Source organism: Pongo abelii, chromosome 4, assembly GCF_028885655.2.
Source record: "Pongo abelii isolate AG06213 chromosome 4, NHGRI_mPonAbe1-v2.0_pri, whole genome shotgun sequence".
NCBI classification, from domain to species: Eukaryota; Metazoa; Chordata; class Mammalia; order Primates; family Hominidae; genus Pongo; species Pongo abelii.
The window spans coordinates 57425045-57497133 of record NC_071989.2 but is presented as its reverse complement, the minus strand read 5'-3'; positions in this window follow the sequence as shown (position 1 = coordinate 57497133).

The following is a 72089-nucleotide window of genomic DNA, read 5'->3' as shown; positions in this document are numbered from 1 at the left end:
ACAGAAGCATTCCCTGAATCTGCTTTGTGATGCGTGCATTCAATTCACAGATCTGAACCTTTTTGTTGTGAGTTCAGTTTAGAAACACTCTTTTTGTAGAATCTGCAAGTGTTCATTCGGAGCGCTTTGAGGCCTGTGGTGGAAAAGGAAATAGCGTCACATAAAAACTAGACAGAAGCATTCTCAGAAACTACTTTATGATGTGTGCACTCAACCCACAGAGATGAACCTTCCTTTCGATAGAGCAGTTTTGAAACACTGCTTTTGCAGAATCTGCAAGTGGATAGGTGGAGATTTGAGGCCTTCGTTGGAAACGGGAATTTGTTCACATTACAGCTAGACAGAAGCAGTCTCTGAAACTGCTTTGTGATGTGTGCATTCAACTCACACAGTTGCACCTTTCTTTTGAAAGAGCAGTTGTCAAAGTGTCTTTTTGCAGAATCCTCAAGTGTTCATTTAGAGCGCTTCCAGCCCTATAGTGGAATAAGGAATATCTTCACATGAAAACTATGCAGAAGCATTCTGAGAAAATGATTTAATATGTGTGGATTCAACTCACAGGGTTCAATATTCCCTGGGATGGGGCAGTTATGAAACTGTGTTTGTGCAGAATCTGCAAGTGGATATTGGGAGCTCTTGGAGGCCTTCGTTGGAAACGGGAACTACTTCACATACAAACTAGACAGAAACACTCTCTGAAACTGCTTTGTGATGTGTGCACTCAACTTACAGAGTTGAACCTTTCTCTTGTTAGAGCAGTTTTGAAACACTATTGTGTGTAGTCTGCAAGTGTTCATACGGAGCGCTTTGAGGCCTGTGGTGGAAAAGGAAATATCTTCACCTAAACACTAGACAGAAGCATTCTCAGAAACTTCTTCATGATGTGTGCATTCAGCTCACAGAATTGAACCTTCCTATTGATAGAGCAGTTTTGAAGCACTCTTTCTGTGGAATGCGCAAGTGTTCATTCGGAGCGCTTTGAGGCTTATGGTGGAAGAGGAAATATCATCACATAAAAACAGGGTAGAAGCATTCACAGAAACTTCTTTATGATGTGTGCATTCATCTCAGAGAGTTGATCCTTGATTTGAATGAGCAACATCGAAACATTGTTTTCTTCAGAATCTGTAAGTGGATATTTGGACCTCTTCGAGGCATTCTTTGGAAACGGTCATTTCTTCACCTAGAAACTGGACGGAAGCATTATTTGAAAGTGCTTTTTCATGTGTGCATTCAACTCACAGAGTTGAACCTTTCTGTTGCTTGAGCACTTTTGAAACACTCTTTTTGTGGAATGTGCAAGTGTTCATTCGGGGTGCTTTGAGTCTTATGGTGGAAGAGGAAATATCATCACCTAAAAACTGGGCAGGAGCATTCTAAGAAACTTCTTTAGGATTTGTGCTTTCAACTCACCGAGTTGAACCTTTCTGTTCATAGAGCAGTTTTGAAACAGTGTTTTTGCAGAATCTGCAAGGGAATATTGGGAGCTCTTCGAGACCTTCGTTGGAAATGGGAATTTCTTCGCCTAAAAACTAGACAGAAGCGTTCTCTGAAACTGCTTTGTGATGTTTGATTTCCACTCACAGAGTAGAACATTTCTTTCGATGGAGCACTTTGGAAACCCTCTTCTGACAGAATCCGCAAGTATTCTTTCGGAGCGCATTGAGACCTAAGGTGTAAAAGGAAATATCTTCACATTAAAACCAGACAGAAGCATTCTCAGAAACTATTCTCTGATGCTTGCATTCAACTCACAGATTGAACCTTCCTTTTGATAGAGCAGTTTTGAAACAGTGTTTTTGCAGAATCTGCCAGTGGATATTTGGAGCACATTGAGGCCTTCTTTGGAAACGGGAATATTTTCACACAAAAACTAGAAGGAAGCATTCTCTGAAACGGCTTTGTGAAGTTGCATTCAACTCCCAGAGTTGATCCTTTGTTTTGATAGAGCCGTTTTGAAACACTCTTTTCGTAGAATCTGCAAGTGTTCATTCAGAGCGCTTTGAGGCCTATGGGGGAAAAGAATATATCTTCACCTAAAACCTAAACAGAAGCATTCCCTGAATCTGCTTTGTGATGCGTGCATTCAATTCACAGATCTGAACCTTTTTGTTGTGAGTTCAGTTTAGAAACACTCTTTTTATAGAATCTGCAAGTGTTCATTCGGAGCGCTTTGAGGCCAGTGGTGGAAAAGGAAATAGCGTCACATAAAAACTAGACAGAAGCATTCTCAGAAACTACTTTATGATGTGTGCACTCAACCCACAGAGATGAACCTTCCTTTCGATAGAGCAGTTTTGAAACACTGCTTTTGCAGAATCTGCAAGTGGATAGGTGGAGATTTGAGGCCTTCGTTGGAAACGGGAATTTGTTCACATTACAGCTAGACAGAAGCAGTCTCTGAAACTGCTTTGTGATGTGTGCATTCAACTCACACAGTTGCACCTTTCTTTTGAAAGAGCAGTTGTCAAAGTGTCTTTTTGCAGAATCCTCAAGTGTTCATTTAGAGCGCTTCCAGCCCTATAGTGGAATAAGGAATATCTTCACATGAAAACTATGCAGAAGCATTCTGAGAAAATGATTTAATATGTGTGGATTCAACTCACAGGGTTCAATATTCCTTTGGATGGGGCAGTTATGAAACTGTGTTTGTGCAGAATCTGCAAGTGGATATTGGGAGCTCTTGGAGGCCTTCGTTGGAAACGGGAATTTCTTCACATACAAACTAGACAAACACTCTGAAACTGCTTTGTGATGTGTGCACTGAACTTACAGAGTTGAAGCTTTCTCTTGTTAGAGCAGTTTTGGAACACTATTGTGTGTAGTCTGCAAGTGTTCATACGGAGCGCTTTGAGGCCTGTGGTGGAAAAGGAAATATCTTCACCTAAACACTAGACAGAAGCATTCTCAGAAACTTCTTCATGATGTGTGCATTCAGCTCACAGAATTGAACCTTCCTATTGATAGAGCAGTTTTGAAGCACTCTTTTTGTGGAATGCGCAAGTGTTCATTCGGAGCGCTTTGAGGCTTATGGTGGAAGAGGAAATATCATCACATAAAAACAGGGTAGAAGCATTCACAGAAACTTCTTTATGATGTGTGCATTCATCTCAGAGAGTTGAACCTTGATTTGAATGAGCAACATCGAAACATTGTTTTCTTCAGAATCTGTAAGTGGATATTTGGAACTCTTCGAGGCATTCTTTGGAAACGGTAATTTCTTCACCTAGAAACTGGACGGAAGCATTATTTGAAAGTGCTTTTTCATGTGTGCATTCAACTCACAGAGTTGAACCTTTCTGTTGCTTGAGCAGTTTTGAAACACTCTTTTTGTGGAATGTGCAAGTGTTCATTAGGGGTGCTTTGAGTCTTATGGTGGAAGAGGAAATATCATCACCTAAAAACTGGGCAGGAGCATTCTAAGAAACTTCTTTAGGATTTGTGCTTTCAACTCACCGACTTGAACCTTTCTGTTCATAGAGCAGTTTTGAAACAGTGTTTTTGCAGAATCTGCAAGGGAATATTGGGAGCTCTTCGAGACCTTCGTTGGAAATGGGAATTTCTTCGCCTAAAAACTAGACAGAAGCGTTCTCTGAAACTGCTTTGTGATGTTTGATTTCCACTCACAGAGTAGAACATTTCTTTCGATGGAGCACTTTGGAAACCCTCTTCTGACAGAATCCGCAAGTATTTTTTCGGAGCGCATTGAGACCTAAGGTGTAAAAGGAAATATCTTCACATTAAAACCAGACAGAAGCATTCTCAGAAACTACTCTCTGATGCTTGCATTCAACTCACAGATTGAACCTTCCTTTTAATAGAGCAGTTTTGAAACAGTGTTTTTGCAGAATCTGCCAGTGGATATTTGGAGCTCATTGAGGCCTTCTTTGGAAACGGGAATATCTTCACACCAAAACTAGAAAGAAGCATTCTCTGAAATGGCTTTGTGAAGTTGCATTCAACTCACAGAGTTGATCCTTTGTTTTGATAGAGCCGTTTTGAAACACTCTTTTCGTAGAATCTGCAAGTGTTCATTCAGAGCGCTTTGAGGCCTATGGGGGAAAAGAATATATCTTCACCTAAAACCTAAACAGAAGCATTCCCTGAATCTGCTTTGTGATGCGTGCATTCAATTCACAGATCTGAACCTTTTTGTTGTGAGTTCAGTTTAGAAACACTCTTTTTGTAGAATCGGCAAGTGTTCATTCGGAGCGCTTTGTGGCCAGTGGAGGAAAAGGAAATAGCGTCACATAAAAACTAGACAGAAGCATTCTCAGAAACTACTTTATGATGTGTGCACTCAACCCACAGAGATGAACCTTCCTTTCGATAGAGCAGTTTTGAAACACTGCTTTTGCAGAATCTGCAAGTGGATAGGTGGAGATTTGAGGCCTTTGTTAGAAACGGGAATTTGTTCACATTACAGCTAGACAGAAGCAGTCTCTGAAACTGCTTTGTGATGTTTACATTCAACTCACACAGTTGCACCTTTCTTTTGAAAGAGCAGTTGTCAAAGTGTCTTTTTGCAGAATCCTCAAGTGTTCATTTAGAGCGCTTCCAGCCCTATAGTGGAATAAGAAATATCTTCACATGAAAACTATGCAGAAGCATTCTGAGAAAATGATTTAATATGTGTGGATTCAACTCACAGGGTTCAATATTCCTTTGGATGGGGCAGTTATGAAACTGTGTTTGTGCAGAATCTGCAAGTGGATATTGGGAGCTCTTGGAGGCCTTCGTTGGAAACGGGAATTTCTTCACATACAAACTAGACAGAAACACTCTCTGAAACTGCTTTGTGATGTGTGCACTCAACTTACAGAGTTGAACCTTTCTCTTGTTAGAGCAGTTTTGAAACACTATTGTGTGTAGTCTGCAAGTGTTCATACGGAGCGCTTTGAGGCCTGTGGTGGAAAAGGAAATATCTTCACCTAAACACTAGACAGAAGCATTCTCAGAAACTTCTTCATGATGTGTGCATTCAGCTCACAGAATTGAACCTTCCTATTGATAGAGCAGTTTTGAAGCACTCTTTCTGTGGAATGCGCAAGTGTTCATTCGGAGCGCTTTGAGGCTTATGGTGGAAGAGGAAATATCATCACATAAAAACAGGGTAGAAGCATTCACAGAAACTTCTTTATGATGTGTGCATTCATCTCAGAGAGTTGAACCTTGATTTGAATGAGCAACATCGAAACATTGTTTTCTTCAGAATCTGTAAGTGGATATTTGGAACTCTTCGAGGCATTCTTTGGAAACGGTTATTTCTTCACCTAGAAACTGGACGGAAGCATTATTTGAAAGTGCTTTTTCATGTGTGCATTCAACTCACAGAGTTGAACCTTTCTGTTGCTTGAGCAGTTTTGAAACACTCTTTTTGTGGAATGTGCAAGTGTTCATTGGGGGTGCTTTGAGTCTTATGGTGGAAGAGGAAATATCATCACCTAAAAACTGGGCAGGAGCATTCTAAGAAACTTCTTTAGGATTAGTGCTTTCAACTCACCGAGTTGAACCTTTCTGTTCATAGAGCAGTTTTGAAACAGTGTTTTTGCAGAATCTGCAAGGGAATATTGGGAGCTCTTCGAGACCTTCGTTGGAAATGGGAATTTCTTCGCCTAAAAACTAGACAGAAGCGTTCTCTGAAACTGCTTTGTGATGTTTGATTTCCACTCACAGAGTAGAACATTTCTTTCGATGGAGCACTTTGGAAACCCTCTTCTGACAGAATCCGCAAGTATTCTTTCGGAGCGCATTGAGACCTAAGGTGTAAAAGGAAATATCTTCACATTAAAACCAGACAGAAGCATTCTCAGAAACTACTCTCTGATGCTTGCATTCAACTCACAGATTGAACCTTCCTTTTGATAGAGCAGTTTTGAAACAATGTTTTTGCAGAATCTGCCAGTGGATATTTGGAGCTCATTGAGGCCTCCTTTGGAAACGGGAATATCTTCACACAAAAACTAGAAAGAAGCATTCTCTGAAACGGCTTTGTGAAGTTGCATTCAACTCACAGAGTTGATCCTTTGTTTTGATAGAGCCGTTTTGAAACACTCTTTTCGTAGAATCTGCAAGTGTTCATTCAGAGCGCTTTGAGGCCTATGGGGGAAAAGAATATATCTTCACCTAAAACCTAAACAGAAGCATTCCCTGAATCTGCTTTGTGATGCGTGCATTCAATTCACAGATCTGAACCTTTTTGTTGTGAGTTCAGTTTAGAAACACTCTTTTTGTAGAATCTGCAAGTGTTCATTCGGAGCGCTTTGAGGCCAGTGGTGGAAAAGGAAATAGCGTCACATAAAAACTAGACAGAAGCATTCTCAGAAACTACTTTATGATGTGTGCACTCAACCCACAGAGATGAACCTTCCTTTCGATAGAGCAGTTTTGAAACACTGCTTTTGCAGAATCTGCAAGTGGATAGGTGGAGATTTGAGGCCTTCGTTGGAAACGGGAATTTGTTCACATTACAGGTAGACAGAAGCAGTCTCTGAAACTGCTTTGTGATGTGTGCATTCAACTCACACAGTTGCACCTTTCTTTTGAAAGAGCAGTTGTCAAAGTGTCTTTTTGCAGAATCCTCAAGTGTTCATTTAGAGCGCTTCCAGCCCTATAGTGGAATAAGGAATATCTTCACATGAAAACTATGCAGAAGCATTCTGAGAAAATGATTTAATATGTGTGGATTCAACTCACAGGGTTCAATATTCCTTTGGATGGGGCAGTTATGAAACTGTGTTTGTGCAGAATCTGCAAGTGGATATTGGGAGCTCTTGGAGGCCTTCGTTGGAAACGGGAATTTCTTCACATACAAACTAGACAGAAACACTCTCTGAAACTGCTTTGTGATGTGTGCACTCAACTTACAGAGTTGAACCTTTCTCTTGTTAAAGCAGTTTTGAAACACTATTGTGTGTAGTCTGCAAGTGTTCATACGGAGCGCTTTGAGGCCTGTGGTGGAAAAGGAAATATCTTCACCTAAACACTAGACAGAAGCATTCTCAGAAACTTCTTCATGATGTGTGCATTCAGCTCACAGAATTGAACCTTCCTATTGATAGAGCAGTTTTGAAGCACTCTTTCTGTGGGATGCGCAAGTGTTCATTCGGAGCGCTTTGAGGCTTATGGTGGAAGAGGAAATATCATCACATAAAAACAGGGTAGAAGCATTCACAGAAACTTCTTTATGATGTGTGCATTCATCTCAGAGAGTTGAACCTTGATTTGAATGAGCAACATCGAAACATTGTTTTCTTCAGAATCTGTAAGTGGATATTTGGAACTCTTCGAGGCATTCTTTGGAAACGGTTATTTCTTCACCTAGAAACTGGACGGAAGCATTATTTGAAAGTGCTTTTTCATGTGTGCATTCAACTCACAGAGTTGAACCTTTCTGTTGCTTGAGCAGTTTTGAAACACTCTTTTTGTGGAATGTGCAAGTGTTCATTGGGGGTGCTTTGAGTCTTATGGTGGAAGAGGAAATATCATCACCTAAAAACTGGGCAGGAGCATTCTAAGAAACTTCTTTAGGATTTGTGCTTTCAACTCACCGACTTGAACCTTTCTGTTCATAGAGCAGTTTTGAAACAGTGTTTTTGCAGAATCTGCAAGGGAATATTGGGAGCTCTTCGAGACCTTCGTTGGAAATGGGAATTTCTTCGCCTAAAAACTAGACAGAAGCGTTCTCTGAAACTGCTTTGTGATGTTTGCTTTCCACTCACAGAGTAGAACATTTCTTTCGATGGAGCACTTTGGAAACCCTCTTCTGACAGAATCCGCAAGTATTCTTTCGGAGCGCATTGAGACATAAGGTGTAAAAGGAAATATCTTCACATTAAAACCAGACAGAAGCATTGTCAGAAACTACTCTCTGATGCTTGCATTCAACTCACAGATTGAACCTTCCTTTTGATAGAGCAGTTTTGAAACAATGTTTTTGCAGAATCTGCCAGTGGATATTTGGAGCTCATTGAGGCCTCCTTTGGAAACGGGAATATCTTCAAACAAAAACTAGAAAGAAGCATTCTCTGAAACGGCTTTGTGAAGTTGCATTCAACTCACAGAGTTGATCCTTTGTTTTGATAGAGCCGTTTTGAAACACTCTTTTCGTAGAATCTGCAAGTGTTCATTCATAGCGCTTTGAGGCCTATGGGGGAAAAGAATATATCTTCACCTAAAACCTAAACAGAAGCATTCCCTGAATCTGCTTTGTGATGCGTGCATTCAATTCACAGATCTGAACCTTTTTGTTGTGAGTTCAGTTTAGAAACACTCTTTTTGTAGAATCTGCAAGTGTTCATTCGGAGCGCTTTGAGGCCTGTGGTGGAAAAGGAAATAGCGTCACATAAAAACTAGACAGAAGCATTCTCAGAAACTACTTTATGATGTGTGCACTCAACCCACAGAGATGAACCTTCCTTTCGATAGAGCAGTTTTGAAACACTGCTTTTGCAGAATCTGCAAGTGGATAGGTGGAGATTTGAGGCCTTCGTTGGAAACGGGAATTTGTTCACATTACAGGTAGACAGAAGCAGTCTCTGAAACTGCTTTGTGATGTGTGCATTCAACTCACACAGTTGCACCTTTCTTTTGAAAGAGCAGTTGTCAAAGTGTCTTTTTGCAGAATCCTCAAGTGTTCATTTAGAGCACTTCCAGCCCTATAGTGGAATAAGGAATATCTTCACATGAAAACTATGCAGAAGCATTCTGAGAAAATGATTTAATATGTGTGGATTCAACTCACAGGGTTCAATATTCCCTGGGATGGGGCAGTTATGAAACTGTGTTTGTGCAGAATCTGCAAGTGGATATTGGGAGCTCTTGGAGGCCTTCGTTGGAAACGGGAACGACTTCACATACAAACTAGACAGAAACACTCTCTGAAACTGCTTTGTGATGTGTGCACTCAACTTACAGAGTTGAACCTTTCTCTTGTTAGAGCAGTTTTGAAACACTATTGTGTGTAGTCTGCAAGTGTTCATACGGAGCGCTTTGAGGCCTGTGGTGGAAAAGGAAATATCTTCACCTAAACACTAGACAGAAGCATTCTCAGAAACTTCTTCATGATGTGTGCATTCAGCTCACAGAATTGAACCTTCCTATTGATAGAGCAGTTTTGAAGCACTCTTTCTGTGGAATGCGCAAGTGTTCATTCGGAGCGCTTTGAGGCTTATGGTGGAAGAGGAAATATCATCACATAAAAACAGGGTAGAAGCATTCACAGAAACTTCTTTATGATGTGTGCATTCATCTCAGAGAGTTGATCCTTGATTTGAATGAGCAACATCGAAACATTGTTTTCTTCAGAATCTGTAAGTGGATATTTGGACCTCTTCGAGGCATTCTTTGGAAACGGTCATTTCTTCACCTAGAAACTGGACGGAAGCATTATTTGAAAGTGCTTTTTCATGTGTGCATTCAACTCACAGAGTTGAACCTTTCTGTTGCTTGAGCAGTTTTGAAACACTCTTTTTGTGGAATGTGCAAGTGTTCATTGGGGGTGCTTTGAGTCTTATGGTGGAAGAGGAAATATCATCACCTAAAAACTGGGCAGGAGCATTCTAAGAAACTTCTTTAGGATTTGTGCTTTCAACTCACCGACTTGAACCTTTCTGTTCATAGAGCAGTTTTGAAACAGTGTTTTTGCAGAATCTGCAAGGGAATATTGGGAGCTCTTCGAGACCTTCGTTGGAAATGGGAATTTCTTCGCCTAAAAACTAGACAGAAGCGTTCTCTGAAACTGCTTTTTGATGGTTGATTTCCACTCACAGAGTAGAACATTTCTTTCGATGGAGCACTTTGGAAACCCTCTTCTGACAGAATCCGCAAGTATTCTTTCGGAGCGCATTGAGACATAAGGTGTAAAAGGAAATATCTTCACATTAAAACCAGACAGAAGCATTGTCAGAAACTACTCTCTGATGCTTGCATTCAACTCACAGATTGAACCTTCCTTTTGATAGAGCAGTTTTGAAACAATGTTTTTGCAGAATCTGCCAGTGGATATTTGGAGCTCATTGAGGCCTCCTTTGGAAACGGGAATATCTTCAAACAAAAACTAGAAAGAAGCATTCTCTGAAACGGCTTTGTGAAGTTGCATTCAACTCACAGACTTGATCCTTTGTTTTGATAGAGCCGTTTTGAAACACTCTTTTCGTAGAATCTGCAAGTGTTCATTCATAGCGCTTTGAGGCCTATGGGGGAAAAGAATATATCTTCACCTAAAACCTAAACAGAAGCATTCCCTGAATCTGCTTTGTGATGCGTGCATTCAATTCACAGATCTGAACCTTTTTGTTGTGAGTTCAGTTTAGAAACACTCTTTTTGTAGAATCTGCAAGTGTTCATTCGGAGCGCTTTGAGGCCTGTGGTGGAAAAGGAAATAGCGTCACATAAAAACTAGACAGAAGCATTCTCAGAAACTACTTTATGATGTGTGCACTCAACCCACAGAGATGAACCTTCCTTTCGATAGAGCAGTTTTGAAACACTGCTTTTGCAGAATCTGCAAGTGGATAGGTGGAGATTTGAGGCCTTCGTTGGAAACGGGAATTTGTTCACATTACAGCTAGACAGAAGCAGTCTCTGAAACTGCTTTGTGATGTGTGCATTCAACTCACACAGTTGCACCTTTCTTTTGAAAGAGCAGTTGTCAAAGTGTCTTTTTGCAGAATCCTCAAGTGTTCATTTAGAGCACTTCCAGCCCTATAGTGGAATAAGGAATATCTTCACATGAAAACTATGCAGAAGCATTCTGAGAAAATGATTTAATATGTGTGGATTCAACTCACAGGGTTCAATATTCCCTGGGATGGGGCAGTTATGAAACTGTGTTTGTGCAGAATCTGCAAGTGGATATTGGGAGCTCTTGGAGGCCTTCGTTGGAAACGGGAACGACTTCACATACAAACTAGACAGAAACACTCTCTGAAACTGCTTTGTGATGTGTGCACTCAACTTACAGAGTTGAACCTTTCTCTTGTTAGAGCAGTTTTGAAACACTATTGTGTGTAGTCTGCAAGTGTTCATACGGAGCGCTTTGAGGCCTGTGGTGGAAAAGGAAATATCTTCACCTAAACACTAGACAGAAGCATTCTCAGAAACTTCTTCATGATGTGTGCATTCAGCTCACAGAATTGAACCTTCCTATTGATAGAGCAGTTTTGAAGCACTCTTTCTGTGGAATGCGCAAGTGTTCATTCGGAGCGCTTTGAGGCTTATGGTGGAAGAGGAAATATCATCACATAAAAACAGGGTAGAAGCATTCACAGAAACTTCTTTATGATGTGTGCATTCATCTCAGAGAGTTGATCCTTGATTTGAATGAGCAACATCGAAACATTGTTTTCTTCAGAATCTGTAAGTGGATATTTGGACCTCTTCGAGGCATTCTTTGGAAACGGTCATTTCTTCACCTAGAAACTGGACGGAAGCATTATTTGAAAGTGCTTTTTCATGTGTGCATTCAACTCACAGAGTTGAACCTTTCTGTTGCTTGAGCACTTTTGAAACACTCTTTTTGTGGAATGTGCAAGTGTTCATTCGGGGTGCTTTGAGTCTTATGGTGGAAGAGGAAATATCATCACCTAAAAACTGGGCAGGAGCATTCTAAGAAACTTCTTTAGGATTTGTGCTTTCAACTCACCGACTTGAACCTTTCTGTTCATAGAGCAGTTTTGAAACAGTGTTTTTGCAGAATCTGCAAGGGAATATTGGGAGCTCTTCGAGACCTTCGTTGGAAATGGGAATTTCTTCGCCTAAAAACTAGACAGAAGCGTTCTCTGAAACTGCTTTTTGATGGTTGATTTCCACTCACAGAGTAGAACATTTCTTTCGATGGAGCACTTTGGAAACCCTCTTCTGACAGAATCCGCAAGTATTCTTTCGGAGCGCATTGAGACCTAAGGTGTAAAAGGAAATATCTTCACATTAAAACCAGACAGAAGCATTCTCAGAAACTATTCTCTGATGCTTGCATTCAACTCACAGATTGAACCTTCCTTTTGATAGAGCAGTTTTGAAACAGTGTTTTTGCAGAATCTGCCAGTGGATATTTGGAGCTCATTGAGGCCTTCTTTGGAAACGGGAATATTTTCACACAAAAACTAGAAGGAAGCATTCTCTGAAACGGCTTTGTGAAGTTGCATTCAACTCCCAGAGTTGATCCTTTGTTTTGATAGAGCCGTTTTGAAACACTCTTTTCGTAGAATCTGCAAGTGTTCATTCAGAGCGCTTTGAGGCCTATGGGGGAAAAGAATATATCTTCACCTAAAACCTAAACAGAAGCATTCCCTGAATCTGCTTTGTGATGCGTGCATTCAATTCACAGATCTGAACCTTTTTGTTGTGAGTTCAGTTTAGAAACACTCTTTTTATAGAATCTGCAAGTGTTCATTCGGAGCGCTTTGAGGCCAGTGGTGGAAAAGGAAATAGCGTCACATAAAAACTAGACAGAAGCATTCTCAGAAACTACTTTATGATGTGTGCCCTCAACCCACAGAGATGAACCTTCCTTTCGATAGAGCAGTTTTGAAACACTGCTTTTGCAGAATCTGCAAGTGGATAGGTGGAGATTTGAGGCCTTCGTTGGAAACGGGAATTTGTTCACATTACAGCTAGACAGAAGCAGTCTCTGAAACTGCTTTGTGATGTGTGCATTCAACTCACACAGTTGCACCTTTCTTTTGAAAGAGCAGTTGTCAAAGTGTCTTTTTGCAGAATCCTCAAGTGTTCATTTAGAGCGCTTCCAGCCCTATAGTGGAATAAGGAATATCTTCACATGAAAACTATGCAGAAGCATTCTGAGAAAATGATTTAATATGTGTGGATTCAACTCACAGGGTTCAATATTCCTTTGGATGGGGCAGTTATGAAACTGTGTTTGTGCAGAATCTGCAAGTGGATATTGGGAGCTCTTGGAGGCCTTCGTTGGAAACGGGAATTTCTTCACATACAAACTAGACAAACACTCTGAAACTGCTTTGTGATGTGTGCACTGAACTTACAGAGTTGAAGCTTTCTCTTGTTAGAGCACTTTTGGAACACTATTGTGTGTAGTCTGCAAGTGTTCATACGGAGCGCTTTGAGGCCTGTGGTGGAAAAGGAAATATCTTCACCTAAACACTAGACAGAAGCATTCTCAGAAACTTCTTCATGATGTGTGCATTCAGCTCACAGAATTGAACCTTCCTATTGATAGAGCAGTTTTGAAGCACTCTTTTTGTGGAATGCGCAAGTGTTCATTCGGAGCGCTTTGAGGCTTATGGTGGAAGAGGAAATATCATCACATAAAAACAGGGTAGAAGCATTCACAGAAACTTCTTTATGATGTGTGCATTCATCTCAGAGAGTTGAACCTTGATTTGAATGAGCAACATCGAAACATTGTTTTCTTCAGAATCTGTAAGTGGATATTTGGAACTCTTCGAGGCATTCTTTGGAAACGGTAATTTCTTCACCTAGAAACTGGACGGAAGCATTATTTGAAAGTGCTTTTTCATGTGTGCATTCAACTCACAGAGTTGAACCTTTCTGTTGCTTGAGCAGTTTTGAAACACTCTTTTTGTGGAATGTGCAAGTGTTCATTAGGGGTGCTTTGAGTCTTATGGTGGAAGAGGAAATATCATCACCTAAAAACTGGGCAGGAGCATTCTAAGAAACTTCTTTAGGATTTGTGCTTTCAACTCACCGACTTGAACCTTTCTGTTCATAGAGCAGTTTTGAAACAGTGTTTTTGCAGAATCTGCAAGGGAATATTGGGAGCTCTTCGAGACCTTCGTTGGAAATGGGAATTTCTTCGCCTAAAAACTAGACAGAAGCGTTCTCTGAAACTGCTTTGTGATGTTTGATTTCCACTCACAGAGTAGAACATTTCTTTCGATGGAGCACTTTGGAAACCCTCTTCTGACAGAATCCGCAAGTATTCTTTCGGAGCGCATTGAGACCTAAGGTGTAAAAGGAAATATCTTCACATTAAAACCAGACAGAAGCATTCTCAGAAACTACTCTCTGATGCTTGCATTCAACTCACAGATTGAACCTTCCTTTTAATAGAGCAGTTTTGAAACAGTGTTTTTGCAGAATCTGCCAGTGGATATTTGGAGCTCATTGAGGCCTTCTTTGGAAACGGGAATATCTTCACACCAAAACTAGAAAGAAGCATTCTCTGAAATGGCTTTGTGAAGTTGCATTCAACTCACAGAGTTGATCCTTTGTTTTGATAGAGCCGTTTTGAAACACTCTTTTCGTAGAATCTGCAAGTGTTCATTCAGAGCGCTTTGAGGCCTATGGGGGAAAAGAATATATCTTCACCTAAAACCTAAACAGAAGCATTCCCTGAATCTGCTTTGTGATGCGTGCATTCAATTCACAGATCTGAACCTTTTTGTTGTGAGTTCAGTTTAGAAACACTCTTTTTGTAGAATCGGCAAGTGTTCATTCGGAGCGCTTTGTGGCCAGTGGAGGAAAAGGAAATAGCGTCACATAAAAACTAGACAGAAGCATTCTCAGAAACTACTTTATGATGTGTGCACTCAACCCACAGAGATGAACCTTCCTTTCGATAGAGCAGTTTTGAAACACTGCTTTTGCAGAATCTGCAAGTGGACAGGTGGAGATTTGAGGCCTTTGTTGGAAACGGGAATTTGTTCACATTACAGCTAGACAGAAGCAGTCTCTGAAACTGCTTTGTGATGTTTACATTCAACTCACACAGTTGCACCTTTCTTTTGAAAGAGCAGTTGTCAAAGTGTCTTTTTGCAGAATCCTCAAGTGTTCATTTAGAGCGCTTCCAGCCCTATAGTGGAATAAGAAATATCTTCACATGAAAACTATGCAGAAGCATTCTGAGAAAATGATTTAATATGTGTGGATTCAACTCACAGGGTTCAATATTCCTTTGGATGGGGCAGTTATGAAACTGTGTTTGTGCAGAATCTGCAAGTGGATATTGGGAGCTCTTGGAGGCCTTCGTTGGAAACGGGAATTTCTTCACATACAAACTAGACAGAAACACTCTCTGAAACTGCTTTGTGATGTGTGCACTCAACTTACAGAGTTGAACCTTTCTCTTGTTAGAGCAGTTTTGAAACACTATTGTGTGTAGTCTGCAAGTGTTCATACGGAGCGCTTTGAGGCCTGTGGTGGAAAAGGAAATATCTTCACCTAAACACTAGACAGAAGCATTCTCAGAAACTTCTTCATGATGTGTGCATTCAGCTCACAGAATTGAACCTTCCTATTGATAGAGCAGTTTTGAAGCACTCTTTCTGTGGAATGCGCAAGTGTTCATTCGGAGCGCTTTGAGGCTTATGGTGGAAGAGGAAATATCATCACATAAAAACAGGGTAGAAGCATTCACAGAAACTTCTTTATGATGTGTGCATTCATCTCAGAGAGTTGAACCTTGATTTGAATGAGCAACATCGAAACATTGTTTTCTTCAGAATCTGTAAGTGGATATTTGGAACTCTTCGAGGCATTCTTTGGAAACGGTCATTTCTTCACCTAGAAACTGGACGGAAGCATTATTTGAAAGTGCTTTTTCATGTGTGCATTCAACTCACAGAGTTGAACCTTTCTGTTGCTTGAGCAGTTTGGAAACACTCTTTTTGTGGAATGTGCAAGTGTTCATTCGGTGTGCTTTGAGTCTTATGGTGGAAGAGGAAATATCATCACCTAAAAACTGGGCAGGAGCATTCTAAGAAACTTCTTTAGGATTTGTGCTTTCAACTCACCGACTTGAACCTTTCTGTTCATAGAGCAGTTTTGAAACAGTGTTTTTGCAGAATCTGCAAGGGAATATTGGGAGCTCTTCGAGACCTTCGTTGGAAATGGGAATTTCTTCGCCTAAAAACTAGACAGAAGCGTTCTCTGAAACTGCTTTTTGATGGTTGATTTCCACTCACAGAGTAGAACATTTCTTTCGATGGAGCACTTTGGAAACCCTCTTCTGACAGAATCCGCAAGTATTCTTTCGGAGCGCATTGAGACCTAAGGTGTAAAAGGAAATATCTTCACATTAAAACCAGACAGAAGCATTGTCAGAAACTACTCTCTGATGCTTGCATTCAACTCACAGATTGAACCTTCCTTTTGATAGAGCAGTTTGGAAACAGTGTTTTTGCAGAATCTGCCAGTGGATATTTGGAGCTCATTGAGGCCTCCTTTGGAAACGGGAATATCTTCACACAAAAACTAGAAAGAAGCATTCTCTGAAACGGCTTTGTGAAGTTGCATTCAACTCACAGAGTTGATCCTTTGTTTTGATAGAGCCGTTTTGAAACACTCTTTTCGTAGAATCTGCAAGTGTTCATTCAGAGCGCTTTGAGGCCTATGGGGGAAAAGAATATATCTTCACCTAAAACCTAAACAGAAGCATTCCCTGAATCTGCTTTGTGATGCGTGCATTCAATTCACAGATCTGAACCTTTTTGTTGTGAGTTCAGTTTAGAAACACTCTTTTTGTAGAATCTGCAAGTGTTCATTCGGAGCGCTTTGAGGCCAGTGGTGGAAAAGGAAATAGCGTCACATAAAAACTAGACAGAAGCATTCTCAGAAACTACTTTATGATGTGTGCACTCAACCCACAGAGATGAACCTTCCTTTCGATAGAGCAGTTTTGAAACACTGCTTTTGCAGAATCTGCAAGTGGATAGGTGGAGATTTGAGGCCTTCGTTGGAAACGGGAATTTGTTCACATTACAGCTAGACAGAAGCAGTCTCTGAAACTGCTTTGTGATGTGTGCATTCAACTCACACAGTTGCACCTTTCTTTTGAAAGAGCAGTTGTCAAAGTGTCTTTTTGCAGAATCCTCAAGTGTTCATTTAGAGCGCTTCCAGCCCTATAGTGGAATAAGGAATATCTTCACATGAAAACTATGCAGAAGCATTCTGAGAAAATGATTTAATATGTGTGGATTCAACTCACAGGGTTCAATATTCCTTTGGATGGGGCAGTTATGAAACTGTGTTTGTGCAGAATCTGCAAGTGGATATTGGGAGCTCTTGGAGGCCTTCGTTGGAAACGGGAATTTCTTCACATACAAACTAGACAGAAACACTCTCTGAAACTGCTTGGTGATGTGTGCACTCAACTTACAGAGTTGAACCTTTCTCTTGTTAGAGCAGTTTTGAAACACTATTGTGTGTAGTCTGCAAGTGTTCATACGGAGCGCTTTGAGGCCTGTGGTGGAAAAGGAAATATCTTCACCTAAACACTAGACAGAAGCATTCTCAGAAACTTCTTCATGATGTGTGCATTCAGCTCACAGAATTGAACCTTCCTATTGATAGAGCAGTTTTGAAGCACTCTTTCTGTGGGATGCGCAAGTGTTCATTCGGAGCGCTTTGAGGCTTATGGTGGAAGAGGAAATATCATCACATAAAAACAGGGTAGAAGCATTCACAGAAACTTCTTTATGATGTGTGCATTCATCTCAGAGAGTTGAACCTTGATTTGAATGAGCAACATCGAAACATTGTTTTCTTCAGAATCTGTAAGTGGATATTTGGAACTCTTCGAGGCATTCTTTGGAAACGGTTATTTCTTCACCTAGAAACTGGACGGAAGCATTATTTGAAAGTGCTTTTTCATGTGTGCATTCAACTCACAGAGTTGAACCTTTCTGTTGCTTGAGCAGTTTTGAAACACTCTTTTTGTGGAATGTGCAAGTGTTCATTGGGGTTGCTTTGAGTCTTATGGTGGAAGAGGAAATATCATCACCTAAAAACTGGGCAGGAGCATTCTAAGAAACTTCTTTAGGATTTGTGCTTTCAACTCACCGACTTGAACCTTTCTGTTCATAGAGCAGTTTTGAAACAGTGTTTTTGCAGAATCTGCAAGGGAATATTGGGAGCTCTTCGAGACCTTCGTTGGAAATGGGAATTTCTTCGCCTAAAAACTAGACAGAAGCGTTCTCTGAAACTGCTTTGTGATGTTTGATTTCCACTCACAGAGTAGAACATTTCTTTCGATGGAGCACTTTGGAAACCCTCTTCTGACAGAATCCGCAAGTATTCTTTCGGAGCGCATTGAGACCTAAGGTGTAAAAGGAAATATCTTCACATTAAAACCAGACGGAAGCATTCTCAGAAACTACTCTCTGATGCTTGCATTCAACTCACAGATTGAACCTTCCTTTTGATAGAGCAGTTTTGAAACAGTGTTTTTGCAGAATCTGCCAGTGGATATTTGGAGCTCATTGAGGCCTTCTTTGGAAACGGGAATATCTTCACACAAAAACTAGAAGGAAGCATTCTCTGAAACGGCATTGTGAAGTTGCATTCAACTCACAGAGTTGATCCTTTGTTTTGATAGAGCCGTTTTGAAACACTCTTTTCGTAGAATCTGCAAGTGTTCATTCAGAGCGCTTTGAGGCCTATGGGGGAAAAGAATATATCTTCACCTAAAACCTAAACAGAAGCATTCCCTGAATCTGCTTTGTGATGCGTGCATTCAATTCACAGATCTGAACCTTTTTGTTGTGAGTTCAGTTTAGAAACACTCTTTTTGTAGAATCTGCAAGTGTTCATTCGGAGCGCTTTGAGGCCTGTGGTGGAAAAGGAAATAGCGTCACATAAAAACTAGACAGAAGCATTCTCAGAAACTACTTTATGATGTGTGCACTCAACCCACAGAGATGAACCTTCCTTTCGATAGAGCAGTTTTGAAACACTGCTTTTGCAGAATCTGCAAGTGGATAGGTGGAGATTTGAGGCCTTCGTTGGAAACGGGAATTTGTTCACATTACAGCTAGACAGAAGCAGTCTCTGAAACTGCTTTGTGATGTGTGCATTCAACTCACACAGTTGCACCTTTCTTTTGAAAGAGCAGTTGTCAAAGTGTCTTTTTGCAGAATCCTCAAGTGTTCATTTAGAGCACTTCCAGCCCGATAGTGGAATAAGGAATATCTTCACATGAAAACTATGCAGAAGCATTCTGAGAAAATGATTTAATATGTGTGGCTTCAACTCACAGGGTTCAATATTCCTTTGGATGGGGCAGTTATGAAACTGTGTTTGTGCAGAATCTGCAAGTGGATATTGGGAGCTCTTGGAGGCCTTCGTTGGAAACGGGAATTTCTTCACATACAAACTAGACAGAAACACTCTCTGAAACTGCTTTGTGATGTGTGCACTCAACTTACAGAGTTGAACCTTTCTCTTGTTAGAGCAGTTTTGAAACACTATTGTGTGTAGTCTGCAAGTGTTCATACGGAGCGCTTTGAGGCCTGTGGTGGAAAAGGAAATATCTTCACCTAAACACTAGACAGAAGCATTCTCAGAAACTTCTTCATGATGTGTGCATTCAGCTCACAGAATTGAACCTTCCTATTGATAGAGCAGTTTTGAAGCACTCTTTCTGTGGAATGCGCAAGTGTTCATTCGGAGCGCTTTGAGGCTTATTGTGGAAGAGGAAATATCATCACATAAAAACAGGGTAGAAGCATTCACAGAAACTTCTTTATGATGTGTGCATTCATCTCAGAGAGTTGAACCTTGATTTGAATGAGCAACATCGAAACATTGTTTTCTTCAGAATCTGTAAGTGGATATTTGGAACTCTTCGAGGCATTCTTTGGAAACGGTTATTTCTTCACCTAGAAACTGGACGGAAGCATTATTTGAAAGTGCTTTTTCATGTGTGCATTCAACTCACAGAGTTGAACCTTTCTGTTGCTTGAGCAGTTTTGAAACACTCTTTTTGTGGAATGTGCAAGTGTTCATTCGGGGTGCTTTGAGTCTTATGGTGGAAGAGGAAATATCATCACCTAAAAACTGGGCAGGAGCATTCTAAGAAACTTCTTTAGGATTTGTGCTTTCAACTCACCGACTTGAACCTTTCTGTTCATAGAGCAGTTTTGAAACAGTGTTTTTGCAGAATCTGCAAGGGAATATTGGGAGCTCTTCGAGACCTTCGTTGGAAATGGGAATTTCTTCGCTTAAAAACTAGACAGAAGCGTTCTCTGAAACTGCTTTGTGATGTTTGATTTCCACTCACAGAGTAGAACATTTCTTTCGATGGAGCACTTTGGAAACCCTCTTCTGACAGAATCCGCAAGTATTCTTTCGGAGCGCATTGAGACTTAAGGTGTAAAAGGAAATATCTTCACATTAAAACCAGACGGAAGCATTCTCAGAAACTACTCTCTGATGCTTGCATTCAACTCACAGATTGAACCTTCCTTTTGATAGAGCAGTTTTGAAACAGTGTTTTTGCAGAATCTGCCAGTGGATATTTGGAGCTCATTGAGGCCTTCTTTGGAAACGGGAATATCTTCACACAAAAACTAGAAGGAAGCATTCTCTGAAACGGCTTTGTGAAGTTGCATTCAACTCACAGAGTTGATCCTTTGTTTTGATAGAGCCGTTTTGAAACACTCTTTTCGTAGAATCTGCAAGTGTTCATTCAGAGCGCTTTGAGGACTATGGGGGAAAAGAATATATCTTCACCTAAAACCTAAACAGAAGCATTCCCTGAATCTGCTTTGTGATGCGTGCATTCAATTCACAGATCTGAACCTTTTTGTTGTGAGTTCAGTTTAGAAACACTCTTTTTGTAGAATCTGCAAGTGTTCATTCGGAGCGCTTTGAGGCCAGTGGTGGAAAAGGAAATAGCGTCACATAAAAACTAGACAGAAGCATTCTCAGAAACTACTTTATGATGTGTGCACTCAACCCACAGAGATGAACCTTCCTTTCGATAGAGCAGTTTTGAAACACTGCTTTTGCAGAAACTGCAAGTGGATAGGTGGAGATTTGAGGCCTTCGTTGGAAACGGGAATTTGTTCACATTACAGCTAGACAGAAGTAGTCTCTGAAACTGCTTTGTGATGTGTGCATTCAACTCACACAGTTGCACCTTTCTTTTGAAAGAGCAGTTGTCAAAGTGTCTTTTTGCAGAATCCTCAAGTGTTCATTTAGAGCGCTTCCAGCCCTATAGTGGAATAAGGAATATCTTCACATGAAAACTATGCAGAAGCATTCTGAGAAAATGATTTAATATGTGTGGATTCAACTCACAGGGTTCAATATTCCTTTAGATGGGGCAGTTATGAAACTGTGTTTGTGCAGAATCTGCAAGTGGATATTGGGAGCTCTTGGAGGCCTTCGTTGGAAACGGGAATTTCTTCACATACAAACTAGACAGAAACACTCTGAAACTGCTTTGTGATGTGTGCACTGAACTTACAGAGTTGAAGCTTTCTCTTGTTAGAGCAGTTTTGAAACACTATTGTGTGTAGTCTGCAAGTGTTCATACGGAGCGCTTTGAGGCCTGTGGTGGAAAAGGAAATATCTTCACCTAAACACTAGACAGAAGCATTCTCAGAAACTTCTTCATGATGTGTGCATTCAGCTCACAGAATTGAACTTTCCTATTGATAGAGCAGTTTTGAAGCACTCTTGTTGTGGAATGCGCAAGTGTTCATTCGGAGCGCTTTGAGGCTTATGGTGGAAGAGGAAATATCATCACATAAAAACAGGGTAGAAGCATTCACAGAAGCTTCTTTATGATGTGTGCATTCATCTCAGAGAGTTGAACCTTGATTTGAAAGAGCAACATCGAAACATTGTTTTCTTCAGAATCTGTAAGTGGATATTTGGAACTCTTCGAGGCATTCTTTGGAAACGGTAATTTCTTCACCTAGAAACTGGACGGAAGCATTATTTGAAAGTGCTTTTTCATGTGTGCATTCAACTCACAGAGTTGAACCTTTCTGTTGCTTGAGCAGTTTTGAAACACTCTTTTTGTGGAATGTGCAAGTGTTCATTCGGTGTGCTTTGAGTCTTATGGTGGAAGAGGAAATATCATCACCTAAAAACTGGGCAGGAGCATTCTAAGAAACTTCTTTAGGATTTGTGCTTTCAACTCACCGACTTGAACCTTTCTGTTCATAGAGCAGTTTTGAAACAGTGTTTTTGCAGAATCTGCAAGGGAATATTGGGAGCTCTTCGAGACCTTCGTTGGAAATGGGAATTTCTTCGCCTAAAAACTAGACAGAAGCGTTCTCTGAAACTGCTTTTTGATGGTTGATTTCCACTCACAGAGTAGAACATTTCTTTCGATGGAGCACTTTGGAAACCCTCTTCTGACAGAATCCGCAAGTATTCTTTCGGAGCGCATTGAGACCTAAGGTGTAAAAGGAAATATCTTCACATTAAAACCAGACAGAAGCATTCTCAGAAACTACTCTCTGATGCTTGCATTCAACTCACAGATTGAACCTTCCTTTTGATAGAGCAGTTTTGAAACAATGTTTTTGCAGAATCTGCCAGTGGATATTTGGAGCTCATTGAGGCCTCCTTTGGAAACGGGAATATCTTCAAACAAAAACTAGAAAGAAGCATTCTCTGAAACGGCTTTGTGAAGTTGCATTCAACTCACAGAGTTGATCCTTTGTTTTGATAGAGCCGTTTTGAAACACTCTTTTCGTAGAATCTGCAAGTGTTCATTCAGAGCGCTTTGAGGCCTATGGGGGAAAAGAATATATCTTCACCTAAAACCTAAACAGAAGCATTCCCTGAATCTGCTTTGTGATGCGTGCATTCAATTCACAGATCTGAACCTTTTTGTTGTGAGTTCAGTTTAGAAACACTCTTTTTGTAGAATCTGCAAGTGTTCATTCGGAGCGCTTTGAGGCCTGTGGTGGAAAAGGAAATAGCGTCACATAAAAACTAGACAGAAGCATTCTCAGAAACTACTTTATGATGTGTGCACTCAACCCACAGAGATGAACCTTCCTTTCGATAGAGCAGTTTTGAAACACTGCTTTTGCAGAATCTGCAAGTGGATAGGTGGAGATTTGAGGCCTTCGTTGGAAACGGGAATTTGTTCACATTACAGCTAGACAGAAGCAGTCTCTGAAACTGCTTTGTGATGTGTGCATTCAACTCACACAGTTGCACCTTTCTTTTGAAAGAGCAGTTGTCAAAGTGTCTTTTTGCAGAATCCTCAAGTGTTCATTTAGAGCGCTTCCAGCCCTATAGTGGAATAAGGAATATCTTCACATGAAAACTATGCAGAAGCATTCTGAGAAAATGATTTAATATGTGTGGATTCAACTCACAGGGTTCAATATTCCTTGGGATGGGGCAGTTATGAAACTGTGTTTGTGCAGAATCTGCAAGTGGATATTGGGAGCTCTTGGAGGCCTTCGTTGGAAACGGGAACTACTTCACATACAAACTAGACAGAAACACTCTCTGAAACTGCTTTGTGATGTGTGCACTCAACTTACAGAGTTGAACCTTTCTCTTGTTAGAGCAGTTTTGAAACACTATTGTGTGTAGTCTGCAAGTGTTCATACGGAGCGCTTTGAGGCCTGTGGTGGAAAAGGAAATATCTTCACCTAAACACTAGACAGAAGCATTCTCAGAAACTTCTTCATGATGTGTGCATTCAGCTCACAGAATTGAACCTTCCTATTGATAGAGCAGTTTTGAAGCACTCTTTCTGTGGAATGCGCAAGTGTTCATTCGGAGCGCTTTGAGGCTTATGGTGGAAGAGGAAATATCATCACATAAAAACAGGGTAGAAGCATTCACAGAAACTTCTTTATGATGTGTGCATTCATCTCAGAGAGTTGAACCTTGATTTGAATGAGCAACATCGAAACATTGTTTTCTTCAGAATCTGTAAGTGGATATTTGGACCTCTTCGAGGCATTCTTTGGAAACGGTCATTTCTTCACCTAGAAACTGGACGGAAGAATTATTTGAAAGTGCTTTTTCATGTGTGCATTCAACTCACAGAGTTGAACCTTTCTGTTGCTTGAGCACTTTTGAAACACTCTTTTTGTGGAATGTGCAAGTGTTCATTCGGGGTGCTTTGAGTCTTATGGTGGAAGAGGAAATATCATCACCTAAAAACTGGGCAGGAGCATTCTAAGAAACTTCTTTAGGATTTGTGCTTTCAACTCACTGACTTGAACCTTTCTGTTCATAGAGCAGTTTTGAAACAGTGTTTTTGCAGAATCTGCAAAGGAATATTGGGAGCTCTTCGATACCTTCGTTGGAAATGGGAATTTCTTCGCCTAAAAACTAGACAGAAGCGTTCTCTGAAACTGCTTTGTGATGTTTGATTTCCACTCACAGAGTAGAACATTTCTTTCGATGGAGCACTTTGGAAACCCTCTTCTGACAGAATCCGCAAGTATTCTTTCGGAGCGCATTGAGACCTAAGGTGTAAAAGGAAATATCTTCACATTAAAACCAGACGGAAGCATTCTCAGAAACTATTCTCTGATGCTTGCATTCAACTCACAGATTGAACCTTCCTTTTGATAGAGCAGTTTTGAAACAGTGTTTTTGCGGAATCTGCCAGTGGATATTTGGAGCTCATTGAGGCCTCCTTTGGAAACGGGAATATTTTCACACAAAAACTAGAAAGAAGCATTCTCTGAAACGGCTTTGTGAAGTTGCATTCAACTCCCAGAGTTGATCCTTTGTTTTGATAGAGCCGTTTTGAAACACTCTTTTCGTAGAATCTGCAAGTGTTCATTCAGAGCGCTTTGAGGCCTATGGGGGAAAAGAATATATCTTCACCTAAAACCTAAACAGAAGCATTCCCTGAATCTGCTTTGTGATGCGTGCATTCAATTCACAGATCCGAACCTTTTTGTTGTGAGTTCAGTTTAGAAACACTCTTTTTGTAGAATCTGCAAGTGTTCATTCGGAGCGCTTTGAGGCCAGTGGTGGAAAAGGAAATAGCGTCACATAAAAACTAGACAGAAGCATTCTCAGAAACTACTTTATGATGTGTGCACTCAACCCACAGAGATGAACCTTCCTTTCGACAGAGCAGTTTTGAAACACTGCTTTTGCAGAATCTGCAAGTGGATAGGTGGAGATTTGAGGCCTTCGTTGGAAACGGGAATTTGTTCACATTACAGCTAGACAGAAGCAGTCTCTGAAACTGCTTTGTGATGTGTGCATTCAACTCACACAGTTGCACCTTTCTTTTGAAAGAGCAGTTGTCAAAGTGTCTTTTTGCAGAATCCTCAAGTGTTCATTTAGAGCGCTTCCAGCCCTATAGTGGAATAAGGAATATCTTCACATGAAAACTATGAAGAAGCATTCTGAGAAAATGATTTAATATGTGTGGATTCAACTCACAGGGTTCAATATTCCTTTGGATGGGGCAGTTATGAAACTGTGTTTGTGCAGAATCTGCAAGTGGATATTGGGAGCTCTTGGAGGCCTTCGTTGGAAACGGGAATTTCTTCACATACAAACTAGACAGAAACACTCTCTGAAACTGCTTGGTGATGTGTGCACTCAACTTACAGAGTTGAACCTTTCTCTTGTTAGAGCAGTTTTGAAACACTATTGTGTGTAGTCTGCAAGTGTTCATACGGAGCGCTTTGAGGCCTGTGGTGGAAAAGGAAATATCTTCACCTAAACACTAGACAGAAGCATTCTCAGAAACTTCTTCATGATGTGTGCATTCAGCTCACAGAATTGAACCTTCCTATTGATAGAGCAGTTTTGAAGCACTCTTTTTGTGGAATGCGCAAGTGTTCATTCGGAGCGCTTTGAGGCTTATGGTGGAAGAGGAAATATCATCACATAAAAACAGGGTAGAAGCATTCACAGAAACTTCTTTATGATGTGTGCATTCATCTCAGAGAGTTGAACCTTGATTTGAATGAGCAACATCGAAACATTGTTTTCTTCAGAATCTGTAAGTGGATATTTGGAACTCTTCGAGGCATTCTTTGGAAACGGTCATTTCTTCACCTAGAAACTGGACGGAAGCATTATTTGAAAGTGCTTTTTCATGTGTGCATTCAACTCACAGAGTTGAACCTTTCTGTTGCTTGAGCAGTTTTGAAACACTCTTTTTGTGGAATGTGCAAGTGTTCATTGGGGGTGCTTTGAGTCTTATGGTGGAAGAGGAAATATCATCACCTAAAAACTGGGCAGGAGCATTCTAAGAAACTTCTTTAGGATTTGTGCTTTCAACTCACCGACTTGAACCTTTCTGTTCATAGAGCAGTTTTGAAACAGTGTTTTTGCAGAATCTGCAAGGGAATATTGGGAGCTCTTCGAGACCTTCGTTGGAAATGGGAATTTCTTCGCCTAAAAACTAGACAGAAGCGTTCTCTGAAACTGCTTTGTGATGTTTGCTTTCCACTCACAGAGTAGAACATTTCTTTCGATGGAGCACTTTGGAAACCCTCTTCTGACAGAATCCGCAAGTATTCTTTCGGAGCGCATTGAGACCTAAGGTGTAAAAGGAAATATCTTCACATTAAAACCAGACAGAAGCATTCTCAGAAACTACTCTCTGATGCTTACATTCAACTCACAGATTGAACCTTCCTTTTGATAGAGCAGTTTTGAAACAGTGTTTTTGCAGAATCTGCCAGTGGATATTTGGAGCTCATTGAGGCCTTCTTTGGAAACGGGAATATCTTCACACAAAAACTAGAAGGAAGCATTCTCTGAAACGGCTTTGTGACGTTGCATTCAACTCACAGAGTTGATCCTTTGTTTTGATAGAGCCGTTTTGAAACACTCTTTTCGTAGAATCTGCAAGTGTTCATTCAGAGCGCTTTGAGGCCTATGGGGGAAAAGAATATATCTTCACCTAAAACCTAAACAGAAGCATTCCCTGAATCTGCTTTGTGATGCGTGCATTCAATTCACAGATCTGAACCTTTTTGTTGTGAGTTCAGTTTAGAAACACTCTTTTTGTAGAATCTGCAAGTGTTCATTCGGAGCGCTTTGAGGCCAGTGGTGGAAAAGGAAATAGCGTCACATAAAAACTAGACAGAAGCATTCTCAGAAACTACTTTATGAGGTGTGCACTCAACCCACAGAGATGAACCTTCCTTTCGACAGAGCAGTTTTGAAACACTGCTTTTGCAGAATCTGCAAGTGGATAGGTGGAGATTTGAGGCCTTCGTTGGAAACGGGAATTTGTTCACATTACAGCTAGACAGAAGCAGTCTCTGAAACTGCTTTGTGATGTGTGCATTCAACTCACACAGTTGCACCTTTCTTTTGAAAGAGCAGTTGTCAAAGTGTCTTTTTGCAGAATCCTCAAGTGTTCATTTAGAGCGCTTCCAGCCCTATAGTGGAATAAGGAATATCTTCACATGAAAACTATGAAGAAGCATTCTGAGAAAATGATTTAATATGTGTGGATTCAACTCACAGGGTTCAATATTCCTTTGGATGGGGCAGTTATGAAACTGTGTTTGTGCAGAATCTGCAAGTGGATATTGGGAGCTCTTGGAGGCCTTCGTTGGAAACGGGAATTTCTTCACATACAAACTAGACAGAAACACTCTCTGAAACTGCTTGGTGATGTGTGCACTCAACTTACAGAGTTGAACCTTTCTCTTGTTAGAGCAGTTTTGAAACACTATTGTGTGTAGTCTGCAAGTGTTCATACGGAGCGCTTTGAGGCCTGTGGTGGAAAAGGAAATATCTTCACCTAAACACTAGACAGAAGCATTCTCAGAAACTTCTTCATGATGTGTGCATTCAGCTCACAGAATTGAACCTTCCTATTGATAGAGCAGTTTTGAAGCACTCTTTCTGTGGAATGCGCAAGTGTTCATTCGGAGCGCTTTGAGGCTTATGGTGGAAGAGGAAATATCATCACATAAAAACAGGGTAGAAGCATTCACAGAAACTTCTTTATGATGTGTGCATTCATCTCAGAGAGTTGAACCTTGATTTGAATGAGCAACATCGAAACATTGTTTTCTTCAGAATCTGTAAGTGGATATTTGGAACTCTTCGAGGCATTCTTTGGAAACGGTCATTTCTTCACCTAGAAACTGGACGGAAGCATTATTTGAAAGTGCTTTTTCATGTGTGCATTCAACTCACAGAGTTGAACCTTTCTGTTGCTTGAGCAGTTTGGAAACACTCTTTTTGTGGAATGTGCAAGTGTTCATTGGGGTTGCTTTGAGTCTTATGGTGGAAGAGGAAATATCATCACCTAAAAACTGGGCAGGAGCATTCTAAGAAACTTCTTTAGGATTTGTGCTTTCAACTCACCGACTTGAACCTTTCTGTTCATAGAGCAGTTTTGAAACAGTGTTTTTGCAGAATCTGCAAGGGAATATTGGGAGCTCTTCGAGACCTTCGTTGGAAATGGGAATTTCTTCGCCTAAAAACTAGACAGAAGCGTTCTCTGAAACTGCTTTGTGATGTTTGATTTCCACTCACAGAGTAGAACATTTCTTTCGATGGAGCACTTTGGAAACCCTCTTCTGACAGAATCCGCAAGTATTCTTTCGGAGCGCATTGAGACCTAAGGTGTAAAAGGAAATATCTTCACATTAAAACCAGACGGAAGCATTCTCAGAAACTACTCTCTGATGCTTGCATTCAACTCACAGATTGAACCTTCCTTTTGATAGAGCAGTTTTGAAACAGTGTTTTTGCAGAATCTGCCAGTGGATATTTGGAGCTCATTGAGGCCTTCTTTGGAAACGGGAATATCTTCACACAAAAACTAGAAGGAAGCATTCTCTGAAACGGCATTGTGAAGTTGCATTCAACTCACAGAGTTGATCCTTTGTTTTGATAGAGCCGTTTTGAAACACTCTTTTCGTAGAATCTGCAAGTGTTCATTCAGAGCGCTTTGAGGCCTATGGGGGAAAAGAATATATCTTCACCTAAAACCTAAACAGAAGCATTCCCTGAATCTGCTTTGTGATGCGTGCATTCAATTCACAGATCTGAACCTTTTTGTTGTGAGTTCAGTTTAGAAACACTCTTTTTGTAGAATCTGCAAGTGTTCATTCGGAGCGCTTTGAGGCCTGTGGTGGAAAAGGAAATAGCGTCACATAAAAACTAGACAGAAGCATTCTCAGAAACTACTTTATGATGTGTGCACTCAACCCACAGAGATGAACCTTCCTTTCGATAGAGCAGTTTTGAAACACTGCTTTTGCAGAATCTGCAAGTGGATAGGTGGAGATTTGAGGCCTTCGTTGGAAACGGGAATTTGTTCACATTACAGCTAGACAGAAGCAGTCTCTGAAACTGCTTTGTGATGTGTGCATTCAACTCACACAGTTGCACCTTTCTTTTGAAAGAGCAGTTGTCAAAGTGTCTTTTTGCAGAATCCTCAAGTGTTCATTTAGAGCACTTCCAGCCCGATAGTGGAATAAGGAATATCTTCACATGAAAACTATGCAGAAGCATTCTGAGAAAATGATTTAATATGTGTGGCTTCAACTCACAGGGTTCAATATTCCTTTGGATGGGGCAGTTATGAAACTGTGTTTGTGCAGAATCTGCAAGTGGATATTGGGAGCTCTTGGAGGCCTTCGTTGGAAACGGGAATTTCTTCACATACAAACTAGACAGAAACACTCTCTGAAACTGCTTTGTGATGTGTGCACTCAACTTACAGAGTTGAACCTTTCTCTTGTTAGAGCAGTTTTGAAACACTATTGTGTGTAGTCTGCAAGTGTTCATACGGAGCGCTTTGAGGCCTGTGGTGGAAAAGGAAATATCTTCACCTAAACACTAGACAGAAGCATTCTCAGAAACTTCTTCATGATGTGTGCATTCAGCTCACAGAATTGAACCTTCCTATTGATAGAGCAGTTTTGAAGCACTCTTTTTGTGGAATGCGCAAGTGTTCATTCGGAGCGCTTTGAGGCTTATGGTGGAAGAGGAAATATCATCACATAAAAACAGGGTAGAAGCATTCACAGAAACTTCTTTATGATGTGTGCATTCATCTCAGAGAGTTGAACCTTGATTTGAATGAGCAACATCGAAACATTGTTTTCTTCAGAATCTGTAAGTGGATATTTGGAACTCTTCGAGGCATTCTTTGGAAACGGTCATTTCTTCACCTAGAAACTGGACGGAAGCATTATTTGAAAGTGCTTTTTCATGTGTGCATTCAACTCACAGAGTTGAACCTTTCTGTTGCTTGAGCAGTTTTGAAACACTCTTTTTGTGGAATGTGCAAGTGTTCATTGGGGGTGCTTTGAGTCTTATGGTGGAAGAGGAAATATCATCACCTAAAAACTGGGCAGGAGCATTCTAAGAAACTTCTTTAGGATTTGTGCTTTCAACTCACCGACTTGAACCTTTCTGTTCATAGAGCAGTTTTGAAACAGTGTTTTTGCAGAATCTGCAAGGGAATATTGGGAGCTCTTCGAGACCTTCGTTGGAAATGGGAATTTCTTCGCCTAAAAACTAGACAGAAGCGTTCTCTGAAACTGCTTTGTGATGTTTGCTTTCCACTCACAGAGTAGAACATTTCTTTCGATGGAGCACTTTGGAAACCCTCTTCTGACAGAATCCGCAAGTATTCTTTCGGAGCGCATTGAGACCTAAGGTGTAAAAGGAAATATCTTCACATTAAAACCAGACAGAAGCATTCTCAGAAACTACTCTCTGATGCTTACATTCAACTCACAGATTGAACCTTCCTTTTGATAGAGCAGTTTTGAAACAGTGTTTTTGCAGAATCTGCCAGTGGATATTTGGAGCTCATTGAGGCCTTCTTTGGAAACGGGAATATCTTCACACAAAAACTAGAAGGAAGCATTCTCTGAAACGGCTTTGTGACGTTGCATTCAACTCACAGAGTTGATCCTTTGTTTTGATAGAGCCGTTTTGAAACACTCTTTTCGTAGAATCTGCAAGTGTTCATTCAGAGCGCTTTGAGGCCTATGGGGGAAAAGAATATATCTTCACCTAAAACCTAAACAGAAGCATTCCCTGAATCTGCTTTGTGATGCGTGCATTCAATTCACAGATCTGAACCTTTTTGTTGTGAGTTCAGTTTAGAAACACTCTTTTTGTAGAATCTGCAAGTGTTCATTCGGAGCGCTTTGAGGCCAGTGGTGGAAAAGGAAATAGCGTCACATAAAAACTAGACAGAAGCATTCTCAGAAACTACTTTATGAGGTGTGCACTCAACCCACAGAGATGAACCTTCCTTTCGACAGAGCAGTTTTGAAACACTGCTTTTGCAGAATCTGCAAGTGGATAGGTGGAGATTTGAGGCCTTCGTTGGAAACGGGAATTTGTTCACATTACAGCTAGACAGAAGCAGTCTCTGAAACTGCTTTGTGATGTGTGCATTCAACTCACACAGTTGCACCTTTCTTTTGAAAGAGCAGTTGTCAAAGTGTCTTTTTGCAGAATCCTCAAGTGTTCATTTAGAGCGCTTCCAGCCCTATAGTGGAATAAGGAATATCTTCACATGAAAACTATGAAGAAGCATTCTGAGAAAATGATTTAATATGTGTGGATTCAACTCACAGGGTTCAATATTCCTTTGGATGGGGCAGTTATGAAACTGTGTTTGTGCAGAATCTGCAAGTGGATATTGGGAGCTCTTGGAGGCCTTCGTTGGAAACGGGAATTTCTTCACATACAAACTAGACAGAAACACTCTCTGAAACTGCTTGGTGATGTGTGCACTCAACTTACAGAGTTGAACCTTTCTCTTGTTAGAGCAGTTTTGAAACACTATTGTGTGTAGTCTGCAAGTGTTCATACGGAGCGCTTTGAGGCCTGTGGTGGAAAAGGAAATATCTTCACCTAAACACTAGACAGAAGCATTCTCAGAAACTTCTTCATGATGTGTGCATTCAGCTCACAGAATTGAACCTTCCTATTGATAGAGCAGTTTTGAAGCACTCTTTCTGTGGAATGCGCAAGTGTTCATTCGGAGCGCTTTGAGGCTTATGGTGGAAGAGGAAATATCATCACATAAAAACAGGGTAGAAGCATTCACAGAAACTTCTTTATGATGTGTGCATTCATCTCAGAGAGTTGAACCTTGATTTGAATGAGCAACATCGAAACATTGTTTTCTTCAGAATCTGTAAGTGGATATTTGGAACTCTTCGAGGCATTCTTTGGAAACGGTCATTTCTTCACCTAGAAACTGGACGGAAGCATTATTTGAAAGTGCTTTTTCATGTGTGCATTCAACTCACAGAGTTGAACCTTTCTGTTGCTTGAGCAGTTTGGAAACACTCTTTTTGTGGAATGTGCAAGTGTTCATTGGGGTTGCTTTGAGTCTTATGGTGGAAGAGGAAATATCATCACCTAAAAACTGGGCAGGAGCATTCTAAGAAACTTCTTTAGGATTTGTGCTTTCAACTCACCGACTTGAACCTTTCTGTTCATAGAGCAGTTTTGAAACAGTGTTTTTGCAGAATCTGCAAGGGAATATTGGGAGCTCTTCGAGACCTTCGTTGGAAATGGGAATTTCTTCGCCTAAAAACTAGACAGAAGCGTTCTCTGAAACTGCTTTGTGATGTTTGATTTCCACTCACAGAGTAGAACATTTCTTTCGATGGAGCACTTTGGAAACCCTCTTCTGACAGAATCCGCAAGTATTCTTTCGGAGCGCATTGAGACCTAAGGTGTAAAAGGAAATATCTTCACATTAAAACCAGACGGAAGCATTCTCAGAAACTACTCTCTGATGCTTGCATTCAACTCACAGATTGAACCTTCCTTTTGATAGAGCAGTTTTGAAACAGTGTTTTTGCAGAATCTGCCAGTGGATATTTGGAGCTCATTGAGGCCTTCTTTGGAAACGGGAATATCTTCACACAAAAACTAGAAGGAAGCATTCTCTGAAACGGCATTGTGAAGTTGCATTCAACTCACAGAGTTGATCCTTTGTTTTGATAGAGCCGTTTTGAAACACTCTTTTCGTAGAATCTGCAAGTGTTCATTCAGAGCGCTTTGAGGCCTATGGGGGAAAAGAATATATCTTCACCTAAAACCTAAACAGAAGCATTCCCTGAATCTGCTTTGTGATGCGTGCATTCAATTCACAGATCTGAACCTTTTTGTTGTGAGTTCAGTTTAGAAACACTCTTTTTGTAGAATCTGCAAGTGTTCATTCGGAGCGCTTTGAGGCCTGTGGTGGAAAAGGAAATAGCGTCACATAAAAACTAGACAGAAGCATTCTCAGAAACTACTTTATGATGTGTGCACTCAACCCACAGAGATGAACCTTCCTTTCGATAGAGCAGTTTTGAAACACTGCTTTTGCAGAATCTGCAAGTGGATAGGTGGAGATTTGAGGCCTTCGTTGGAAACGGGAATTTGTTCACATTACAGCTAGACAGAAGCAGTCTCTGAAACTGCTTTGTGATGTGTGCATTCAACTCACACAGTTGCACCTTTCTTTTGAAAGAGCAGTTGTCAAAGTGTCTTTTTGCAGAATCCTCAAGTGTTCATTTAGAGCACTTCCAGCCCGATAGTGGAATAAGGAATATCTTCACATGAAAACTATGCAGAAGCATTCTGAGAAAATGATTTAATATGTGTGGCTTCAACTCACAGGGTTCAATATTCCTTTGGATGGGGCAGTTATGAAACTGTGTTTGTGCAGAATCTGCAAGTGGATATTGGGAGCTCTTGGAGGCCTTCGTTGGAAACGGGAATTTCTTCACATACAAACTAGACAGAAACACTCTCTGAAACTGCTTTGTGATGTGTGCACTCAACTTACAGAGTTGAAGCTTTCTCTTGTTAGAGCAGTTTTGAAACACTATTGTGTGTAGTCTGCAAGTGTTCATACGGAGCGCTTTGAGGCCTGTGGTGGAAAAGGAAATATCTTCACCTAAACACTAGACAGAAGCATTCTCAGAAACTTCTTCATGATGTGTGCATTCAGCTCACAGAATTGAACCTTCCTATTGATAGAGCAGTTTTGAAGCACTCTTTTTGTGGAATGCGCAAGTGTTCATTCGGAGCGCTTTGAGGCTTATGGTGGAAGAGGAAATATCATCACATAAAAACAGGGTAGAAGCATTCACAGAAACTTCTTTATGATGTGTGCATTCATCTCAGAGAGTTGAACCTTGATTTGAATGAGCAACATCGAAACATTGTTTTCTTCAGAATCTGTAAGTGGATATTTGGAACTCTTCGAGGCATTCTTTGGAAACGGTAATTTCTTCACCTAGAAACTGGACGGAAGCATTATTTGAAAGTGCTTTTTCATGTGTGCATTCAACTCACAGAGTTGAACCTTTCTGTTGCTTGAGCAGTTTTGAAACACTCTTTTTGTGGAATGTGCAAGTGTTCATTAGGGGTGCTTTGAGTCTTATGGTGGAAGAGGAAATATCATCACCTAAAAACTGGGCAGGAGCATTCTAAGAAACTTCTTTAGGATTTGTGCTTTCAACTCACCGACTTGAACCTTTCTGTTCATAGAGCAGTTTTGAAACAGTGTTTTTGCAGAATCTGCAAGGGAATATTGGGAGCTCTTCGAGACCTTCGTTGGAAATGGGAATTTCTTCGCCTAAAAACTAGACAGAAGCGTTCTCTGAAACTGCTTTGTGATGTTTGATTTCCACTCACAGAGTAGAACATTTCTTTCGATGGAGCACTTTGGAAACCCTCTTCTGACAGAATCCGCAAGTATTCTTTCGGAGCGCATTGAGACCTAAGGTGTAAAAGGAAATATCTTCACATTAAAACCAGACAGAAGCATTCTCAGAAACTACTCTCTGATGCTTGCATTCAACTCACAGATTGAACCTTCCTTTTAATAGAGCAGTTTTGAAACAGTGTTTTTGCAGAATCTGCCAGTGGATATTTGGAGCTCATTGAGGCCTTCTTTGGAAACGGGAATATCTTCACACCAAAACTAGAAAGAAGCATTCTCTGAAATGGCTTTGTGAAGTTGCATTCAACTCACAGAGTTGATCCTTTGTTTTGATAGAGCCGTTTTGAAACACTCTTTTCGTAGAATCTGCAAGTGTTCATTCAGAGCGCTTTGAGGCCTATGGGGGAAAAGAATATATCTTCACCTAAAACCTAAACAGAAGCATTCCCTGAATCTGCTTTGTGATGCGTGCATTCAATTCACAGATCTGAACCTTTTTGTTGTGAGTTCAGTTTAGAAACACTCTTTTTGTAGAATCGGCAAGTGTTCATTCGGAGCGCTTTGTGGCCAGTGGAGGAAAAGGAAATAGCGTCACATAAAAACTAGACAGAAGCATTCTCAGAAACTACTTTATGATGTGTGCACTCAACCCACAGAGATGAACCTTCCTTTCGATAGAGCAGTTTTGAAACACTGCTTTTGCAGAATCTGCAAGTGGACAGGTGGAGATTTGAGGCCTTTGTTGGAAACGGGAATTTGTTCACATTACAGCTAGACAGAAGCAGTCTCTGAAACTGCTTTGTGATGTTTACATTCAACTCACACAGTTGCACCTTTCTTTTGAAAGAGCAGTTGTCAAAGTGTCTTTTTGCAGAATCCTCAAGTGTTCATTTAGAGCGCTTCCAGCCCTATAGTGGAATAAGAAATATCTTCACATGAAAACTATGCAGAAGCATTCTGAGAAAATGATTTAATATGTGTGGATTCAACTCACAGGGTTCAATATTCCTTTGGATGGGGCAGTTATGAAACTGTGTTTGTGCAGAATCTGCAAGTGGATATTGGGAGCTCTTGGAGGCCTTCGTTGGAAACGGGAATTTCTTCACATACAAACTAGACAGAAACACTCTCTGAAACTGCTTTGTGATGTGTGCACTCAACTTACAGAGTTGAACCTTTCTCTTGTTAGAGCAGTTTTGAAACACTATTGTGTGTAGTCTGCAAGTGTTCATACGGAGCGCTTTGAGGCCTGTGGTGGAAAAGGAAATATCTTCACCTAAACACTAGACAGAAGCATTCTCAGAAACTTCTTCATGATGTGTGCATTCAGCTCACAGAATTGAACCTTCCTATTGATAGAGCAGTTTTGAAGCACTCTTTCTGTGGAATGCGCAAGTGTTCATTCGGAGCGCTTTGAGGCTTATGGTGGAAGAGGAAATATCATCACATAAAAACAGGGTAGAAGCATTCACAGAAACTTCTTTATGATGTGTGCATTCATCTCAGAGAGTTGAACCTTGATTTGAATGAGCAACATCGAAACATTGTTTTCTTCAGAATCTGTAAGTGGATATTTGGAACTCTTCGAGGCATTCTTTGGAAACGGTCATTTCTTCACCTAGAAACTGGACGGAAGCATTATTTGAAAGTGCTTTTTCATGTGTGCATTCAACTCACAGAGTTGAACCTTTCTGTTGCTTGAGCAGTTTGGAAACACTCTTTTTGTGGAATGTGCAAGTGTTCATTGGGGTTGCTTTGAGTCTTATGGTGGAAGAGGAAATATCATCACCTAAAAACTGGGCAGGAGCATTCTAAGAAACTTCTTTAGGATTTGTGCTTTCAACTCACCGACTTGAACCTTTCTGTTCATAGAGCAGTTTTGAAACAGTGTTTTTGCAGAATCTGCAAGGGAATATTGGGAGCTCTTCGAGACCTTCGTTGGAAATGGGAATTTCTTCGCCTAAAAACTAGACAGAAGCGTTCTCTGAAACTGCTTTGTGATGTTTGATTTCCACTCACAGAGTAGAACATTTCTTTCGATGGAGCACTTTGGAAACCCTCTTCTGACAGAATCCGCAAGTATTCTTTCGGAGCGCATTGAGACCTAAGGTGTAAAAGGAAATATCTTCACATTAAAACCAGACGGAAGCATTCTCAGAAACTACTCTCTGATGCTTGCATTCAACTCACAGATTGAACCTTCCTTTTGATAGAGCAGTTTTGAAACAGTGTTTTTGCAGAATCTGCCAGTGGATATTTGGAGCTCATTGAGGCCTTCTTTGGAAACGGGAATATCTTCACACAAAAACTAGAAGGAAGCATTCTCTGAAACGGCATTGTGAAGTTGCATTCAACTCACAGAGTTGATCCTTTGTTTTGATAGAGCCGTTTTGAAACACTCTTTTCGTAGAATCTGCAAGTGTTCATTCAGAGCGCTTTGAGGCCTATGGGGGAAAAGAATATATCTTCACCTAAAACCTAAACAGAAGCATTCCCTGAATCTGCTTTGTGATGCGTGCATTCAATTCACAGATCTGAACCTTTTTGTTGTGAGTTCAGTTTAGAAACACTCTTTTTGTAGAATCTGCAAGTGTTCATTCGGAGCGCTTTGAGGCCTGTGGTGGAAAAGGAAATAGCGTCACATAAAAACTAGACAGAAGCATTCTCAGAAACTACTTTATGATGTGTGCACTCAACCCACAGAGATGAACCTTCCTTTCGATAGAGCAGTTTTGAAACACTGCTTTTGCAGAATCTGCAAGTGGATAGGTGGAGATTTGAGGCCTTCGTTGGAAACGGGAATTTGTTCACATTACAGCTAGACAGAAGCAGTCTCTGAAACTGCTTTGTGATGTGTGCATTCAACTCACACAGTTGCACCTTTCTTTTGAAAGAGCAGTTGTCAAAGTGTCTTTTTGCAGAATCCTCAAGTGTTCATTTAGAGCACTTCCAGCCCGATAGTGGAATAAGGAATATCTTCACATGAAAACTATGCAGAAGCATTCTGAGAAAATGATTTAATATGTGTGGCTTCAACTCACAGGGTTCAATATTCCTTTGGATGGGGCAGTTATGAAACTGTGTTTGTGCAGAATCTGCAAGTGGATATTGGGAGCTCTTGGAGGCCTTCGTTGGAAACGGGAATTTCTTCACATACAAACTAGACAGAAACACTCTCTGAAACTGCTTTGTGATGTGTGCACTCAACTTACAGAGTTGAACCTTTCTCTTGTTAGAGCAGTTTTGAAACACTATTGTGTGTAGTCTGCAAGTGTTCATACGGAGCGCTTTGAGGCCTGTGGTGGAAAAGGAAATATCTTCACCTAAACACTAGACAGAAGCATTCTCAGAAACTTCTTCATGATGTGTGCATTCAGCTCACAGAATTGAACCTTCCTATTGATAGAGCAGTTTTGAAGCACTCTTTTTGTGGAATGCGCAAGTGTTCATTCGGAGCGCTTTGAGGCTTATGGTGGAAGAGGAAATATCATCACATAAAAACAGGGTAGAAGCATTCACAGAAACTTCTTTATGATGTGTGCATTCATCTCAGAGAGTTGAACCTTGATTTGAATGAGCAACATCGAAACATTGTTTTCTTCAGAATCTGTAAGTGGATATTTGGAACTCTTCGAGGCATTCTTTGGAAACGGTCATTTCTTCACCTAGAAACTGGACGGAAGCATTATTTGAAAGTGCTTTTTCATGTGTGCATTCAACTCACAGAGTTGAACCTTTCTGTTGCTTGAGCAGTTTTGAAACACTCTTTTTGTGGAATGTGCAAGTGTTCATTGGGGGTGCTTTGAGTCTTATGGTGGAAGAGGAAATATCATCACCTAAAAACTGGGCAGGAGCATTCTAAGAAACTTCTTTAGGATTTGTGCTTTCAACTCACCGACTTGAACCTTTCTGTTCATAGAGCAGTTTTGAAACAGTGTTTTTGCAGAATCTGCAAGGGAATATTGGGAGCTCTTCGAGACCTTCGTTGGAAATGGGAATTTCTTCGCCTAAAAACTAGACAGAAGCGTTCTCTGAAACTGCTTTGTGATGTTTGCTTTCCACTCACAGAGTAGAACATTTCTTTCGATGGAGCACTTTGGAAACCCTCTTCTGACAGAATCCGCAAGTATTCTTTCGGAGCGCATTGAGACCTAAGGTGTAAAAGGAAATATCTTCACATTAAAACCAGACAGAAGCATTCTCAGAAACTACTCTCTGATGCTTACATTCAACTCACAGATTGAACCTTCCTTTTGATAGAGCAGTTTTGAAACAGTGTTTTTGCAGAATCTGCCAGTGGATATTTGGAGCTCATTGAGGCCTTCTTTGGAAACGGGAATATCTTCACACAAAAACTAGAAGGAAGCATTCTCTGAAACGGCTTTGTGACGTTGCATTCAACTCACAGAGTTGATCCTTTGTTTTGATAGAGCCGTTTTGAAACACTCTTTTCGTAGAATCTGCAAGTGTTCATTCAGAGCGCTTTGAGGCCTATGGGGGAAAAGAATATATCTTCACCTAAAACCTAAACAGAAGCATTCCCTGAATCTGCTTTGTGATGCGTGCATTCAATTCACAGATCTGAACCTTTTTGTTGTGAGTTCAGTTTAGAAACACTCTTTTTGTAGAATCTGCAAGTGTTCATTCGGAGCGCTTTGAGGCCAGTGGTGGAAAAGGAAATAGCGTCACATAAAAACTAGACAGAAGCATTCTCAGAAACTACTTTATGAGGTGTGCACTCAACCCACAGAGATGAACCTTCCTTTCGACAGAGCAGTTTTGAAACACTGCTTTTGCAGAATCTGCAAGTGGATAGGTGGAGATTTGAGGCCTTCGTTGGAAACGGGAATTTGTTCACATTACAGCTAGACAGAAGCAGTCTCTGAAACTGCTTTGTGATGTGTGCATTCAACTCACACAGTTGCACCTTTCTTTTGAAAGAGCAGTTGTCAAAGTGTCTTTTTGCAGAATCCTCAAGTGTTCATTTAGAGCGCTTCCAGCCCTATAGTGGAATAAGGAATATCTTCACATGAAAACTATGAAGAAGCATTCTGAGAAAATGATTTAATATGTGTGGATTCAACTCACAGGGTTCAATATTCCTTTGGATGGGGCAGTTATGAAACTGTGTTTGTGCAGAATCTGCAAGTGGATATTGGGAGCTCTTGGAGGCCTTCGTTGGAAACGGGAATTTCTTCACATACAAACTAGACAGAAACACTCTCTGAAACTGCTTGGTGATGTGTGCACTCAACTTACAGAGTTGAACCTTTCTCTTGTTAGAGCAGTTTTGAAACACTATTGTGTGTAGTCTGCAAGTGTTCATACGGAGCGCTTTGAGGCCTGTGGTGGAAAAGGAAATATCTTCACCTAAACACTAGACAGAAGCATTCTCAGAAACTTCTTCATGATGTGTGCATTCAGCTCACAGAATTGAACCTTCCTATTGATAGAGCAGTTTTGAAGCACTCTTTCTGTGGAATGCGCAAGTGTTCATTCGGAGCGCTTTGAGGCTTATGGTGGAAGAGGAAATATCATCACATAAAAACAGGGTAGAAGCATTCACAGAAACTTCTTTATGATGTGTGCATTCATCTCAGAGAGTTGAACCTTGATTTGAATGAGCAACATCGAAACATTGTTTTCTTCAGAATCTGTAAGTGGATATTTGGAACTCTTCGAGGCATTCTTTGGAAACGGTCATTTCTTCACCTAGAAACTGGACGGAAGCATTATTTGAAAGTGCTTTTTCATGTGTGCATTCAACTCACAGAGTTGAACCTTTCTGTTGCTTGAGCAGTTTGGAAACACTCTTTTTGTGGAATGTGCAAGTGTTCATTGGGGTTGCTTTGAGTCTTATGGTGGAAGAGGAAATATCATCACCTAAAAACTGGGCAGGAGCATTCTAAGAAACTTCTTTAGGATTTGTGCTTTCAACTCACCGACTTGAACCTTTCTGTTCATAGAGCAGTTTTGAAACAGTGTTTTTGCAGAATCTGCAAGGGAATATTGGGAGCTCTTCGAGACCTTCGTTGGAAATGGGAATTTCTTCGCCTAAAAACTAGACAGAAGCGTTCTCTGAAACTGCTTTGTGATGTTTGATTTCCACTCACAGAGTAGAACATTTCTTTCGATGGAGCACTTTGGAAACCCTCTTCTGACAGAATCCGCAAGTATTCTTTCGGAGCGCATTGAGACCTAAGGTGTAAAAGGAAATATCTTCACATTAAAACCAGACGGAAGCATTCTCAGAAACTACTCTCTGATGCTTGCATTCAACTCACAGATTGAACCTTCCTTTTGATAGAGCAGTTTTGAAACAGTGTTTTTGCAGAATCTGCCAGTGGATATTTGGAGCTCATTGAGGCCTTCTTTGGAAACGGGAATATCTTCACACAAAAACTAGAAGGAAGCATTCTCTGAAACGGCATTGTGAAGTTGCATTCAACTCACAGAGTTGATCCTTTGTTTTGATAGAGCCGTTTTGAAACACTCTTTTCGTAGAATCTGCAAGTGTTCATTCAGAGCGCTTTGAGGCCTATGGGGGAAAAGAATATATCTTCACCTAAAACCTAAACAGAAGCATTCCCTGAATCTGCTTTGTGATGCGTGCATTCAATTCACAGATCTGAACCTTTTTGTTGTGAGTTCAGTTTAGAAACACTCTTTTTGTAGAATCTGCAAGTGTTCATTCGGAGCGCTTTGAGGCCTGTGGTGGAAAAGGAAATAGCGTCACATAAAAACTAGACAGAAGCATTCTCAGAAACTACTTTATGATGTGTGCACTCAACCCACAGAGATGAACCTTCCTTTCGATAGAGCAGTTTTGAAACACTGCTTTTGCAGAATCTGCAAGTGGATAGGTGGAGATTTGAGGCCTTCGTTGGAAACGGGAATTTGTTCACATTACAGCTAGACAGAAGCAGTCTCTGAAACTGCTTTGTGATGTGTGCATTCAACTCACACAGTTGCACCTTTCTTTTGAAAGAGCAGTTGTCAAAGTGTCTTTTTGCAGAATCCTCAAGTGTTCATTTAGAGCACTTCCAGCCCGATAGTGGAATAAGGAATATCTTCACATGAAAACTATGCAGAAGCATTCTGAGAAAATGATTTAATATGTGTGGCTTCAACTCACAGGGTTCAATATTCCTTTGGATGGGGCAGTTATGAAACTGTGTTTGTGCAGAATCTGCAAGTGGATATTGGGAGCTCTTGGAGGCCTTCGTTGGAAACGGGAATTTCTTCACATACAAACTAGACAGAAACACTCTCTGAAACTGCTTTGTGATGTGTGCACTCAACTTACAGAGTTGAAGCTTTCTCTTGTTAGAGCAGTTTTGAAACACTATTGTGTGTAGTCTGCAAGTGTTCATACGGAGCGCTTTGAGGCCTGTGGTGGAAAAGGAAATATCTTCACCTAAACACTAGACAGAAGCATTCTCAGAAACTTCTTCATGATGTGTGCATTCAGCTCACAGAATTGAACCTTCCTATTGATAGAGCAGTTTTGAAGCACTCTTTTTGTGGAATGCGCAAGTGTTCATTCGGAGCGCTTTGAGGCTTATGGTGGAAGAGGAAATATCATCACATAAAAACAGGGTAGAAGCATTCACAGAAACTTCTTTATGATGTGTGCATTCATCTCAGAGAGTTGAACCTTGATTTGAATGAGCAACATCGAAACATTGTTTTCTTCAGAATCTGTAAGTGGATATTTGGAACTCTTCGAGGCATTCTTTGGAAACGGTAATTTCTTCACCTAGAAACTGGACGGAAGCATTATTTGAAAGTGCTTTTTCATGTGTGCATTCAACTCACAGAGTTGAACCTTTCTGTTGCTTGAGCAGTTTTGAAACACTCTTTTTGTGGAATGTGCAAGTGTTCATTAGGGGTGCTTTGAGTCTTATGGTGGAAGAGGAAATATCATCACCTAAAAACTGGGCAGGAGCATTCTAAGAAACTTCTTTAGGATTTGTGCTTTCAACTCACCGACTTGAACCTTTCTGTTCATAGAGCAGTTTTGAAACAGTGTTTTTGCAGAATCTGCAAGGGAATATTGGGAGCTCTTCGAGACCTTCGTTGGAAATGGGAATTTCTTCGCCTAAAAACTAGACAGAAGCGTTCTCTGAAACTGCTTTGTGATGTTTGATTTCCACTCACAGAGTAGAACATTTCTTTCGATGGAGCACTTTGGAAACCCTCTTCTGACAGAATCCGCAAGTATTCTTTCGGAGCGCATTGAGACCTAAGGTGTAAAAGGAAATATCTTCACATTAAAACCAGACAGAAGCATTCTCAGAAACTACTCTCTGATGCTTGCATTCAACTCACAGATTGAACCTTCCTTTTAATAGAGCAGTTTTGAAACAGTGTTTTTGCAGAATCTGCCAGTGGATATTTGGAGCTCATTGAGGCCTTCTTTGGAAACGGGAATATCTTCACACCAAAACTAGAAAGAAGCATTCTCTGAAATGGCTTTGTGAAGTTGCATTCAACTCACAGAGTTGATCCTTTGTTTTGATAGAGCCGTTTTGAAACACTCTTTTCGTAGAATCTGCAAGTGTTCATTCAGAGCGCTTTGAGGCCTATGGGGGAAAAGAATATATCTTCACCTAAAACCTAAACAGAAGCATTCCCTGAATCTGCTTTGTGATGCGTGCATTCAATTCACAGATCTGAACCTTTTTGTTGTGAGTTCAGTTTAGAAACACTCTTTTTGTAGAATCGGCAAGTGTTCATTCGGAGCGCTTTGTGGCCAGTGGAGGAAAAGGAAATAGCGTCACATAAAAACTAGACAGAAGCATTCTCAGAAACTACTTTATGATGTGTGCACTCAACCCACAGAGATGAACCTTCCTTTCGATAGAGCAGTTTTGAAACACTGCTTTTGCAGAATCTGCAAGTGGACAGGTGGAGATTTGAGGCCTTTGTTGGAAACGGGAATTTGTTCACATTACAGCTAGACAGAAGCAGTCTCTGAAACTGCTTTGTGATGTTTACATTCAACTCACACAGTTGCACCTTTCTTTTGAAAGAGCAGTTGTCAAAGTGTCTTTTTGCAGAATCCTCAAGTGTTCATTTAGAGCGCTTCCAGCCCTATAGTGGAATAAGAAATATCTTCACATGAAAACTATGCAGAAGCATTCTGAGAAAATGATTTAATATGTGTGGATTCAACTCACAGGGTTCAATATTCCTTTGGATGGGGCAGTTATGAAACTGTGTTTGTGCAGAATCTGCAAGTGGATATTGGGAGCTCTTGGAGGCCTTCGTTGGAAACGGGAATTTCTTCACATACAAACTAGACAGAAACACTCTCTGAAACTGCTTTGTGATGTGTGCACTCAACTTACAGAGTTGAACCTTTCTCTTGTTAGAGCAGTTTTGAAACACTATTGTGTGTAGTCTGCAAGTGTTCATACGGAGCGCTTTGAGGCCTGTGGTGGAAAAGGAAATATCTTCACCTAAACACTAGACAGAAGCATTCTCAGAAACTTCTTCATGATGTGTGCATTCAGCTCACAGAATTGAACCTTCCTATTGATAGAGCAGTTTTGAAGCACTCTTTCTGTGGAATGCGCAAGTGTTCATTCGGAGCGCTTTGAGGCTTATGGTGGAAGAGGAAATATCATCACATAAAAACAGGGTAGAAGCATTCACAGAAACTTCTTTATGATGTGTGCATTCATCTCAGAGAGTTGAACCTTGATTTGAATGAGCAACATCGAAACATTGTTTTCTTCAGAATCTGTAAGTGGATATTTGGAACTCTTCGAGGCATTCTTTGGAAACGGTCATTTCTTCACCTAGAAACTGGACGGAAGCATTATTTGAAAGTGCTTTTTCATGTGTGCATTCAACTCACAGAGTTGAACCTTTCTGTTGCTTGAGCAGTTTGGAAACACTCTTTTTGTGGAATGTGCAAGTGTTCATTGGGGGTGCTTTGAGTCTTATGGTGGAAGAGGAAATATCATCACCTAAAAACTGGGCAGGAGCATTCTAAGAAACTTCTTTAGGATTTGTGCTTTCAACTCACCGACTTGAACCTTTCTGTTCATAGAGCAGTTTTGAAACAGTGTTTTTGCAGAATCTGCAAGGGAATATTGGGAGCTCTTCGAGACCTTCGTTGGAAATGGGAATTTCTTCGCCTAAAAACTAGACAGAAGCGTTCTCTGAAACTGCTTTGTGATGTTTGCTTTCCACTCACAGAGTAGAACATTTCTTTCGATGGAGCACTTTGGAAACCCTCTTCTGACAGAATCCGCAAGTATTCTTTCGGAGCGCATTGAGACCTAAGGTGTAAAAGGAAATATCTTCACATTAAAACCAGACAGAAGCATTCTCAGAAACTACTCTCTGATGCTTACATTCAACTCACAGATTGAACCTTCCTTTTGATAGAGCAGTTTTGAAACAGTGTTTTTGCAGAATCTGCCAGTGGATATTTGGAGCTCATTGAGGCCTTCTTTGGAAACGGGAATATCTTCACACAAAAACTAGAAGGAAGCATTCTCTGAAACGGCTTTGTGACGTTGCATTCAACTCACAGAGTTGATCCTTTGTTTTGATAGAGCCGTTTTGAAACACTCTTTTCGTAGAATCTGCAAGTGTTCATTCAGAGCGCTTTGAGGCCTATGGGGGAAAAGAATATATCTTCACCTAAAACCTAAACAGAAGCATTCCCTGAATCTGCTTTGTGATGCGTGCATTCAATTCACAGATCTGAACCTTTTTGTTGTGAGTTCAGTTTAGAAACACTCTTTTTGTAGAATCTGCAAGTGTTCATTCGGAGCGCTTTGAGGCCAGTGGTGGAAAAGGAAATAGCGTCACATAAAAACTAGACAGAAGCATTCTCAGAAACTACTTTATGAGGTGTGCACTCAACCCACAGAGATGAACCTTCCTTTCGACAGAGCAGTTTTGAAACACTGCTTTTGCAGAATCTGCAAGTGGATAGGTGGAGATTTGAGGCCTTCGTTGGAAACGGGAATTTGTTCACATTACAGCTAGACAGAAGCAGTCTCTGAAACTGCTTTGTGATGTGTGCATTCAACTCACACAGTTGCACCTTTCTTTTGAAAGAGCAGTTGTCAAAGTGTCTTTTTGCAGAATCCTCAAGTGTTCATTTAGAGCGCTTCCAGCCCGATAGTGGAATAAGGAATATCTTCACATGAAAACTATGCAGAAGCATTCTGAGAAAATGATTTAATATGTGTGGATTCAACTCACAGGGTTCAATATTCCTTTGGATGGGGCAGTTATGAAACTGTGTTTGTGCAGAATCTGCAAGTGGATATTGGGAGCTCTTGGAGGCCTTCGTTGGAAACGGGAATTTCTTCACATACAAACTAGACAGAAACACTCTCTGAAACTGCTTTGTGATGTGTGCACTCAACTTACAGAGTTGAACCTTTCTCTTGTTAGAGCAGTTTTGAAACACTATTGTGTGTAGTCTGCAAGTGTTCATACGGAGCGCTTTGAGGCCTGTGGTGGAAAAGGAAATATCTTCACCTAAACACTAGACAGAAGCATTCTCAGAAACTTCTTCATGATGTGTGCATTCAGCTCACAGAATTGAACCTTCCTATTGATAGAGCAGTTTTGAAGCACTCTTTTTGTGGAATGCGCAAGTGTTCATTCGGAGCGCTTTGAGGCTTATGGTGGAAGAGGAAATATCATCACATAAAAACAGGGTAGAAGCATTCACAGAAACTTCTTTATGATGTGTGCATTCATCTCAGAGAGTTGAACCTTGATTTGAATGAGCAACATCGAAACATTGTTTTCTTCAGAATCTGTAAGTGGATATTTGGAACTCTTCGAGGCATTCTTTGGAAACGGTCATTTCTTCACCTAGAAACTGGACGGAAGCATTATTTGAAAGTGCTTTTTCATGTGTGCATTCAACTCACAGAGTTGAACCTTTCTGTTGCTTGAGCAGTTTTGAAACACTCTTTTTGTGGAATGTGCAAGTGTTCATTGGGGGTGCTTTGAGTCTTATGGTGGAAGAGGAAATATCATCACCTAAAAACTGGGCAGGAGCATTCTAAGAAACTTCTTTAGGATTTGTGCTTTCAACTCACCGACTTGAACCTTTCTGTTCATAGAGCAGTTTTGAAACAGTGTTTTTGCAGAATCTGCAAGGGAATATTGGGAGCTCTTCGAGACCTTCGTTGGAAATGGGAATTTCTTCGCCTAAAAACTAGACAGAAGCGTTCTCTGAAACTGCTTTGTGATGTTTGCTTTCCACTCACAGAGTAGAACATTTCTTTCGATGGAGCACTTTGGAAACCCTCTTCTGACAGAATCCGCAAGTATTCTTTCGGAGCGCATTGAGACCTAAGGTGTAAAAGGAAATATCTTCACATTAAAACCAGACAGAAGCATTCTCAGAAACTACTCTCTGATGCTTACATTCAACTCACAGATTGAACCTTCCTTTTGATAGAGCAGTTTTGAAACAGTGTTTTTGCAGAATCCGCCAGTGGATATTTGGAGCTCATTGAGGCCTTCTTTGGAAACGGGAATATCTTCACACAAAAACTAGAAGGAAGCATTCTCTGAAACGGCTTTGTGACGTTGCATTCAACTCACAGAGTTGATCCTTTGTTTTGATAGAGCCGTTTTGAAACACTCTTTTCGTAGAATCTGCAAGTGTTCATTCAGAGCGCTTTGAGGCCTATGGGGGAAAAGAATATATCTTCACCTAAAACCTAAACAGAAGCATTCCCTGAATCTGCTTTGTGATGCGTGCATTCAATTCACAGATCTGAACCTTTTTGTTGTGAGTTCAGTTTAGAAACACTCTTTTTGTAGAATCTGCAAGTGTTCATTCGGAGCGCTTTGAGGCCAGTGGTGGAAAAGGAAATAGCGTCACATAAAAACTAGACAGAAGCATTCTCAGAAACTACTTTATGAGGTGTGCACTCAACCCACAGAGATGAACCTTCCTTTCGACAGAGCAGTTTTGAAACACTGCTTTTGCAGAATCTGCAAGTGGATAGGTGGAGATTTGAGGCCTTCGTTGGAAACGGGAATTTGTTCACATTACAGCTAGACAGAAGCAGTCTCTGAAACTGCTTTGTGATGTGTGCATTCAACTCACACAGTTGCACCTTTCTTTTGAAAGAGCAGTTGTCAAAGTGTCTTTTTGCAGAATCCTCAAGTGTTCATTTAGAGCGCTTCCAGCCCTATAGTGGAATAAGGAATATCTTCACATGAAAACTATGCAGAAGCATTCTGAGAAAATGATTTAATATGTGTGGATTCAACTCACAGGGTTCAATATTCCTTTAGATGGGGCAGTTATGAAACTGTGTTTGTGCAGAATCTGCAAGTGGATATTGGGAGCTCTTGGAGGCCTTCGTTGGAAACGGGAATTTCTTCACATACAAACTAGACAGAAACACTCTGAAACTGCTTTGTGATGTGTGCACTGAACTTACAGAGTTGAAGCTTTCTCTTGTTAGAGCAGTTTTGAAACACTATTGTGTGTAGTCTGCAAGTGTTCATACGGAGCGCTTTGAGGCCTGTGGTGGAAAAGGAAATATCTTCACCTAAACACTAGACAGAAGCATTCTCAGAAACTTCTTCATGATGTGTGCATTCAGCTCACAGAATTGAACTTTCCTATTGATAGAGCAGTTTTGAAGCACTCTTGTTGTGGAATGCGCAAGTGTTCATTCGGAGCGCTTTGAGGCTTATGGTGGAAGAGGAAATATCATCACATAAAAACAGGGTAGAAGCATTCACAGAAACTTCTTTATGATGTGTGCATTCATCTCAGAGAGTTGAACCTTGATTTGAAAGAGCAACATCGAAACATTGTTTTCTTCAGAATCTGTAAGTGGATATTTGGAACTCTTCGAGGCATTCTTTAGAAACGGTAATTTCTTCACCTAGAAACTGGACGGAAGCATTATTTGAAAGTGCTTTTTCATGTGTGCATTCAACTCACAGAGTTGAACCTTTCTGTTGCTTGAGCAGTTTTGAAACACTCTTTTTGTGGAATGTGCAAGTGTTCATTCGGTGTGCTTTGAGTCTTATGGTGGAAGAGGAAATATCATCACCTAAAAACTGGGCAGGAGCATTCTAAGAAACTTCTTTAGGATTTGTGCTTTCAACTCACCGACTTGAACCTTTCTGTTCATAGAGCAGTTTTGAAACAGTGTTTTTGCAGAATCTGCAAGGGAATATTGGGAGCTCTTCGAGACCTTCGTTGGAAATGGGAATTTCTTCGCCTAAAAACTAGACAGAAGCGTTCTCTGAAACTGCTTTTTGATGGTTGATTTCCACTCACAGAGTAGAACATTTCTTTCGATGGAGCACTTTGGAAACCCTCTTCTGACAGAATCCGCAAGTATTCTTTCGGAGCGCATTGAGACCTAAGGTGTAAAAGGAAATATCTTCACATTAAAACCAGACAGAAGCATTCTCAGAAACTACTCTCTGATGCTTGCATTCAACTCACAGATTGAACCTTCCTTTTGATAGAGCAGTTTTGAAACAATGTTTTTGCAGAATCTGCCAGTGGATATTTGGAGCTCATTGAGGCCTCCTTTGGAAACGGGAATATCTTCAAACAAAAACTAGAAAGAAGCATTCTCTGAAACGGCTTTGTGAAGTTGCATTCAACTCACAGAGTTGATCCTTTGTTTTGATAGAGCCGTTTTGAAACACTCTTTTCGTAGAATCTGCAAGTGTTCATTCAGAGCGCTTTGAGGCCTATGGGGGAAAAGAATATATCTTCACCTAAAACCTAAACAGAAGCATTCCCTGAATCTGCTTTGTGATGCGTGCATTCAATTCACAGATCTGAACCTTTTTGTTGTGAGTTCAGTTTAGAAACACTCTTTTTGTAGAATCTGCAAGTGTTCATTCGGAGCGCTTTGAGGCCTGTGGTGGAAAAGGAAATAGCGTCACATAAAAACTAGACAGAAGCATTCTCAGAAACTACTTTATGATGTGTGCACTCAACCCACAGAGATGAACCTTCCTTTCGATAGAGCAGTTTTGAAACACTGCTTTTGCAGAATCTGCAAGTGGATAGGTGGAGATTTGAGGCCTTCGTTGGAAACGGGAATTTGTTCACATTACAGCTAGACAGAAGCAGTCTCTGAAACTGCTTTGTGATGTGTGCATTCAACTCACACAGTTGCACCTTTCTTTTGAAAGAGCAGTTGTCAAAGTGTCTTTTTGCAGAATCCTCAAGTGTTCATTTAGAGCGCTTCCAGCCCTATAGTGGAATAAGGAATATCTTCACATGAAAACTATGCAGAAGCATTCTGAGAAAATGATTTAATATGTGTGGATTCAACTCACAGGGTTCAATATTCCTTGGGATGGGGCAGTTATGAAACTGTGTTTGTGCAGAATCTGCAAGTGGATATTGGGAGCTCTTGGAGGCCTTCGTTGGAAACGGGAACTACTTCACATACAAACTAGACAGAAACACTCTCTGAAACTGCTTTGTGATGTGTGCACTCAACTTACAGAGTTGAACCTTTCTCTTGTTAGAGCAGTTTTGAAACACTATTGTGTGTAGTCTGCAAGTGTTCATACGGAGCGCTTTGAGGCCTGTGGTGGAAAAGGAAATATCTTCACCTAAACACTAGACAGAAGCATTCTCAGAAACTTCTTCATGATGTGTGCATTCAGCTCACAGAATTGAACCTTCCTATTGATAGAGCAGTTTTGAAGCACTCTTTCTGTGGAATGCGCAAGTGTTCATTCGGAGCGCTTTGAGGCTTATGGTGGAAGAGGAAATATCATCACATAAAAACAGGGTAGAAGCATTCACAGAAACTTCTTTATGATGTGTGCATTCATCTCAGAGAGTTGAACCTTGATTTGAATGAGCAACATCGAAACATTGTTTTCTTCAGAATCTGTAAGTGGATATTTGGACCTCTTCGAGGCATTCTTTGGAAACGGTCATTTCTTCACCTAGAAACTGGACGGAAGAATTATTTGAAAGTGCTTTTTCATGTGTGCATTCAACTCACAGAGTTGAACCTTTCTGTTGCTTGAGCACTTTTGAAACACTCTTTTTGTGGAATGTGCAAGTGTTCATTCGGGGTGCTTTGAGTCTTATGGTGGAAGAGGAAATATCATCACCTAAAAACTGGGCAGGAGCATTCTAAGAAACTTCTTTAGGATTTGTGCTTTCAACTCACTGACTTGAACCTTTCTGTTCATAGAGCAGTTTTGAAACAGTGTTTTTGCAGAATCTGCAAAGGAATATTGGGAGCTCTTCGATACCTTCGTTGGAAATGGGAATTTCTTCGCCTAAAAACTAGACAGAAGCGTTCTCTGAAACTGCTTTGTGATGTTTGATTTCCACTCACAGAGTAGAACATTTCTTTCGATGGAGCACTTTGGAAACCCTCTTCTGACAGAATCCGCAAGTATTCTTTCGGAGCGCATTGAGACCTAAGGTGTAAAAGGAAATATCTTCACATTAAAACCAGACGGAAGCATTCTCAGAAACTATTCTCTGATGCTTGCATTCAACTCACAGATTGAACCTTCCTTTTGATAGAGCAGTTTTGAAACAGTGTTTTTGCAGAATCTGCCAGTGGATATTTGGAGCTCATTGAGGCCTCCTTTGGAAACGGGAATATCTTCAAACAAAAACTAGAAAGAAGCATTCTCTGAAACGGCTTTGTGAAGTTGCATTCAACTCACAGAGTTGATCCTTTGTTTTGATAGAGCCGTTTTGAAACACTCTTTTCGTAGAATCTGCAAGTGTTCATTCAGAGCGCTTTGAGGCCTATGGGGGAAAAGAATATATCTTCACCTAAAACCTAAACAGAAGCATTCCCTGAATCTGCTTTGTGATGCGTGCATTCAATTCACAGATCTGAACCTTTTTGTTGTGAGTTCAGTTTAGAAACACTCTTTTTGTAGAATCTGCAAGTGTTCATTCGGAGCGCTTTGAGGCCTGTGGTGGAAAAGGAAATAGCGTCACATAAAAACTAGACAGAAGCATTCTCAGAAACTACTTTATGATGTGTGCACTCAACCCACAGAGATGAACCTTCCTTTCGATAGAGCAGTTTTGAAACACTGCTTTTGCAGAATCTGCAAGTGGATAGGTGGAGATTTGAGGCCTTCGTTGGAAACGGGAATTTGTTCACATTACAGCTAGACAGAAGCAGTCTCTGAAACTGCTTTGTGATGTGTGCATTCAACTCACACAGTTGCACCTTTCTTTTGAAAGAGCAGTTGTCAAAGTGTCTTTTTGCAGAATCCTCAAGTGTTCATTTAGAGCGCTTCCAGCCCTATAGTGGAATAAGGAATATCTTCACATGAAAACTATGCAGAAGCATTCTGAGAAAATGATTTAATATGTGTGGATTCAACTCACAGGGTTCAATATTCCTTGGGATGGGGCAGTTATGAAACTGTGTTTGTGCAGAATCTGCAAGTGGATATTGGGAGCTCTTGGAGGCCTTCGTTGGAAACGGGAACTACTTCACATACAAACTAGACAGAAACACTCTCTGAAACTGCTTTGTGATGTGTGCACTCAACTTACAGAGTTGAACCTTTCTCTTGTTAGAGCAGTTTTGAAACACTATTGTGTGTAGTCTGCAAGTGTTCATACGGAGCGCTTTGAGGCCTGTGGTGGAAAAGGAAATATCTTCACCTAAACACTAGACAGAAGCATTCTCAGAAACTTCTTCATGATGTGTGCATTCAGCTCACAGAATTGAACCTTCCTATTGATAGAGCAGTTTTGAAGCACTCTTTCTGTGGAATGCGCAAGTGTTCATTCGGAGCGCTTTGAGGCTTATGGTGGAAGAGGAAATATCATCACATAAAAACAGGGTAGAAGCATTCACAGAAACTTCTTTATGATGTGTGCATTCATCTCAGAGAGTTGAACCTTGATTTGAATGAGCAACATCGAAACATTGTTTTCTTCAGAATCTGTAAGTGGATATTTGGACCTCTTCGAGGCATTCTTTGGAAACGGTCATTTCTTCACCTAGAAACTGGACGGAAGAATTATTTGAAAGTGCTTTTTCATGTGTGCATTCAACTCACAGAGTTGAACCTTTCTGTTGCTTGAGCACTTTTGAAACACTCTTTTTGTGGAATGTGCAAGTGTTCATTCGGGGTGCTTTGAGTCTTATGGTGGAAGAGGAAATATCATCACCTAAAAACTGGGCAGGAGCATTCTAAGAAACTTCTTTAGGATTTGTGCTTTCAACTCACTGACTTGAACCTTTCTGTTCATAGAGCAGTTTTGAAACAGTGTTTTTGCAGAATCTGCAAAGGAATATTGGGAGCTCTTCGATACCTTCGTTGGAAATGGGAATTTCTTCGCCTAAAAACTAGACAGAAGCGTTCTCTGAAACTGCTTTGTGATGTTTGATTTCCACTCACAGAGTAGAACATTTCTTTCGATGGAGCACTTTGGAAACCCTCTTCTGACAGAATCCGCAAGTATTCTTTCGGAGCGCATTGAGACCTAAGGTGTAAAAGGAAATATCTTCACATTAAAACCAGACGGAAGCATTCTCAGAAACTATTCTCTGATGCTTGCATTCAACTCACAGATTGAACCTTCCTTTTGATAGAGCAGTTTTGAAACAGTGTTTTTGCAGAATCTGCCAGTGGATATTTGGAGCTCATTGAGGCCTCCTTTGGAAACGGGAATATTTTCACACAAAAACTAGAAAGAAGCATTCTCTGAAACGGCTTTGTGAAGTTGCATTCAACTCCCAGAGTTGATCCTTTGTTTTGATAGAGCCGTTTTGAAACACTCTTTTCGTAGAATCTGCAAGTGTTCATTCAGAGCGCTTTGAGGCCTATGGGGGAAAAGAATATATCTTCACCTAAAACCTAAACAGAAGCATTCCCTGAATCTGCTTTGTGATGCGTGCATTCAATTCACAGATCCGAACCTTTTTGTTGTGAGTTCAGTTTAGAAACACTCTTTTTGTAGAATCTGCAAGTGTTCATTCGGAGCGCTTTGAGGCCAGTGGTGGAAAAGGAAATAGCGTCACATAAAAACTAGACAGAAGCATTCTCAGAAACTACTTTATGATGTGTGCACTCAACCCACAGAGATGAACCTTCCTTTCGACAGAGCAGTTTTGAAACACTGCTTTTGCAGAATCTGCAAGTGGATAGGTGGAGATTTGAGGCCTTCGTTGGAAACGGGAATTTGTTCACATTACAGCTAGACAGAAGCAGTCTCTGAAACTGCTTTGTGATGTGTGCATTCAACTCACACAGTTGCACCTTTCTTTTGAAAGAGCAGTTGTCAAAGTGTCTTTTTGCAGAATCCTCAAGTGTTCATTTAGAGCGCTTCCAGCCCTATAGTGGAATAAGGAATATCTTCACATGAAAACTATGAAGAAGCATTCTGAGAAAATGATTTAATATGTGTGGATTCAACTCACAGGGTTCAATATTCCTTTGGATGGGGCAGTTATGAAACTGTGTTTGTGCAGAATCTGCAAGTGGATATTGGGAGCTCTTGGAGGCCTTCGTTGGAAACGGGAATTTCTTCACATACAAACTAGACAGAAACACTCTCTGAAACTGCTTGGTGATGTGTGCACTCAACTTACAGAGTTGAACCTTTCTCTTGTTAGAGCAGTTTTGAAACACTATTGTGTGTAGTCTGCAAGTGTTCATACGGAGCGCTTTGAGGCCTGTGGTGGAAAAGGAAATATCTTCACCTAAACACTAGACAGAAGCATTCTCAGAAACTTCTTCATGATGTGTGCATTCAGCTCACAGAATTGAACCTTCCTATTGATAGAGCAGTTTTGAAGCACTCTTTTTGTGGAATGCGCAAGTGTTCATTCGGAGCGCTTTGAGGCTTATGGTGGAAGAGGAAATATCATCACATAAAAACAGGGTAGAAGCATTCACAGAAACTTCTTTATGATGTGTGCATTCATCTCAGAGAGTTGAACCTTGATTTGAATGAGCAACATCGAAACATTGTTTTCTTCAGAATCTGTAAGTGGATATTTGGAACTCTTCGAGGCATTCTTTGGAAACGGTCATTTCTTCACCTAGAAACTGGACGGAAGCATTATTTGAAAGTGCTTTTTCATGTGTGCATTCAACTCACAGAGTTGAACCTTTCTGTTGCTTGAGCAGTTTTGAAACACTCTTTTTGTGGAATGTGCAAGTGTTCATTGGGGGTGCTTTGAGTCTTATGGTGGAAGAGGAAATATCATCACCTAAAAACTGGGCAGGAGCATTCTAAGAAACTTCTTTAGGATTTGTGCTTTCAACTCACCGACTTGAACCTTTCTGTTCATAGAGCAGTTTTGAAACAGTGTTTTTGCAGAATCTGCAAGGGAATATTGGGAGCTCTTCGAGACCTTCGTTGGAAATGGGAATTTCTTCGCCTAAAAACTAGACAGAAGCGTTCTCTGAAACTGCTTTGTGATGTTTGCTTTCCACTCACAGAGTAGAACATTTCTTTCGATGGAGCACTTTGGAAACCCTCTTCTGACAGAATCCGCAAGTATTCTTTCGGAGCGCATTGAGACCTAAGGTGTAAAAGGAAATATCTTCACATTAAAACCAGACAGAAGCATTCTCAGAAACTACTCTCTGATGCTTACATTCAACTCACAGATTGAACCTTCCTTTTGATAGAGCAGTTTTGAAACAGTGTTTTTGCAGAATCTGCCAGTGGATATTTGGAGCTCATTGAGGCCTTCTTTGGAAACGGGAATATCTTCACACAAAAACTAGAAGGAAGCATTCTCTGAAACGGCTTTGTGACGTTGCATTCAACTCACAGAGTTGATCCTTTGTTTTGATAGAGCCGTTTTGAAACACTCTTTTCGTAGAATCTGCAAGTGTTCATTCAGAGCGCTTTGAGGCCTATGGGGGAAAAGAATATATCTTCACCTAAAACCTAAACAGAAGCATTCCCTGAATCTGCTTTGTGATGCGTGCATTCAATTCACAGATCTGAACCTTTTTGTTGTGAGTTCAGTTTAGAAACACTCTTTTTGTAGAATCTGCAAGTGTTCATTCGGAGCGCTTTGAGGCCAGTGGTGGAAAAGGAAATAGCGTCACATAAAAACTAGACAGAAGCATTCTCAGAAACTACTTTATGAGGTGTGCACTCAACCCACAGAGATGAACCTTCCTTTCGACAGAGCAGTTTTGAAACACTGCTTTTGCAGAATCTGCAAGTGGATAGGTGGAGATTTGAGGCCTTCGTTGGAAACGGGAATTTGTTCACATTACAGCTAGACAGAAGCAGTCTCTGAAACTGCTTTGTGATGTGTGCATTCAACTCACACAGTTGCACCTTTCTTTTGAAAGAGCAGTTGTCAAAGTGTCTTTTTGCAGAATCCTCAAGTGTTCATTTAGAGCGCTTCCAGCCCGATAGTGGAATAAGGAATATCTTCACATGAAAACTATGCAGAAGCATTCTGAGAAAATGATTTAATATGTGTGGCTTCAACTCACAGGGTTCAATATTCCTTTGGATGGGGCAGTTATGAAACTGTGTTTGTGCAGAATCTGCAAGTGGATATTGGGAGCTCTTGGAGGCCTTCGTTGGAAACGGGAATTTCTTCACATACAAACTAGACAGAAACACTCTCTGAAACTGCTTTGTGATGTGTGCACTCAACTTACAGAGTTGAACCTTTCTCTTGTTAGAGCAGTTTTGAAACACTATTGTGTGTAGTCTGCAAGTGTTCATACGGAGCGCTTTGAGGCCTGTGGTGGAAAAGGAAATATCTTCACCTAAACACTAGACAGAAGCATTCTCAGAAACTTCTTCATGATGTGTGCATTCAGCTCACAGAATTGAACCTTCCTATTGATAGAGCAGTTTTGAAGCACTCTTTTTGTGGAATGCGCAAGTGTTCATTCGGAGCGCTTTGAGGCTTATGGTGGAAGAGGAAATATCATCACATAAAAACAGGGTAGAAGCATTCACAGAAACTTCTTTATGATGTGTGCATTCATCTCAGAGAGTTGAACCTTGATTTGAATGAGCAACATCGAAACATTGTTTTCTTCAGAATCTGTAAGTGGATATTTGGAACTCTTCGAGGCATTCTTTGGAAACGGTCATTTCTTCACCTAGAAACTGGACGGAAGCATTATTTGAAAGTGCTTTTTCATGTGTGCATTCAACTCACAGAGTTGAACCTTTCTGTTGCTTGAGCAGTTTTGAAACACTCTTTTTGTGGAATGTGCAAGTGTTCATTGGGGGTGCTTTGAGTCTTATGGTGGAAGAGGAAATATCATCACCTAAAAACTGGGCAGGAGCATTCTAAGAAACTTCTTTAGGATTTGTGCTTTCAACTCACCGACTTGAACCTTTCTGTTCATAGAGCAGTTTTGAAACAGTGTTTTTGCAGAATCTGCAAGGGAATATTGGGAGCTCTTCGAGACCTTCGTTGGAAATGGGAATTTCTTCGCCTAAAAACTAGACAGAAGCGTTCTCTGAAACTGCTTTGTGATGTTTGCTTTCCACTCACAGAGTAGAACATTTCTTTCGATGGAGCACTTTGGAAACCCTCTTCTGACAGAATCCGCAAGTATTCTTTCGGAGCGCATTGAGACCTAAGGTGTAAAAGGAAATATCTTCACATTAAAACCAGACAGAAGCATTCTCAGAAACTACTCTCTGATGCTTACATTCAACTCACAGATTGAACCTTCCTTTTGATAGAGCAGTTTTGAAACAGTGTTTTTGCAGAATCCGCCAGTGGATATTTGGAGCTCATTGAGGCCTTCTTTGGAAACGGGAATATCTTCACACAAAAACTAGAAGGAAGCATTCTCTGAAACGGCTTTGTGACGTTGCATTCAACTCACAGAGTTGATCCTTTGTTTTGATAGAGCCGTTTTGAAACACTCTTTTCGTAGAATCTGCAAGTGTTCATTCAGAGCGCTTTGAGGCCTATGGGGGAAAAGAATATATCTTCACCTAAAACCTAAACAGAAGCATTCCCTGAATCTGCTTTGTGATGCGTGCATTCAATTCACAGATCTGAACCTTTTTGTTGTGAGTTCAGTTTAGAAACACTCTTTTTGTAGAATCTGCAAGTGTTCATTCGGAGCGCTTTGAGGCCAGTGGTGGAAAAGGAAATAGCGTCACATAAAAACTAGACAGAAGCATTCTCAGAAACTACTTTATGAGGTGTGCACTCAACCCACAGAGATGAACCTTCCTTTCGACAGAGCAGTTTTGAAACACTGCTTTTGCAGAATCTGCAAGTGGATAGGTGGAGATTTGAGGCCTTCGTTGGAAACGGGAATTTGTTCACATTACAGCTAGACAGAAGCAGTCTCTGAAACTGCTTTGTGATGTGTGCATTCAACTCACACAGTTGCACCTTTCTTTTGAAAGAGCAGTTGTCAAAGTGTCTTTTTGCAGAATCCTCAAGTGTTCATTTAGAGCGCTTCCAGCCCTATAGTGGAATAAGGAATATCTTCACATGAAAACTATGCAGAAGCATTCTGAGAAAATGATTTAATATGTGTGGATTCAACTCACAGGGTTCAATATTCCTTTAGATGGGGCAGTTATGAAACTGTGTTTGTGCAGAATCTGCAAGTGGATATTGGGAGCTCTTGGAGGCCTTCGTTGGAAACGGGAATTTCTTCACATACAAACTAGACAGAAACACTCTGAAACTGCTTTGTGATGTGTGCACTGAACTTACAGAGTTGAAGCTTTCTCTTGTTAGAGCAGTTTTGAAACACTATTGTGTGTAGTCTGCAAGTGTTCATACGGAGCGCTTTGAGGCCTGTGGTGGAAAAGGAAATATCTTCACCTAAACACTAGACAGAAGCATTCTCAGAAACTTCTTCATGATGTGTGCATTCAGCTCACAGAATTGAACTTTCCTATTGATAGAGCAGTTTTGAAGCACTCTTGTTGTGGAATGCGCAAGTGTTCATTCGGAGCGCTTTGAGGCTTATGGTGGAAGAGGAAATATCATCACATAAAAACAGGGTAGAAGCATTCACAGAAACTTCTTTATGATGTGTGCATTCATCTCAGAGAGTTGAACCTTGATTTGAAAGAGCAACATCGAAACATTGTTTTCTTCAGAATCTGTAAGTGGATATTTGGAACTCTTCGAGGCATTCTTTAGAAACGGTAATTTCTTCACCTAGAAACTGGACGGAAGCATTATTTGAAAGTGCTTTTTCATGTGTGCATTCAACTCACAGAGTTGAACCTTTCTGTTGCTTGAGCAGTTTTGAAACACTCTTTTTGTGGAATGTGCAAGTGTTCATTCGGTGTGCTTTGAGTCTTATGGTGGAAGAGGAAATATCATCACCTAAAAACTGGGCAGGAGCATTCTAAGAAACTTCTTTAGGATTTGTGCTTTCAACTCACCGACTTGAACCTTTCTGTTCATAGAGCAGTTTTGAAACAGTGTTTTTGCAGAATCTGCAAGGGAATATTGGGAGCTCTTCGAGACCTTCGTTGGAAATGGGAATTTCTTCGCCTAAAAACTAGACAGAAGCGTTCTCTGAAACTGCTTTTTGATGGTTGATTTCCACTCACAGAGTAGAACATTTCTTTCGATGGAGCACTTTGGAAACCCTCTTCTGACAGAATCCGCAAGTATTCTTTCGGAGCGCATTGAGACCTAAGGTGTAAAAGGAAATATCTTCACATTAAAACCAGACAGAAGCATTCTCAGAAACTACTCTCTGATGCTTGCATTCAACTCACAGATTGAACCTTCCTTTTGATAGAGCAGTTTTGAAACAATGTTTTTGCAGAATCTGCCAGTGGATATTTGGAGCTCATTGAGGCCTCCTTTGGAAACGGGAATATCTTCAAACAAAAACTAGAAAGAAGCATTCTCTGAAACGGCTTTGTGAAGTTGCATTCAACTCACAGAGTTGATCCTTTGTTTTGATAGAGCCGTTTTGAAACACTCTTTTCGTAGAATCTGCAAGTGTTCATTCAGAGCGCTTTGAGGCCTATGGGGGAAAAGAATATATCTTCACCTAAAACCTAAACAGAAGCATTCCCTGAATCTGCTTTGTGATGCGTGCATTGAATTCACAGATCTGAACCTTTTTGTTGTGAGTTCAGTTTAGAAACACTCTTTTTGTAGAATCTGCAAGTGTTCATTCGGAGCGCTTTGAGGCCTGTGGTGGAAAAGGAAATAGCGTCACATAAAAACTAGACAGAAGCATTCTCAGAAACTACTTTATGATGTGTGCACTCAACCCACAGAGATGAACCTTCCTTTCGATAGAGCAGTTTTGAAACACTGCTTTTGCAGAATCTGCAAGTGGATAGGTGGAGATTTGAGGCCTTCGTTGGAAACGGGAATTTGTTCACATTACAGCTAGACAGAAGCAGTCTCTGAAACTGCTTTGTGATGTGTGCATTCAACTCACACAGTTGCACCTTTCTTTTGAAAGAGCAGTTGTCAAAGTGTCTTTTTGCAGAATCCTCAAGTGTTCATTTAGAGCGCTTCCAGCCCTATAGTGGAATAAGGAATATCTTCACATGAAAACTATGCAGAAGCATTCTGAGAAAATGATTTAATATGTGTGGATTCAACTCACAGGGTTCAATATTCCTTGGGATGGGGCAGTTATGAAACTGTGTTTGTGCAGAATCTGCAAGTGGATATTGGGAGCTCTTGGAGGCCTTCGTTGGAAACGGGAACTACTTCACATACAAACTAGACAGAAACACTCTCTGAAACTGCTTTGTGATGTGTGCACTCAACTTACAGAGTTGAACCTTTCTCTTGTTAGAGCAGTTTTGAAACACTATTGTGTGTAGTCTGCAAGTGTTCATACGGAGCGCTTTGAGGCCTGTGGTGGAAAAGGAAATATCTTCACCTAAACACTAGACAGAAGCATTCTCAGAAACTTCTTCATGATGTGTGCATTCAGCTCACAGAATTGAACCTTCCTATTGATAGAGCAGTTTTGAAGCACTCTTTCTGTGGAATGCGCAAGTGTTCATTCGGAGCGCTTTGAGGCTTATGGTGGAAGAGGAAATATCATCACATAAAAACAGGGTAGAAGCATTCACAGAAACTTCTTTATGATGTGTGCATTCATCTCAGAGAGTTGAACCTTGATTTGAATGAGCAACATCGAAACATTGTTTTCTTCAGAATCTGTAAGTGGATATTTGGACCTCTTCGAGGCATTCTTTGGAAACGGTCATTTCTTCACCTAGAAACTGGACGGAAGAATTATTTGAAAGTGCTTTTTCATGTGTGCATTCAACTCACAGAGTTGAACCTTTCTGTTGCTTGAGCACTTTTGAAACACTCTTTTTGTGGAATGTGCAAGTGTTCATTCGGGGTGCTTTGAGTCTTATGGTGGAAGAGGAAATATCATCACCTAAAAACTGGGCAGGAGCATTCTAAGAAACTTCTTTAGGATTTGTGCTTTCAACTCACTGACTTGAACCTTTCTGTTCATAGAGCAGTTTTGAAACAGTGTTTTTGCAGAATCTGCAAAGGAATATTGGGAGCTCTTCGATACCTTCGTTGGAAATGGGAATTTCTTCGCCTAAAAACTAGACAGAAGCGTTCTCTGAAACTGCTTTGTGATGTTTGATTTCCACTCACAGAGTAGAACATTTCTTTCGATGGAGCACTTTGGAAACCCTCTTCTGACAGAATCCGCAAGTATTCTTTCGGAGCGCATTGAGACCTAAGGTGTAAAAGGAAATATCTTCACATTAAAACCAGACGGAAGCATTCTCAGAAACTATTCTCTGATGCTTGCATTCAACTCACAGATTGAACCTTCCTTTTGATAGAGCAGTTTTGAAACAGTGTTTTTGCAGAATCTGCCAGTGGATATTTGGAGCTCATTGAGGCCTCCTTTGGAAACGGGAATATTTTCACACAAAAACTAGAAAGAAGCATTCTCTGAAACGGCTTTGTGAAGTTGCATTCAACTCCCAGAGTTGATCCTTTGTTTTGATAGAGCCGTTTTGAAACACTCTTTTCGTAGAATCTGCAAGTGTTCATTCAGAGCGCTTTGAGGCCTATGGGGGAAAAGAATATATCTTCACCTAAAACCTAAACAGAAGCATTCCCTGAATCTGCTTTGTGATGCGTGCATTCAATTCACAGATCCGAACCTTTTTGTTGTGAGTTCAGTTTAGAAACACTCTTTTTGTAGAATCTGCAAGTGTTCATTCGGAGCGCTTTGAGGCCAGTGGTGGAAAAGGAAATAGCGTCACATAAAAACTAGACAGAAGCATTCTCAGAAACTACTTTATGATGTGTGCACTCAACCCACAGAGATGAACCTTCCTTTCGACAGAGCAGTTTTGAAACACTGCTTTTGCAGAATCTGCAAGTGGATAGGTGGAGATTTGAGGCCTTCGTTGGAAACGGGAATTTGTTCACATTACAGCTAGACAGAAGCAGTCTCTGAAACTGCTTTGTGATGTGTGCATTCAACTCACACAGTTGCACCTTTCTTTTGAAAGAGCAGTTGTCAAAGTGTCTTTTTGCAGAATCCTCAAGTGTTCATTTAGAGCGCTTCCAGCCCTATAGTGGAATAAGGAATATCTTCACATGAAAACTATGAAGAAGCATTCTGAGAAAATGATTTAATATGTGTGGATTCAACTCACAGGGTTCAATATTCCTTTGGATGGGGCAGTTATGAAACTGTGTTTGTGCAGAATCTGCAAGTGGATATTGGGAGCTCTTGGAGGCCTTCGTTGGAAACGGGAATTTCTTCACATACAAACTAGACAGAAACACTCTCTGAAACTGCTTGGTGATGTGTGCACTCAACTTACAGAGTTGAACCTTTCTCTTGTTAGAGCAGTTTTGAAACACTATTGTGTGTAGTCTGCAAGTGTTCATACGGAGCGCTTTGAGGCCTGTGGTGGAAAAGGAAATATCTTCACCTAAACACTAGACAGAAGCATTCTCAGAAACTTCTTCATGATGTGTGCATTCAGCTCACAGAATTGAACCTTCCTATTGATAGAGCAGTTTTGAAGCACTCTTTTTGTGGAATGCGCAAGTGTTCATTCGGAGCGCTTTGAGGCTTATGGTGGAAGAGGAAATATCATCACATAAAAACAGGGTAGAAGCATTCACAGAAACTTCTTTATGATGTGTGCATTCATCTCAGAGAGTTGAACCTTGATTTGAATGAGCAACATCGAATCATTGTTTTCTTCAGAATCTGTAAGTGGATATTTGGAACTCTTCGAGGCATTCTTTGGAAACGGTAATTTCTTCACCTAGAAACTGGACGGAAGCATTATTTGAAAGTGCTTTTTCATGTGTGCATTCAACTCACAGAGTTGAACCTTTCTGTTGCTTGAGCAGTTTTGAAACACTCTTTTTGTGGAATGTGCAAGTGTTCATTGGGGGTGCTTTGAGTCTTATGGTGGAAGAGGAAATATCATCACCTAAAAACTGGGCAGGAGCATTCTAAGAAACTTCTTTAGGATTTGTGCTTTCAACTCACCGACTTGAACCTTTCTGTTCATAGAGCAGTTTTGAAACAGTGTTTTTGCAGAATCTGCAAGGGAATATTGGGAGCTCTTCGAGACCTTCGTTGGAAATGGGAATTTCTTCGCCTAAAAACTAGACAGAAGCGTTCTCTGAAACTGCTTTGTGATGTTTGCTTTCCACTCACAGAGTAGAACATTTCTTTCGATGGAGCACTTTGGAAACCCTCTTCTGACAGAATCCGCAAGTATTCTTTCGGAGCGCATTGAGACCTAAGGTGTAAAAGGAAATATCTTCACATTAAAACCAGACAGAAGCATTCTCAGAAACTACTCTCTGATGCTTACATTCAACTCACAGATTGAACCTTCCTTTTGATAGAGCAGTTTTGAAACAGTGTTTTTGCAGAATCTGCCAGTGGATATTTGGAGCTCATTGAGGCCTTCTTTGGAAACGGGAATATCTTCACACAAAAACTAGAAGGAAGCATTCTCTGAAACGGCTTTGTGACGTTGCATTCAACTCACAGAGTTGATCCTTTGTTTTGATAGAGCCGTTTTGAAACACTCTTTTCGTAGAATCTGCAAGTGTTCATTCAGAGCGCTTTGAGGCCTATGGGGGAAAAGAATATATCTTCACCTAAAACCTAAACAGAAGCATTCCCTGAATCTGCTTTGTGATGCGTGCATTCAATTCACAGATCTGAACCTTTTTGTTGTGAGTTCAGTTTAGAAACACTCTTTTTGTAGAATCTGCAAGTGTTCATTCGGAGCGCTTTGAGGCCAGTGGTGGAAAAGGAAATAGCGTCACATAAAAACTAGACAGAAGCATTCTCAGAAACTACTTTATGAGGTGTGCACTCAACCCACAGAGATGAACCTTCCTTTCGACAGAGCAGTTTTGAAACACTGCTTTTGCAGAATCTGCAAGTGGATAGGTGGAGATTTGAGGCCTTCGTTGGAAACGGGAATTTGTTCACATTACAGCTAGACAGAAGCAGTCTCTGAAACTGCTTTGTGATGTGTGCATTCAACTCACACAGTTGCACCTTTCTTTTGAAAGAGCAGTTGTCAAAGTGTCTTTTTGCAGAATCCTCAAGTGTTCATTTAGAGCGCTTCCAGCCCTATAGTGGAATAAGGAATATCTTCACATGAAAACTATGAAGAAGCATTCTGAGAAAATGATTTAATATGTGTGGATTCAACTCACAGGGTTCAATATTCCTTTGGATGGGGCAGTTATGAAACTGTGTTTGTGCAGAATCTGCAAGTGGATATTGGGAGCTCTTGGAGGCCTTCGTTGGAAACGGGAATTTCTTCACATACAAACTAGACAGAAACACTCTCTGAAACTGCTTGGTGATGTGTACACTCAACTTACAGAGTTGAACCTTTCTCTTGTTAGAGCAGTTTTGAAACACTATTGTGTGTAGTCTGCAAGTGTTCATACGGAGCGCTTTGAGGCCTGTGGTGGAAAAGGAAATATCTTCACCTAAACACTAGACAGAAGCATTCTCAGAAACTTCTTCATGATGTGTGCATTCAGCTCACAGAATTGAACCTTCCTATTGATAGAGCAGTTTTGAAGCACTCTTTCTGTGGAATGCGCAAGTGTTCATTCGGAGCGCTTTGAGGCTTATGGTGGAAGAGGAAATATCATCACATAAAAACAGGGTAGAAGCATTCACAGAAACTTCTTTATGATGTGTGCATTCATCTCAGAGAGTTGAACCTTGATTTGAATGAGCAACATCGAAACATTGTTTTCTTCAGAATCTGTAAGTGGATATTTGGAACTCTTCGAGGCATTCTTTGGAAACGGTCATTTCTTCACCTAGAAACTGGACGGAAGCATTATTTGAAAGTGCTTTTTCATGTGTGCATTCAACTCACAGAGTTGAACCTTTCTGTTGCTTGAGCAGTTTGGAAACACTCTTTTTGTGGAATGTGCAAGTGTTCATTGGGGTTGCTTTGAGTCTTATGGTGGAAGAGGAAATATCATCACCTAAAAACTGGGCAGGAGCATTCTAAGAAACTTCTTTAGGATTTGTGCTTTCAACTCACCGACTTGAACCTTTCTGTTCATAGAGCAGTTTTGAAACAGTGTTTTTGCAGAATCTGCAAGGGAATATTGGGAGCTCTTCGAGACCTTCGTTGGAAATGGGAATTTCTTCGCCTAAAAACTAGACAGAAGCGTTCTCTGAAACTGCTTTGTGATGTTTGATTTCCACTCACAGAGTAGAACATTTCTTTCGATGGAGCACTTTGGAAACCCTCTTCTGACAGAATCCGCAAGTATTCTTTCGGAGCGCATTGAGACCTAAGGTGTAAAAGGAAATATCTTCACATTAAAACCAGACGGAAGCATTCTCAGAAACTACTCTCTGATGCTTGCATTCAACTCACAGATTGAACCTTCCTTTTGATAGAGCAGTTTTGAAACAGTGTTTTTGCAGAATCTGCCAGTGGATATTTGGAGCTCATTGAGGCCTTCTTTGGAAACGGGAATATCTTCACACAAAAACTAGAAGGAAGCATTCTCTGAAACGGCATTGTGAAGTTGCATTCAACTCACAGAGTTGATCCTTTGTTTTGATAGAGCCGTTTTGAAACACTCTTTTCGTAGAATCTGCAAGTGTTCATTCAGAGCGCTTTGAGGCCTATGGGGGAAAAGAATATATCTTCACCTAAAACCTAAACAGAAGCATTCCCTGAATCTGCTTTGTGATGCGTGCATTGAATTCACAGATCTGAACCTTTTTGTTGTGAGTTCAGTTTAGAAACACTCTTTTTGTAGAATCTGCAAGTGTTCATTCGGAGCGCTTTGAGGCCTGTGGTGGAAAAGGAAATAGCGTCACATAAAAACTAGACAGAAGCATTCTCAGAAACTACTTTATGATGTGTGCACTCAACCCACAGAGATGAACCTTCCTTTCGATAGAGCAGTTTTGAAACACTGCTTTTGCAGAATCTGCAAGTGGATAGGTGGAGATTTGAGGCCTTCGTTGGAAACGGGAATTTGTTCACATTACAGCTAGACAGAAGCAGTCTCTGAAACTGCTTTGTGATGTGTGCATTCAACTCACACAGTTGCACCTTTCTTTTGAAAGAGCAGTTGTCAAAGTGTCTTTTTGCAGAATCCTCAAGTGTTCATTTAGAGCACTTCCAGCCCGATAGTGGAATAAGGAATATCTTCACATGAAAACTATGCAGAAGCATTCTGAGAAAATGATTTAATATGTGTGGCTTCAACTCACAGGGTTCAATATTCCTTTGGATGGGGCAGTTATGAAACTGTGTTTGTGCAGAATCTGCAAGTGGATATTGGGAGCTCTTGGAGGCCTTCGTTGGAAACGGGAATTTCTTCACATACAAACTAGACAGAAACACTCTCTGAAACTGCTTTGTGATGTGTGCACTCAACTTACAGAGTTGAACCTTTCTCTTGTTAGAGCAGTTTTGAAACACTATTGTGTGTAGTCTGCAAGTGTTCATACGGAGCGCTTTGAGGCCTGTGGTGGAAAAGGAAATATCTTCACCTAAACACTAGACAGAAGCATTCTCAGAAACTTCTTCATGATGTGTGCATTCAGCTCACAGAATTGAACCTTCCTATTGATAGAGCAGTTTTGAAGCACTCTTTTTGTGGAATGCGCAAGTGTTCATTCGGAGCGCTTTGAGGCTTATGGTGGAAGAGGAAATATCATCACATAAAAACAGGGTAGAAGCATTCACAGAAACTTCTTTATGATGTGTGCATTCATCTCAGAGAGTTGAACCTTGATTTGAATGAGCAACATCGAAACATTGTTTTCTTCAGAATCTGTAAGTGGATATTTGGAACTCTTCGAGGCATTCTTTGGAAACGGTCATTTCTTCACCTAGAAACTGGACGGAAGCATTATTTGAAAGTGCTTTTTCATGTGTGCATTCAACTCACAGAGTTGAACCTTTCTGTTGCTTGAGCAGTTTTGAAACACTCTTTTTGTGGAATGTGCAAGTGTTCATTGGGGGTGCTTTGAGTCTTATGGTGGAAGAGGAAATATCATCACCTAAAAACTGGGCAGGAGCATTCTAAGAAACTTCTTTAGGATTTGTGCTTTCAACTCACCGACTTGAACCTTTCTGTTCATAGAGCAGTTTTGAAACAGTGTTTTTGCAGAATCTGCAAGGGAATATTGGGAGCTCTTCGAGACCTTCGTTGGAAATGGGAATTTCTTCGCCTAAAAACTAGACAGAAGCGTTCTCTGAAACTGCTTTGTGATGTTTGCTTTCCACTCACAGAGTAGAACATTTCTTTCGATGGAGCACTTTGGAAACCCTCTTCTGACAGAATCCGCAAGTATTCTTTCGGAGCGCATTGAGACCTAAGGTGTAAAAGGAAATATCTTCACATTAAAACCAGACAGAAGCATTCTCAGAAACTACTCTCTGATGCTTACATTCAACTCACAGATTGAACCTTCCTTTTGATAGAGCAGTTTTGAAACAGTGTTTTTGCAGAATCTGCCAGTGGATATTTGGAGCTCATTGAGGCCTTCTTTGGAAACGGGAATATCTTCACACAAAAACTAGAAGGAAGCATTCTCTGAAACGGCTTTGTGACGTTGCATTCAACTCACAGAGTTGATCCTTTGTTTTGATAGAGCCGTTTTGAAACACTCTTTTCGTAGAATCGGCAAGTGTTCATTCAGAGCGCTTTGAGGCCTATGGGGGAAAAGAATATATCTTCACCTAAAACCTAAACAGAAGCATTCCCTGAATCTGCTTTGGATGCGTGCATTCAATTCACAGATCTGAACCTTTTTGTTGTGAGTTCAGTTTAGAAACACTCTTTTTGTAGAATCTGCAAGTGTTCATTCGGAGCGCTTTGAGGCCAGTGGTGGAAAAGGAAATAGCGTCACATAAAAACTAGACAGAAGCATTCTCAGAAACTACTTTATGAGGTGTGCACTCAACCCACAGAGATGAACCTTCCTTTCGACAGAGCAGTTTTGAAACACTGCTTTTGCAGAATCTGCAAGTGGATAGGTGGAGATTTGAGGCCTTCGTTGGAAACGGGAATTTGTTCACATTACAGCTAGACAGAAGCAGTCTCTGAAACTGCTTTGTGATGTGTGCATTCAACTCACACAGTTGCACCTTTCTTTTGAAAGAGCAGTTGTCAAAGTGTCTTTTTGCAGAATCCTCAAGTGTTCATTTAGAGCGCTTCCAGCCCTATAGTGGAATAAGGAATATCTTCACATGAAAACTATGCAGAAGCATTCTGAGAAAATGATTTAATATGTGTGGATTCAACTCACAGGGTTCAATATTCCTTTAGATGGGGCAGTTATGAAACTGTGTTTGTGCAGAATCTGCAAGTGGATATTGGGAGCTCTTGGAGGCCTTCGTTGGAAACGGGAATTTCTTCACATACAAACTAGACAGAAACACTCTGAAACTGCTTTGTGATGTGTGCACTGAACTTACAGGGTTGAAGCTTTCTCTTGTTAGAGCAGTTTTGAAACACTATTGTGTGTAGTCTGCAAGTGTTCATACGGAGCGCTTTGAGGCCTGTGGTGGAAAAGGAAATATCTTCACCTAAACACTAGACAGAAGCATTCTCAGAAACTTCTTCATGATGTGTGCATTCAGCTCACAGAATTGAACTTTCCTATTGATAGAGCAGTTTTGAAGCACTCTTGTTGTGGAATGCGCAAGTGTTCATTCGGAGCGCTTTGAGGCTTATGGTGGAAGAGGAAATATCATCACATAAAAACAGGGTAGAAGCATTCACAGAAACTTCTTTATGATGTGTGCATTCATCTCAGAGAGTTGAACCTTGATTTGAAAGAGCAACATCGAAACATTGTTTTCTTCAGAATCTGTAAGTGGATATTTGGAACTCTTCGAGGCATTCTTTGGAAACGGTAATTTCTTCACCTAGAAACTGGACGGAAGCATTATTTGAAAGTGCTTTTTCATGTGTGCATTCAACTCACAGAGTTGAACCTTTCTGTTGCTTGAGCAGTTTTGAAACACTCTTTTTGTGGAATGTGCAAGTGTTCATTCGGTGTGCTTTGAGTCTTATGGTGGAAGAGGAAATATCATCACCTAAAAACTGGGCAGGAGCATTCTAAGAAACTTCTTTAGGATTTGTGCTTTCAACTCACCGACTTGAACCTTTCTGTTCATAGAGCAGTTTTGAAACAGTGTTTTTGCAGAATCTGCAAGGGAATATTGGGAGCTCTTCGAGACCTTCGTTGGAAATGGGAATTTCTTCGCCTAAAAACTAGACAGAAGCGTTCTCTGAAACTGCTTTTTGATGGTTGATTTCCACTCACAGAGTAGAACATTTCTTTCGATGGAGCACTTTGGAAACCCTCTTCTGACAGAATCCGCAAGTATTCTTTCGGAGCGCATTGAGACCTAAGGTGTAAAAGGAAATATCTTCACATTAAAACCAGACAGAAGCATTCTCAGAAACTACTCTCTGATGCTTGCATTCAACTCACAGATTGAACCTTCCTTTTGATAGAGCAGTTTTGAAACAATGTTTTTGCAGAATCTGCCAGTGGATATTTGGAGCTCATTGAGGCCTCCTTTGGAAACGGGAATATCTTCAAACAAAAACTAGAAAGAAGCATTCTCTGAAACGGCTTTGTGAAGTTGCATTCAACTCACAGAGTTGATCCTTTGTTTTGATAGAGCCGTTTTGAAACACTCTTTTCGTAGAATCTGCAAGTGTTCATTCAGAGCGCTTTGAGGCCTATGGGGGAAAAGAATATATCTTCACCTAAAACCTAAACAGAAGCATTCCCTGAATCTGCTTTGTGATGCGTGCATTCAATTCACAGATCTGAACCTTTTTGTTGTGAGTTCAGTTTAGAAACACTCTTTTTGTAGAATCTGCAAGTGTTCATTCGGAGCGCTTTGAGGCCTGTGGTGGAAAAGGAAATAGCGTCACATAAAAACTAGACAGAAGCATTCTCAGAAACTACTTTATGATGTGTGCACTCAACCCACAGAGATGAACCTTCCTTTCGATAGAGCAGTTTTGAAACACTGCTTTTGCAGAATCTGCAAGTGGATAGGTGGAGATTTGAGGCCTTCGTTGGAAACGGGAATTTGTTCACATTACAGCTAGACAGAAGCAGTCTCTGAAACTGCTTTGTGATGTGTGCATTCAACTCACACAGTTGCACCTTTCTTTTGAAAGAGCAGTTGTCAAAGTGTCTTTTTGCAGAATCCTCAAGTGTTCATTTAGAGCGCTTCCAGCCCTATAGTGGAATAAGGAATATCTTCACATGAAAACTATGCAGAAGCATTCTGAGAAAATGATTTAATATGTGTGGATTCAACTCACAGGGTTCAATATTCCTTGGGATGGGGCAGTTATGAAACTGTGTTTGTGCAGAATCTGCAAGTGGATATTGGGAGCTCTTGGAGGCCTTCGTTGGAAACGGGAACTACTTCACATACAAACTAGACAGAAACACTCTCTGAAACTGCTTTGTGATGTGTGCACTCAACTTACAGAGTTGAACCTTTCTCTTGTTAGAGCAGTTTTGAAACACTATTGTGTGTAGTCTGCAAGTGTTCATACGGAGCGCTTTGAGGCCTGTGGTGGAAAAGGAAATATCTTCACCTAAACACTAGACAGAAGCATTCTCAGAAACTTCTTCATGATGTGTGCATTCAGCTCACAGAATTGAACCTTCCTATTGATAGAGCAGTTTTGAAGCACTCTTTCTGTGGAATGCGCAAGTGTTCATTCGGAGCGCTTTGAGGCTTATGGTGGAAGAGGAAATATCATCACATAAAAACAGGGTAGAAGCATTCACAGAAACTTCTTTATGATGTGTGCATTCATCTCAGAGAGTTGAACCTTGATTTGAATGAGCAACATCGAAACATTGTTTTCTTCAGAATCTGTAAGTGGATATTTGGACCTCTTCGAGGCATTCTTTGGAAACGGTCATTTCTTCACCTAGAAACTGGACGGAAGAATTATTTGAAAGTGCTTTTTCATGTGTGCATTCAACTCACAGAGTTGAACCTTTCTGTTGCTTGAGCACTTTTGAAACACTCTTTTTGTGGAATGTGCAAGTGTTCATTCGGGGTGCTTTGAGTCTTATGGTGGAAGAGGAAATATCATCACCTAAAAACTGGGCAGGAGCATTCTAAGAAACTTCTTTAGGATTTGTGCTTTCAACTCACTGACTTGAACCTTTCTGTTCATAGAGCAGTTTTGAAACAGTGTTTTTGCAGAATCTGCAAAGGAATATTGGGAGCTCTTCGATACCTTCGTTGGAAATGGGAATTTCTTCGCCTAAAAACTAGACAGAAGCGTTCTCTGAAACTGCTTTGTGATGTTTGATTTCCACTCACAGAGTAGAACATTTCTTTCGATGGAGCACTTTGGAAACCCTCTTCTGACAGAATCCGCAAGTATTCTTTCGGAGCGCATTGAGACCTAAGGTGTAAAAGGAAATATCTTCACATTAAAACCAGACAGAAGCATTCTCAGAAACTACTCTCTGATGCTTACATTCAACTCACAGATTGAACCTTCCTTTTGATAGAGCAGTTTTGAAACAGTGTTTTTGCAGAATCTGCCAGTGGATATTTGGAGCTCATTGAGGCCTTCTTTGGAAACGGGAATATCTTCACACAAAAACTAGAAGGAAGCATTCTCTGAAACGGCTTTGTGACGTTGCATTCAACTCACAGAGTTGATCCTTTGTTTTGATAGAGCCGTTTTGAAACACTCTTTTCGTAGAATCTGCAAGTGTTCATTCAGAGCGCTTTGAGGCCTATGGGGGAAAAGAATATATCTTCACCTAAAACCTAAACAGAAGCATTCCCTGAATCTGCTTTGTGATGCGTGCATTCAATTCACAGATCTGAACCTTTTTGTTGTGAGTTCAGTTTAGAAACACTCTTTTTGTAGAATCTGCAAGTGTTCATTCGGAGCGCTTTGAGGCCAGTGGTGGAAAAGGAAATAGCGTCACATAAAAACTAGACAGAAGCATTCTCAGAAACTACTTTATGAGGTGTGCACTCAACCCACAGAGATGAACCTTCCTTTCGACAGAGCAGTTTTGAAACACTGCTTTTGCAGAATCTGCAAGTGGATAGGTGGAGATTTGAGGCCTTCGTTGGAAACGGGAATTTGTTCACATTACAGCTAGACAGAAGCAGTCTCTGAAACTGCTTTGTGATGTGTGCATTCAACTCACACAGTTGCACCTTTCTTTTGAAAGAGCAGTTGTCAAAGTGTCTTTTTGCAGAATCCTCAAGTGTTCATTTAGA